Here is a 72,089-nt window from a genome sequence, read left to right on the forward strand (position 1 = left end):
TCTGTATAAAATTTAAGATTATTAGAGTTAATTATAAAGGCAGCCATACCTTTTTTATCCTCAAACATTATTAGAAATTCATCTTGCTGTACTGAGAAATTATTTTATCTACATTTAAATACGCTTATTTGCTTTAACCTCTCATATTAATAAGACTATTTTTGCTGTGTATACAAATTTTGTAGTTCTGATTCTATTTTCACTGAGCCTGGCAACAACAAAATCAAAATTAAATTGGATTGCTTATACATTGAAAAAAAGGAAACGCAGCCTATGGGGATAGAAATAATTATATGAAATTTGAACTGCCCCTTCAGGAGCCTCCAAACATTGAGGGTGTTAAACAATAACATGTGGACAAAAGACTCTGTGGATGACGATATTTTAGAACAACAACATGTTGGCATGGGAATATATTGAGTATTGGAAGGGAAAATAAGCAAATTCTGTTTCAAAATTGGTCATGAGCTCCTACTTGTTTCTCAAGCAGGACAATTTTCGTCTCTAAGAGATGAACAATTATTCAAATATAAACTTGCATTAAAATGTTGGAAATGTTCACATGGCTCTACATTAAAGGCAAATTGCAAGGGATTATTGAAAAGAATCTTACGAGCTATTAGCAAGCTCCATGCCTATTTCTTTTTTTATATGGCTAGTTTATTTTTAAATCCTAGATTGTGAGCTTTCTGTGGTTTGTCTTATTGCCCAAAATGTGTAGGGTGCACTAAGTCTCTGCTCCATCTAGGGTTCCATAAAGCTTCTCTCACTAATGTGAAATGTAGGGTATTTTCCTGTGCTTATTTTCATCACCAATATGGAGAAGACAAGGCAGCCCACTAAATCATAATGTATTCTGAGTAGTGAATACAAACGTTTGTGAGAAAGTAGGAATCTGAAGCTGAATTTCTAGGACCTAATTTACCCTGCTCACTGCTGTGAAAATCACTAATCTGTTGAAGCAGTCTTACATCAGTGTAAGCAAAGAAAATTTAGACCCTCTATGGGCAGATTAATCTTCAAAATTCGTTAGTTTTTTTTCTTGTATACATATCCAAAAGGGCAGATCTTTATTGCACTGTCCTCTTGTCACAACTTTTTTAATTAATGAACTCTGAATCCTTCAAATTCTTGTGACTCAAGGAAGCAAAATTTTAAGGTAACTGTCAGATATCAGAAATCAAAGGATAAAATTTGCAAGAACCCACAAATGAAAACTGCCAGTTTCAAGTATTGCTTATAAGAGTAGGATCAGCATCATGAACCAAACTACACCTCCAATCCGAAATTATGTTGCGATTATGTAAGTTATTATGATTCAACAAGCCTCAGTCTAACCAAAATGAAATGAGGCCCTGAGTGTTCTATATTCACACGCTGATGTACATGAATAGGCTACATCTGCACTCTACCCAGCAGCCTGTTTGCAACTATGCTGTCTTTTTGGCAGTCTAAAAGTCTAAGCTCAGGCTTCCTGTAAATCCTGTTTGTCTTTCCAGGGCATGCTATAGAAGCAGGCAATGTCACAGAAGGCAGAAATACAAGAAGAACTCCCTTTCTTTACTCAGACTATTTTGTCTGGCTGATATGAGTCCTGTGATAATAGAACAAAAATGGGTGGGATACATGTGGGAGGACCAGTCAGAGTGTGAGCAGCTACCCTGAATTGAATTCTACCCTTCAGATTCCTGTTGAGTTTTGCACTGGGAAATACAAGCCAGAGCTGTTTCAGAAGTATTTCTACATGGTCAAACGGTATGGACAACTGTCAAATTATATCACAAGCCTTCTCTGACCCAGCCATGAGAAATTCAGTGTAATGCAGCAGAAGATTTTCTGCTTGAAGTTCGTAGCTTGTTGGAGAAGACTTCAAACTCACTGAGTGCATCATTTGACCAAAACACTGCAATCCCTTCAAGAAAACTGCTTTTATTAATTAGTTCCACCAAGTTCCTTCTGCAAAAAAAAAAAAAAAAAAAAAAAAAAGATAGGCATAAAAAGAAAGATATTTTGGATATTTTCCAGTCTTTCTACTGATTTCTATTTTTCTTCTCAGTAGTCAGTAAAAAGGTAACTATTTAACCACTTTTCAAATCCAGTAAAGGAAAGGCAGCCAGGAAATTATATCCTGCTCCATATGTCCGTTGAGATACTTCAACGGCAGCAAATCAATTAACAGGAAATTGAAACTATATAGTTTACTAAATTTTGGAAGGAAGAATCCTGGGAATTACTTAAAAGGATGTGCTGGAACGCATCTGAGGCAAAATCAAGACAAAACAAATAAACAAAACAAAAACAAAACCAACAAAAGAAATCCAACTGACTTTAACTACATTTTTTTTTAACAGTGGGGAGGGCATAGTTAAGGAACACAAGACAATTTCCTGGAGAGACTGACACAAGTAGAGCCAGGAAAGTTCAGTGGCCTAACATGTATGTGCATTTTTTGTATTAAAGAAGGTCTTTCATCTCATTATGGCAACACTGGGAAAGTTTGAACAATAAATGAAAGAAGAAATAAAATATTAGACAGTGGAGGTGAAGGAAATTATGTTTATAGCAAAGGACATTAAGAAAAAATACAGGATTATTTTTCAAGATATAAAACATACCAGTCAAATTTTTGGACATACCCCAAATACACAGAAACTGAGTCATAAGTTGGGCAAAACTATCATATATATCATCTTTGCCTTCAGATTTGAAAGTATTGTTTTCACCTTGCTTTATGTCAACTGTATACAACCTTGGAGTGGTGCAACCTGTTTTGGCAGAGTTAAGAAAAAAAGAATAATTTGCAATTGGGGGTGGTTCACCAGAATCCAGCCAGCACCTCAGAATGTTTTGTAATTTTTTTTCCTCTTGAATGTGGCGGTGCCCTGCGTACTTTTTTTTCCATTGCAATGTTTGCATTAAATGACCGAGCACTGGCACAAGTTGCCCTCGGAGGCTGTGGAGTCTCCATCCCCGGAGACATCCAAAAGCCATCTGAACATGGTCCTGGGCAACCGACTCCAGATGGCCCTGCTTGAGCAGGGAAAGAGGGCCATGTGACTTTCAGGGGTCCCTTCCCACCTCAATCATTTTGTGATTCTGTGAAATGTGATGATTACTAGTGCTTATGTGAATTATAGTATTCCATGTACAAAGTTATTACTAAGATTTGAAAACCACCACAGTAGCAGAGAGGTTTTTTCCTTTTTTTACAATGCTCAGATGGTTTGATTTCAAAGAAGTAAATGCCAGGCCAGCTGTTAGCGTATTTTATTTACTCTGCAAATTTTGCATAAAACCCATGTATGAGAGCCATAGGAAAAGCTTGATAGCCTTTCAGCTTCATGAAATTAATGGAAAGCCTCCTAGAACTGTTCAAAACTATAGAGAACAATAAATTCTTTTTTTTTTCTTTCCATTTTTGCATATCAGTCTCTCAATCTGTCAATTGCTTTGCTCATGTTTGAATTGTAGCATTTGTATTTCCTTGTACCATAATTTCTGCCTGCTGTTAAGGATGACTGGCATAACCATAGACATGCTGTTCCTGGCTGAGAAGAACCCTACGAAACTGGCCTACTGGCTACCTAGCCCCACTCCACACACCAGTTCTTAGCGAGATGTGCTCTTTTTTCTAAGCCATGCATGCCGGGTATTATAATGTAGTGTGAGATAACTCCTGACAACAAGTGTTAGCTGGAGTTTCATTGGCATGTTGCATTTTCCTGACCTTTATAACTTTGAGAAATAAAAATTTACCTCAAGTATGAGATCAACCTTCTGTGAAGTTTATTAGTGTATGTCCAATAGCATTCAGGACTCCTCACTATTCTCATTTTCTGTTATCTCTTTGAAAGGTAGTGGCAGAGTGAAGATATAGTGAAGGGTTGGAAAAACAGAAAGATAGATATGCATATACTAGTCTGCTATTACAAATAAAAACCGTACAATCAAGAAAGGCTGATGGAAATGAACAGGAAAAAATATTACTACCACATTGTTAGTTTCATTACTGCAGTTGAAATATGTTCATGATTTGGTGTAGCTATGTTTTTCTCAGAAGGAAGTATTATAATGACTAGATTTTTGAAAGACCTCTGATCTCATCTAGTGCCTTCTGTAAGGGACAGATTTTCCAAAGGACTAGGTGCATTAGGTGTTATTTTATTCTGATATTATGTCTATAGTTTTTAGCCCCATAGTCCAGACTTTTTAGAAAAATTGTCCCTAAATTTACAGGATGTGATATACCAACAAACACATATAAATACCTATTTAATAAAAAAACACCATTGTTGCCTCATTAAAGTTCACTTTGGAACCTTTGCGTCATCGGATTGTTGTCCTGATGAAAACAACAGGTGTGTATATTTTGCCTTCTGAGTGTTCTGATGTGGTGCTAATGAAGAGAGGTGTAGATTTTGCAATGCCATACATAATCATAGGATCTAATCTTTATTCTACCTAATAATAGCAGAGAGTAAATCCTAAAAACTGATTTAAAGAAGTCCTTGTTCAGTCTCCATAAATATTCCCTAGATGCAGAGAAAAAAACAGAGCCCTCCCATGGGATTTGGGATGCTTTTGGAGCCAGGCAAAAGATCACCTAGAACTCACTCAACATGAGTCCTCTATGTCTATAAAAACAAGTACCTCTTAGTTTGTATGAGACTGTTCTAAAGAGCTGGCTTCTTACATTATCCATTATTTTTACTGTGCTTAGGTTAAATTCTGGTTCTACGTTCAGTCTGCATAAACAGGCTGTGTATTGGGGGCTCTGCAGGGGTTACCAAAAGAGTCCCTCTCTCACAGTCAAAGAAAATTAATGACACTAAAATTGTTTTGCAGTGCAAGCTAGAGTTTCTATCCCATCCGTGCCAGAAATCCAATTCTCTTCTTCTTTGTTTCCTGAAATCTTCATGCTGGAAGAGATATGCTCCATTGTATAACCAGGTATTTATGAAACATTTACTTCAATAATAGTAAATTTTTTAAAAAATCATCAATTTAAAGAGAGTCATGTTTGCTTCCTGCATTACCATTTTGTGTTGTTGACCAGGAAATTAGCCTGGGAACAGGAAATCATGCATACTCTGCTGTATAAGTTTATGGAGGTGACAGACTATGAATGCATATTAGGTGTCCTTAAGAAGCTTTGGCAATGTTTGTTTTGTTTGGTTTTTTGTAGAATGTAGACTATACCATCAGCCTGTGTAAATTAGCAAATTTCCCTTGAAGCCAAGAGAGCTGACCTGACTGACACCAGCTGAAAATCCGGCTTGAGCTTTTAAAAATCACTATGATTAAATTTTGGTGTTATTTTTCTTGAGTAACAGTGTTTGCCAAAGTGGAAAATAAAGCAAAACCTTCAGGGACAGAAAAGTTTCAGCTATGCATCTCAAAGGCAGTTGGGACAATGGGCCATTACAGGGAGTTGTTTCTTCCACATGACAATAAATTTAGCAGATTTTGTTTTACAGAAGCTGTCTGTTAAACCAATGAACCCTGCTCATTATACCAGGGCATAAATGCCCTGGCAGAAAGGTTTAGATTTTGCAATACCATACAAGGGAGCTGTCTGCTGTGTCAAGCACAAAGATTGCCTGAAAGCCAAAGAAACTGTAACTTCATCCCCAAAAGACTCAGGCATGCCAAGTTTGAGGTCAAGTAAATTCTACCTTGCTTGGAAGAAGATCTTCCTGTGTCTTGGTGTACTAATGTTATTCACAGAAGCAGGAGGTACCAAGATCTGTTGGCTCGCTGTGTAAAAAAGCTGGCATCAAAGGGGATATACCAAATTGGATCATAGCATAGCATCCCAAAAACGGTGTATGGGGATAAGATTGTTGAGAAAATGTGTGTAGAGGAGGGAAAGGAGCAAGATCTGAGAAGACTGAGCCTACTCATGGAATTTTATAAACAGTCCTACTCAGGCTGTTTGAAATCAAATGAGAGCCAGTCATTCTTATGTCATTGAGAAGTACATGATCTGCTTCCAAGAGAAGTATTTTGAATAATCTGTATACCTCTTGGTTAGTCTTTTTTTCCTCTGAAATAACCTCCCATTGTTTTGAATGTTTTATAATTCATGCCACTTCCTCAAACATTTCTAATTCTGAATGCTTCAGTTCCTCTGTTCCACACAGAGCTGTTCCAGCGAAATCAGACAAAGAACATTTTCTTCCATCAGTTCATTTGTCACACTCAGATCTCTCTGTTTTGCTTATAGAGCTAATGCAAAAAAAATTTGCTTTTTGCAGAGTATTATCCTGCGGTATTGCAAGACTTCCCACTTTTACATTAAATCTTCTGAGTTGAGCCTTCAGCTGATGTAAAGAGGCAGGAACAGACTGACACAATACTTCAGGTCTGAAGAGGTCTGCCAGTAATTACAAGACTGAAAAACTCCCATCTGAAATACCAAAATTGGTCATCACTTCCAGCAGACTGTCCTATTTTATAAAGGACATGTTCTCAAGTGGGTTTTTTGGGCTCCTGCAGTAGACATTGTTGGGACATTGTTTAGAGCTAGATGAAGGTCATAGGCATATAGTCAGCTTGAAGAGTCATATGATGAGACTGAACTTCTTTTTATGGAGATTTATATGAAAAAATTACTATAATATAACATCAACAATAGTGTTTGTCAGTGTCTGCAGACTGCCCCCACCTAAAGAATGAGAAATATCAACTAATCCCAGCTAATCCATGAATTAAATTTCCCGATCCTGCAGCCACTGTTTGAGAAGATTATTTGCAGACTAGTAGGAATCATGAGAGGCAAGATGTGAAGAGGATACTTTCTGTCAATACATCAACACCGTTCCCCTTAAGATCCTCATCCTGATCTCTCTTAAGAGAAGTTAATGAATTATGGCCTTGACGAGCAGACAGTGAGGTAGATTGAAAACTGGCTAAATGGTCACACCCAGAGAGGGATGATAGTGGCACAAAGTCTAGTTGGAGGCCAGTAACTAGCAGTGTACCCCATGGGTCTGTACTGAGTTCAAGCCTGCTTAACATCTCCATTAATAATCTCGGTGAAGGGGGAGAGCGTACCCTCAACAACTTTGCTAATGACACAAAACTAGGAGGAGTGGATGAGACACCAGAGGGTCGTGCTTCCACCCAGAGGGATATCAACAGGCTGACCAAATGGGCCAACAGGAATCCCATGAAGTTCAACATGGAGAAATGCAAAGTCCTGCAACTGAAGAGGAACGACTCTGTGCACCAATATATGCTGGGCGCCACCCAGCTGGAAAACAGCTTTGAAGGGAAGGACCTGGGGGTCCTGGTGGACATCAAGGTGAACATGAGCCAGCAGTGTGCACTTGTGGCAAAGAAGGCTAATGGTATCCTGGGCTGCATTAGACAAAGTACTGCCAGCAGGTCAAGGGAGGTGATCCTTCCCCTCTACTCAGCACTGGTGAGGCCACATATGGAGTTGCTATGTACAGTTCTGGGCTTCCTAGTACAGCAGAGACATGGACATACTGAAAAGAATCCAATAAAGAGCCACTAAATTCATTAAGGGACTGGAGCATCTGTCCTTTGAGGAAAGACTGAGAGCCGGAGAAAAGAAGGCTCAAGGTGATCTTCTTAATGTCTATAAACATCTGAAACAAGGGTGCAAAGAGGATGGGGCCAGGCTTTTTTCAGTGGTGCCCGGTGATAGGACCAGAGACAATGGGTACAAACTGAAACACGGGATGATCCATCTGAACATTAGGAAACACTATCTTACTGTCAGGGTGATCGAGCACTGGCACAGTTTGCCCAAAGAGGTTGTGAAGTCTCCATCCTTGGAGATATTCAAAAGCTATCTGGACGTCATCCCGAGCAACTGGCTTTATGTGGTCCTGCTTGGTAGGGGTGTTGAGCCAGATGACCCCCCAAGGTCCCGTCCAACCTCAGCCATTCTGTGATTCTGTGATCATCCTAGACTTGAATGTCATAGAATCATAGAATAGTAAGGATGAACATCCTAGTGAAATGGATTAGCTTTATAAAGGTCCCTTCTTATTAAAGCAACTAACATCAAGATAAGAGATTATTCAGAATGGGGAATGATGATCCTTCTTCCACTTAAAAACATCTCAAATACTGACATAGCTAAATTTTATGATGATGTCATAATTTGGTTAACAACTTGCTTCTTTCAGAAGTATTCTTCTAGTTAGGAAAAGCAAAGCTATCCTTACCCCAGTTTTTGAGGAGCATCATAGATACTGGTGGGATTATTCTGTTAAATGATTTACACCAGTTTAATTGAAAAGAGAACTCAACATGTTGTTTATCAAATTTGCAGAATTATATGTAACAATGAACAGCTTGACTGCTTCATAGTACAGTTTGCCAAATTTCCTAGTGTACAAAAAATGTCTCTTGTCAGTATTGTTACTGTGCTGAAGATGCCTTTGTTATCACGCTTCCTTGTACATACTCATGGTACAGCAGGTCTCCCTCCCTGTCCTCTCTGTGATTTCGCATGAGCAATTCCAGTGACAGAGCCCTGCAAGGAGTCTGCCATCCCTCTAGCCCCGCTGTGCAGTGCACTATCACCACAGACATTCTCTCAAGATTTTCTCTTTCTTTGTAACTCCCACCTTTGTCTACGAAGGAAAAGAGGCATTTATGCTCTTGCTGAGACTCAAAGCAGCTGGGTTAGGTGGGAGGAGAGACACTACCTCTATTCCAGCCACTTCTGTCACTAGGTATGAGTTATGAGAGTATGAGTTGGGTAGTGACTTCAACTGCACAGACACTTTTAGTCACTCCAGGGTCAAACCCAGAAGTCATACTGAATAACAAATCTTTCAGCTAACACATATGATTTAGTCAGTAGGTTGAAAGAAGCTATTTTCTTTACATGGGCTTTTTGGGGACACAAACTACATTCCTCATGAGCAGATTATCTTCCATGCACTGTGAGGATAACCTACATATTATTGCATTTTTTATAACCTTTTGCCAATGCATATTCTCTGGATTTTCACTCCTAACACATTGCTGTCTAGGAATTTGTATGTCTGGAGAGTACTACTGACCAATGAACTGACAGAAATACCCAGGGAACTACAGATTGCAAGGAACAAGCCAAGGGAAGAGTTTTGAGTTGAACAGACTACAGGAATTCAAGTTAGTTCTTGGTAACTGATTCAAAATAAAATTATGGGCTGGCACCTTTATATCTACAAATTTAAATAACTAAATATCTAGCTCTACAAATTAAGAGAAACAATGATTATTCAGTTTAGAAGACATCATAAGACATACTTGCTAACGAATCTTAACTATTTGGGAACCTTCTAGGGTAAAATTACAAAACAAACCACCCCCCATCCTGCCTTTTGTTTAGTGGATACTTTGTCCTGTTTTCTGAAGAATTTGATCTTCCTTATCTATCATCTCCAGACTTTTAGAACTGCTCTAAAAGGTACCAGTTCCCCAATAGCTTTGATTTCATTAGAGGATACTGAGAGGTGTAGCTCTGTATTATAAGCAGTTTCAAGGCATAAAGACATATTTCTGAAATAGAAAGAGAAATATTTCTTATTTCAACTTAGAGTTATCACTAAAAATCTTTAGAGCCTTATTCGCAAAAACTCATTGCAAATCAGTTTACTCTGCCAGTCCTACAAAACAGGTAAACGTAACTCAAATGGACACTCATTTAAGTGATTTGTTTGCACAAAGAACAAAGCTTACTGAAAAACTGTTTACAGAGAGTTTGGGTGCTTGTGAATGAACCTTAAAATCTGCACCAGGTTTCCGTGTATCAGCATACCTCAGCAAGCTCTTACCCACCTACCAGTCAAACTACAAACAAACTCTCCTTCTCAGCCCCACTGACCCCGGTATTTGCCTATTTTTACACAACAAAGAAAAAAAATGAGCTTTGAAATGTTATTTAAAGGTTATTTGGTTTGGGATAGTAACCAGACAGTTTTAAAGTACTGAGATCAATGTTTACTAAGGTTCAGTCTTTGTATTGTAGCAGTATCTACCAGTTCTACTCATGGATCATGTGATACAGGCACATAAGTTTGTCTCCTAATACATCAAAGTGCCATGCTTTCCTGTAAGAGGCATTTCTCATATTCTCTGAGACTTCAGCAATTCTGGCCTTCACTTGCAAATTAGACTCATTTTTCTTGTTAATGTCTGATTCTTTGACGACTATGGATGTTAAGATATTCAGTATATCACAAGAGACACTAAGTCCTTTGCCTGTGCTTCTGACTCATGCTAAATAAGTAGCTACGTTAGAAACTCAGCCTTCTGGGGGGGCAGAGACTGCGATTTTTATAGGAGTGGTTCTGAGTTGTTTATGCGCTGAGCTGATGTGAGATAAATACGAGCTGAATGTCTTCTGAGAGACCACGGTAGAGGTGGTGGTTTTCCTTAAGTATATTTTATCTGTTTTGACTGGACTGTAATTCTCCAGGGTCTGCAAATGAAAACTGCAAATTGAACTGAAGCATTAGCAGAAAAGAAGTCCTAAATCAAAGAACGATATTTTTATTCTGTAGCAGATGCAACAGCACATTTCATTCAAGGTGTGACATCCTCATTTCTAGGACAAATCTTTACATATTGCAAAATAATAAAAAAATTCAGAATAATTGCCTTGTAAGTTTTAGAAAACTGCTTTAAAATTACGTGGGCTTTGAAGCTGCTGCAGCAGATGCTTCCAAATATAAATTGTTCTAACATTAGTGGCAAGCAAAAAATCTCTGCATCTGCACAATCTGCACATCATTGAACACATTTGATACAAGATGCTGAAACCCTCAATAAGTGGCAGAAAGGGGAGTCTTTATCAGCATGTCACCAAACCCATCTGTCTAGTAATTCCACTTATTTAAAAATACAAAATGATCTAATTATCTCTCTAATTCTTACTGGATAAGAGAATGCAGCTCAGAGCATTTCACAAAACTATTCCTTGGCTCAGTTTTAGCTGTGCCAGAGTAGGACTATCACCTCCAGTACAGCAAGCACTAAATCAATTCATACAATGTACTTCTTTGTGTACTGAACTGGGCTAAATCCAAAATATGAGCCTAAATCCTCTTGCATAAAAGGATTGCTCTGTTCTGTGCTTAGTGCAGCCTGCAGCCCCAAAGGTCTTGAAGTCGTTCTGACACAATAAAACAAGAAGACATGATTCTTCAGTAGGAAAAACCCCCACCCACCACCACCAGTAATCAGATAGATTTCAACAGATAAATAAGGAATGAAGATTGAGCTGACTACAGGGAGATTTTGTTAGCAACCGTTTCCAGTTTATCTTTAGGATGTACAGTAGCAGTAATTTATGAGAAGTGAAAGTCAGCTTGCTATTTACATTGCATATAAACAAGCCTTATTGAATAATTAAGCAGCTGAAGAACTTGCTTTGCAAACTGTAGGTAACGTCTGGAAGCCTTACTACCTCCTAGCACTTTTTATTTCTTGAGCATCCTAAAAATAATTAGTATTACTACAAATTCTTAGGAGTCTCTCAGCCTTTGGAAGTAATTCCAAAAAGGTATGCAAGGATATCTGATGCAAGTTCTTATATTTATTCTAAGATGACACTCTTAATACAGATATTGTCTTCATAAACAACATTCATTCAGAAATAACTGCAAACACACCAAATAAAGTTTTTTAAACTGCATAAGCAGTCTTTATATTAAATAAAATTTCAAGGAGATTATTGCTAGTATTGCTGGTGTTAGCTACAGGAATTTCTGTTCAGCTGAAATAAACAAGAATTCTTTGAACAACTGAATTTCTTACTAAACTGTCGGCATCTGCTGACATTTCGATTTTATTATAATGCTTATGCTTTAAAAGAAATCAGTGAAATTAAAAGCCACTGGCAACTGAAGTCTTTTGTATGCCTAGTAAACGACACAGTATTGCAAACTTCTCATGTTGTTTGGTCAGGGTATCTTAGTTCTTTACCACTAGCTTCGCTGCTTCGGTTCAGACGCTCACCTATTGTTAGTAAAGACAAAAACAATATTGGATACAGCACTGGGGGCAGATGCTGAATTGAATAACTAGGCTAATTATTGCAGAAATACAAGTGAATAGTAAGACATTGAGCATCATGACTGGCTGTTTTGGTTGCATGTGCTTCACTTTCCTCCTTCGACCTCTCGTATTTTCCTGTGCCTTCTTATTTTGAGCTGGTCTGACCAGGGGGATTTGGCTGGCTTCTGAAAATTTAAGACTCGTTGCTAGTACTTTTTGCAAAGTGCTGTGATGGTTTAACGATGTAGGCATCTGTCTGCCAGCAAACAGGTTGAGATGAGCAAGACATTTAATACAGATCATTGAACAGCTGATAGCAAATTTCAATTGTCATATTACCATCCTATGTTAAGATGGAACAGCAACCACAGTTTATTGTACTTTCACAGCCCCCTAGTACATGACAAAGACTTTGTATTTAAAAGAAAAAAAATATCAATAAGTTCGATAGTGACCATATTTAAAATATTATTTCCATCATTTATTCCTGACAGCAAAGAGAGGCTAAAGCTAATGCTGACAGCATGGCTTCTTTTCCCATATGCACAATATATGTCTTTATAAAATCATATGCAATTTTCTGAATACTAAAACATGCTATCATTTTTATATCTAAAGCCCTGTAAGATGCATATTACGCACTGAATGAAACAAAACTCTTAAGGCTTTTCATTCCTTGTAGAATTCCCTAGAGTTCCACAGATGCTATAAAAAGCCTAAGACATAGAAGTATGACAGTACAGTATTTCGTACAGTATTTCTATAAAGTTCCAAACAGAGTATTGCACTGCATGAATAATCTTTCTAAGTTCCAAATATTTACACTTCTAAATCTGACCCTTTGTGTGACACAGAAATTGCAGGAAATAAACCTTCCCTTGTGTATTCGCAGGAAGCTGGGTTATCTGAATTTTAAGCCAAATTCAAAACATCAGAAGCAACTGCCACACAGAAGACACTGTTTATGTTGTAACCAAGGTGATGGAATTAGTTAATCATAAAGCACGAACAATGCTGCTATGTGCCTTGTACAGCCCTGCCCATCTGGACATTAGGTCTGGGAATAGAGGGTTTAGTCCCTAGGTAATCATTAATGTTAAACAATAATGGTGAAGGGGGATTTTTAATAGAAATAGCGTTACCAAATGGTTGCAGGTGTATTTGTCGTATCTATCTATTGTGTGAATTAATTGAAGCAAAAAGTCATACATCTCCCCCCAAAGAATTTAGTTTTAATTAAAACTAGCAGGTGCCTAGAACTGGTCAAGACGACCCGTGCCGCAGGGACAAGAGCCAGAAGAGGACTGAGTTTGCACAGAAACTGTGATGAAGAGGATAAGCCTTCATCTTGGGACCCCTGATGACCACCACTAGGAGGCACTGCGCAAGCGCAGGTGGGAGGAGTGTATGAAAATGGACTGATTTGACTATGAAAGGAAGGGCTTATGTAATCAGATGAATATGTATATTTTGATCTATATAAGCTGCACGAAAAAGGTACGGGGTATGCACGTTCGGTGGAATTATCCCCCGTGCATCCGACGTCGCAATAAAGAATGCCTGCCTTTTAACACTACATTGGTGTTACGAGGTTTATTCCCGGATTTTCGGTGACAATGTGAGTAACTTGGTTACATCTCTGCCATATGAAGTAAAGTGCTATGTATTTTCCTGAGAGTATGTATCAATACACACAAAAAAGATGATATTACTTCTATTGTTTTAAATCTGCTGAGAATCCATAGACATCTGACAGTCTGACATTTACATAAAACTTCAAACTGAGTGCTTCATCAGTTAAAAACCTGAAGACTTACACACGTTAACCCAACCTGTGTTTCAGACTTGGTTCCAAAAATACTTTATGTATAATTCCTAGACCAAGCTGTCCCCTATGCACAAACCAGACACAAGGAAATCTGTAAACTCTACAATTCCTCAGTATCCTCAGTTTAGGAAACACTTCTTAGATTCCTTAATTTACGTCCAGCATCTACTATCAGCTGTCTGCTGACATGAGTATGGGTCCCAAGTTCCCTAAAACTGAAGTATCCTCATTTAGCCATCAAAATGGTGAGACACTTTTAAAGAATTTTCTGCTTGGGTCCAACCACTTTCTTTAATACTAACTCTTGTTTAGTTATGAAATTAGCTTCTCCAGATGGAAGGGATGCAGCATAGCAGAGAAATGCCTGAACTGATCCTTACTGAAAAGCTCACCAAGCAAATGAACTATGCTTAACAAATACTTGACTCCTCTCCAAACGATTCCTATACTTTTGTTTTGAAAAGACTCCTCATGGAGCAAGTCGTAATGGAAAATATCACAGGATCGTGGGAAAACGTTCATAGGTATTCTTCCCTGCTTCACATACACTTTCAAGGGCCTACTGTCTTCAGTGGGCTTACATTTCTTGATATTTTCATCCTTTTAAGATTATAAATGGCAGATATCAACATACTAGAACAGCTTCTTTTTTTTTTAGGCAGTGGATTGTTATGTATCAGTTGTAATAATCGTTGTTGGCTACTTACAGGTCTTTCCTGAGATGTAAGACAAATATTACGAATAGCATGAATTAAGCTTTACTTTCTTATTGATAATCCTTTTTTTTAATTTCAAGTTGAGAACATAATTTTGTAACATTTTGGTTAACTGAATAATTCTTCACAATTTAAAATTTGACTTCTACATTTTTTCTTTGGGCTACAACATTTTCCTATACTGCTAGTTACTCACTTGAGCTTTCTGCGAATTAGTTGTGACCATCTGGTGTTCATTTGCTGCTGGTGCAGATAAAAATGCCAATGTGTAGCTCCCACTCTACAGCTGCTTGGAAATGTCTGCTCATTGACCCACTACTTACAGTAAATATAGAAGAGAATTTCTCAAAAAGCCGATGTTAGCCGGAAAATTTATAACAGGATAGAATCACTGAATGTGGAAGAGCAGCAGTACTCCAAAAATTGTGCAACAGGAGATGCGAGGAGAAAGACTTCGTCACCTCCCTTTCTTCTTGTCACTGTGCTGATTAGCAGAGCTGCGCACAGCAGCCGTTCACACATGTTGGAGGTAACCCCCACTTCTCCTTCCATCAAGCATCACTTTGTTGTTATGGCACCAAGGGTCCACCCGTGCCCATCGCACAGGAACTCCCAGCAAACGTAGGTGGGACTTTACAGATGAGACATCAGAGAGGAAGAATAAAGATATGCAGTAGAACAAAAAAGACGTCAGGAACAGATGGAGGGAAATGGCAGAAATTTGGTGCAGTAACTGCGTTTCCACATGGGACCTGAATCCACCATTTTTCCTAAAGTAAGGAAGTTGTAGTTTTGACTGAAGGTGTGACTGCCTTGTTTCTTCCCTCACCGCAGGCTCAGGGATGCCCAAAGGAAGGGGTGCACCCCACTGCCTGGTCAGAGGAGCAGGGAGCCCGTGCATCGCCCTGGCTCTGCAACACCCCACAGCCTTCCCATGAAGGCCTCCTCCTGAGCCAACCGCTGGGGACCGCAGGCCAGGCAGGGGACATGGCGAGCTGCTGGACAGCAAGGCCAGGCTGCAAGAAAGCATCCTGCCTGTGGGGAAAGGGGCACTGCGGTTGCATTCACACCATTTTGTTTCAAATGTCTCCCTCAGCAGTTCTGCGTGTCCTTAATCTCAGAAGTGGCCTTACGCCACTGTATGTTCTGATAAGCCCAGCTGTAGGTGTTGCAACGCCTTTCTGTGTTACGGCTTTGGTGCTTTTAAGGAAAGGCGGTGCAAGTCTATCTATCTCAAGTCTTTGAGTGACTTGGAGTCCCATCAAAGTCAAAGTCCACTTGCACTTTGGTTTCAATCCTGAAAAACAGTTAATGCCAGTATTGCAAAATCTACATAAAGCTATTTCAATGGCCCCTTGTCATCACCTGCAAAATAGGGGTTTATACATCAAAGACTCTTTGTCTCTCTCATCCGTTAAATAGATTTCCCAAATGGAACTCCCAAGCTGACTAGTCTTATGAGGCAAAAAAAGAGAATGTGTAATACAAAAACCTGCTTGTTCCCAACACTTATAGCTAGGAACATTCACACTAGAAACAATTACCACAACAGCAAAGAGTTGGACTGAATAAAAGGTGGTGGATTTTTTATAATCGCTTCCTGACACAGAGATCCCCACTAAAATGAGATGGCAGTCTGCTCCCAAAGGCGCTGGTCAGAACTTGAAAAATGACCAGATTTATCCATAAAACTCTGCATGCAATTAATGGAAGCTGTGTGCCTAAAATGCCTTTACAGCTTTTAGAACCTCAGAGTATGTCTACTTGCTATGTTTAGGGCAGAAAAAAAAAAGCAAATTTTGGATGGCTGTTATTTTTTTCTTCTTGAGGCAGGACAAACAATTAAAAAATAAAGGTTGTCAAAGGTACTCTTACTATGTAAATTAATTTTATTCAAAACAGATTAAAAAAACTGACAAAGCTTGCCTAACTATGTGAGGTAGTACATGTAGCAAAACAGAAGGAAGAATATAATATTCTGAAATACGAAGAATACGAATAAGTTTACAAGTTGGAAGGAAATAAATTCAACAACAAAAAAATAACAAAAATAAAGTATAACAGCTTTTCAGTCTTAAAGCACCAATACACTTTTCATAGAAAGAAACATAGTATCACCACTACATGTTCTTCATATACCATAATATGGTAAAATAATGCACAAGGCTGTTCACCGTAAATGCATTTTTAAAAATGGTGAAGCAACAAATGGCATAATAGTCACCGGGCTCCGTACCACTATACTTCCTGGCCTGCAGGAGTATTTGCCAGGTCATGAGGAGCAAGGTTAGCCTTTATTATGATTTTCTTTACATTTTTCTTGAACATTTACCCTCATATTAATGTATAGTATTTGGATACCATGCACAGCTTAAGGCCTCAAGCTTGCCAGTTTGAATGTACAATTCTCTGGTTTTGCTGAAACCCGATTTAGGTAAATTGAAGGAGTCATGCGGCAAAAATAAAGCATGTATGTGTGCAGAACTGCATTGCAGAACTGACAGCTTATTCCTTAATTTCAGGTTACTCCACTTCTCAATGCGAAGATTTTCTCAGATCCTTCAAGGTTATATATGTCTATCATCTCTCACTCTCTCATCCCAAGCTAGCTGAATGTCTGTGAAGGACTGGGCCATAATGAATCGTTTATTTGAACTAAAGAGCTTAGTAGCATCCAATAAGCATTTTATTTATTAACATATTTAAGAAATAATAAACATGAATGGCCCAGTCTCTTAAAAATATTTCTTTAGAGGAAAACATGCTAATATGACCCAGGACTTCCCTATAATTTATATTTTCCATTTGACTTCAAAATAGGTATTTGTACTTATGATTAGTGTGAAGTTGAAAACAGTCTACCTCTTCATTTATGCTTGCAAGGCTAATGCTACTGTAAATCATCAAAAAGTTATATATATTTTTATTTTACTTTAAGGCATGATTTATTATATTGAGTTATTGGGATGGCTTCTTTTATGTACATTGGAAATAAAAACTCCGGCCTCCCTATGGTATAGTTTTAAGGTTACAGTTAGTGGCATATATAAAGCACCATACAATAATATGTTCAGATGAAGAAAACAAAGAACATTTATGAGCTTTGAATTAACTGTATAGGAGTAACTGCTAAGAAAATATAGCAATACTTAACACAGGATTCAAAATACTGTTATATATCATTATAGATTTTCAAATGAATTTTTCTCCCATGTTTACTTTTACAGATTTTTTTCATTAAGATATGTATGTAATTTAAACTTTTTGGTGGAAAGCAGTATACATCTTCTGTACAATAATGTTACAGCTTTATACAAACATTAGGAATTATAAGAAATGGCCTTTGTTGTTCTCTTCCAAGCGCTCTGGTTTCACTTGCCTGTTTTACATCTTACTTGCTAGACTCAAATAACAGCAAATACTCTGAATGCCTTGCTTCCTGGAGGATTCTGTAAACTGAAACATAAAAACATTCCTGATGTTATTTTTAAGACTGCAACACTCCAATGACAACATTTTTGAATCATTAAATACAATTCCAGGATCCTGCAACTCTTCCTGTGATTACTCATAACTTTTAACTATCTAAGAATTGTTTTAAAAGCTGTTATAAATAAAAATTACATACATTTGAGATTAATTTTTCTTCCAAGCAACGTATTAGGAGCAAACGATAACATAAGAAGGTTCAAGTAATCCTTTGAGATGAGAGATTTTAGTTTAAAGAATAAAGCTCAGCTGAAGGAAAATACTAAAAAAAAAAGGTTTTGGGAAAAAGAAAGCATGCATCTTCTGCTCACTATTCTAATAACTACATTCAGATAAAACTTGAACAACTAGAAGATCACTTGTTTGTTAGTTGCTTATATGGTGAAGAATAGATTTCTAAAGAGAACCAATATTTTGCAAAAACAACGGAAATGCCTTCCGAATGGATAAACGTCTGGCTTCAAAAGAAATGACACAAAAATACCCAACTGCATGAAATTTTGTTAGGATAAATGTTTTTGTCTTATAAACTGAGCTATAATGTCATATTTAATGGTCCCATTGTCTTCTCTTTTGCAAACTCTGTCTGAGGCATATCTGAGACGGAAAGCGAAATGGAGGTGAAACGAAGGAAGGGCACAATGAAACAGGTTGCCTGCAACAGCGTTACAATCCATCTTCTGCTTCACAGAAGACTTGCATGGGACTGCTTGCCAAGCCGCTGACCTTCCAAACTTAACCAAGATGGTAAAGCACAAATAATTATTAAATTTGCAACACTTTTCCTGGCTACATCTCTACTCAGTGAGGAGATTTAGATGGAGAACAAAAGTGTCTTTAAAGAGGCACTCTTTCTGAGAGAACTGGATGGCTATGTGGAAAGGCCAAAGAGTACGTAAATTAAGTCATCCACTAAGCAAAGAAAATCGGTATTTTACAAGTTTCCAGGTTTGTTGAAAGGTTTGAGGGAAAGAGGCAAGACATCCTCCCTCCCCAATTAAAAATAAGAAAAAAATACTTTATCTTTTCCTACTTTCAAGTTCTCTGCAGAAACCTATGGAGCTTTTCCCCACACAAATTTCTTGGAAAGCCTACAGTTTTAGAGGTAACAATCATTCTTAGTTTTACAGGACTACAAGAGTGGTACAAGATTTTTTTTCTAAGGTAACTTCTCTATCTTCCTTTAGAACCTGGAGAACTCTTTCAGGGATTAAATTTTATATGCAACATGCAGCCATGCATTATCATCATAGAACACATGAATACACTGAATACAACTAAATGAACTTTCACAGCATCTCCATGTCTTTCAGAAAAACACTGGTAAAAAAGTCAAACCATAAATAAAAAAGACATTAAAAATATGTTTTAATGATTGTGAATTTTAGTGTTTGTGAATATTATTTATGATCCAAGCTCACTGGTTCAATACCATGTAAATCAGTACTGAACATTTCATGTTGAACCAATGAACTTGCATCAGCTACCAGCACCCATCTATTGCACTGCAGATCCTCTAACTTGGACAGAATAAATCACTAATATTATTTTTAAGAAAATCCCAAAGAAAGCAAAGGCAATTTTCTTATCAAGTATTGTGTTAGTTACAACAGAACCAGCAAAGTAAACAAGCGGGTTATTTTGGTTCCTAAGCAGCTTTTTAGCGTAAGGATTTATGAGCTTAGAGGAGGCAGGCAGCTCTGGTACCACAGCTTCTCCAAAGTCACCACAGCTGTTACACAAGCTCTGTAAATCACCCACGTTGGCCTATTTGTTTGGTTTCCAGCACTGCCCCAGGTACAAACAGACATAATGCAAGACTTTGTAAACCTTATCGAGGTGAAGGTTAAAGTGTAATCTTTGAAACTGGGCTCTGTACCTTTCTGAATATATCCCATTTTGAAAGGAAGCAACGTACACCTTTCTTTTGTCTACTGGCATAACATCAACATAACCGCCCTGGTTGCGGACTACACCAGCGTGTACTGCTGCTCGGCAGATACTGGATATCTAAAGAAAGAATGAGGAGAAGATTAGTTTTCAGTCGTCCTTTTAATTCAAAAATGTTTAGAAGAAAACTAATGAAGATATTTAAACTAAGTTCTAGGAAAAATAAAATAATTAGATTTATTGCATGACTAATATTATTAATCTTATAGTATTTAAATTGGTTTCATAGCAAGTAGGCAAATTATTAGGAATTTATAGGAGTACAGACACTGCCTCTTCAAAGATCTGCAGCATGAACCCAAAATCATTTATTTCAGGCTATTTCAGTTCAAGTATCAGGAACATGTTTGAATTCTTGAGCCTTTCAAAATGAAAGGCTCTATCAGCCTTCATTTCAACAGCAGAGAGGTAGTAAAACTCAGACCTTAGTCCCATTATTATAGATTAGAAGATTCAGAACCGTAGAACAGCAAAGGCACGATGCAGTCATGTTTCTAGGAGGAGGATGTGCTACCCCAAAGGTGAGGGCTGGACTGTAATAATTCCATACCTAGGTGCAAAACCTCAAACAGCAGTGCAATGATACATATTCGAAGGGAACACCACAATTTCCTATCCAGGCATGGGGAAATTTTAAAAGCTAATTAAAGATATAATCTGAGCATCAAACAGAAGACAGAGGTCTAAAATCATCCCTTAGCTATGACAGTTGATTAATGGCAGATATAATGACTTTAGCTCCTTAACTCTGAGTGAGGTAACAGAATCAGGAGGTAAAGATTTCAAAGTTGCTTCAAAAGAAGAATTTTTAAATCAGAGTCTAATTTCACAAACTTTACGCAGGTAAAATTCTCTGTGAAGCTAATAGCAGTTTCATTTGAGTGAAACCTACATTCTCTGGCCACTAATTCCTGTCACGAACCTATGTAGGTTCTGTAGATAATATCTACAGAAGTACTGCTCAGCAACAGTTTTGATAAAGTTCACTTAAATAAATTTTTAAACTTGCAGTCCTCTACTACTCTTTCAGCAGTTTAAAAATTAATCGCCAGATGAATGAAACTTCTTAGATACTCCAGAATGTAGGTTTCGATCTTCAACACACAGCACAGCAAAGTGTAGCTCCAGCTACAGTGAATCTCCACTTGAAGCCAAGTTGTTTTGTGGAATAAGTCTTCACTGCAATAGGTCTCTCCTCAACCAACCTTAAAAACTTAGCCAATATAAACATCAATAGCTGGTCACACAGACCACTATTTCAACAAAAATTGCATTTCTTCCAGTTATAATTGCAATAATTTATATCTGTTCCCATAGATATTTTGTAATCTCAATGCTATATAAAATTAAGAATTTAAAATAGCAATGATTTTCCTACTCTCATTCCAGGCACAGAACTTGCCAGTTGCACTGTTACATAGTTTGTCTTTGTTTATGCAAAGAATCTTCTGCAAAGACGCTTTAGAGTTTTTCTCTTCACCCTGCTGGCTGCAGTTTTTGAAGATGTCTGAAGTGATGCCATTTATGCTTCTCTGTCCTTTTTCTCCTCCTCTGAGGGCTACAAGACTTTTGCTATATCCTGAACACCAGTAGTCACCGTATTTTTGGGATTATAGCATCCTTTATGTACCCATAGTATAGGATTAATGTAAGATAAGATTGATCATATACAATTTAAAATATATAGGGGGCAAAATGGCCTCTGCAATACAGGATTACAGTCTAAAGAAACAAAAGATGAGATTCGCAAGCAACTAACTACAGTGAAGAACTAGAAGAACAGTATTAATTACCGGTACTATAACAGAGTAGAAACTTTGTTTTCAGTTCATATTGGAGATACAAAAAATGGCAGAGGTACAATCGGGGAGAAGAAAGATAAAGTTTTGTCACCCCTGCAATACTAACCACTTTGTCTATGTCATTAGATAGGTAGATACCTTCCTAATTGCATTTGAGGATAGCTAAGATACTGGCTGTTCCTATGTTATTTAGAAGTCTCTGGTCAAGTAAAAAAGAAAGGAAAAGTCAGGGGATGGAGATTTTGACAGACAACTGGCTGATGATATGTTGGAAGCTATTGCCAGTAAAGGATGGAGTAATTGCTAGGATTGGTACCACAGTTGGTTACTGGATCAATGAAGTACCGCGAGGCTAATGCACAACATTTTAAAGCTAAATGCAAGACACTTATATGTGATAAACTAAAAAAGGAGAGGTCAGAAGAACGGCGTTGAAGAGGCCAACTCAGAGACTATTTTCAGATTAAAATAAACTGATATTCTGATGCTTTCCAAAAGAGATTGGAGAACAAATGTGAATACTTTTTGAATACATGAACAATTAAATGAGCGTAAATGCATAATTATGAACTAGTTTCTAAGAATAGAGATGAATAAATGCATATAGTTTTATCAATATATATAGAATGTAATTTTTTTTAGAAAGTATTTGTCTGCTTTGAGCTTCCAAGTACTTCTCATTGGCTTGGCAGTCAGATTCCGGTACTGATGCCATAATATTTCCTACACTTAACACCATTATCCTGATCAGACTTCCTCAAACTGTTGAGGTGAATCTCCTGTTAATTGAAGAAGATCACAATTTCACACTTAGGTCTATCACAAATTTCAGCATATTATTGGTATTTTACATTAACAGCCTTACACCACTTTCTGGAAGTCTTCATCAGATATCTGGGTTTATTTCTTTAATTTTGATGAACTCACTCCAAAGGACATACAAGACAGTATCTTTAAGTTAACATAAACATTTCATACAGCATTACATGACCCCGCTTTATTGCTGTGCTGTGAACCCTCTGAAATTCATTAGTATTTAACAGGTCAAGACCCTGAATACCAAGCTGCTTAATTATTTTCCTTCTTCAGCTACTCAGCAAAATACCAAATATCTACCATAGCATAGCAGTACTCTGCAAAGGCATTTTAACCACAAGCATCTCTCCCTCACCATGACAGGACGACAGAACTATTTAATAGCTTTTTTACATCATATTGCTTATATTTTGACACAGCAGAGAATTATGAATACTTTTGCACAAGTATTAGGGAAATATTTCCATATATGGTTACTGAAACAAAAACTAGTAAGGCCAAAGTCCTCAGACAGTATGAAATTATACAGTTCCATCAAATTGTTTAGATAAAAGACCTTTGTTGATCTCTAGCCCCCAAAAAGAGCCTCAATTTTTTTGCAGAATTGCTCAATCAACACCCATAATGTAGTCACTACTGGTAAGAGATTGTCGTTGGGAAAATGTCGCCTACTGTGAAAACAATGGGGTAAATATAAACCTTAATCTCTTTATAAATTTTTATAATGCAACTGGAATGTGGTTAAGAACTTCTACCATACACATATCTAACGTGTGTCCACTAAAATAAAATTTCACCAAAAAAATCTGCATGCGAAAGAATTTTCAGCTGAACTACTGCAGCCTCTCCTTCTCTCTATGAAAATGTTTATTATTTAGGTACTTTGATAATCCAGGGACTAACAGCAACAACAAAGGACAATCTCTGTACAGGCAGGTGCTGCAAGATCATCTCCAACAGAGTTCAGATAATCACATCAGGCCAGATCAGATCTGATCAGACCAAAGTCAGAAAAAGAAAGTTTAACTAGATTATCACGAATACTACAAAAGCATTTTTGTAAACATATCTTTTTGCATTAGTGACATCTATTAACACTATTTGCTTTTTTTTTTCTTAATCTCTCTGCAAAATCTTCTTCATTTACTGAATGCAAGTGGTCTAAGAAGTAGCGCAAACAAATAGCCATGTGCATATATGCATACATCCAGATACTCATTTTTGAAACAAAAGAAGTTGCAGGAACATCACAAAAATGCTGTCTGTTTTGTGGAATCAACCAAGTAGATCACGGACTGCAATTTCATATAAATTTGCTACGAGAAGTGGGCAAATGAATTGTATATATCTATAAAAAATCTGCCTGTGAATACATGAAAAACTGCAAAAGAGGACAAACTTATTAAATAGATTATTCTTTATAAATACTTCACCTGAAACTAGTTCAGTAATATATTATCATGCACAAAACAGCCAATCATATTTTTAGTGAATATTTCAATAAAAAGTATCTCAGTTGTAAAATAGTTTAAATGTTACTAACAAAGGAACATTGTAGAAAATCACATAATGCTGATACCATTGATGGAAACATCTGTACAAACATCAGTAGGACACATCTGTCTACATCTGAGCTAGGTGCCCTAGGACCCTTCTGTAGGAAATGGAGAGGAATGGACATCTCTATTAGACCATTCATCTCATACTGAGGTACACACTCCAAAAAGTTCAACTGAATTCTGCTTTGCAGACGCCTATCAATTTCCTTCACCACTATACTGTGTGTACTACAAACTACCATAAACCTAACCTAGCATAGCACCTGCAGTGTAGAAAGCTACCCTGACAGCATCTGAAGTTGATAAGAAGACTCCCATCCCTGGTTTCTTACCTGTATTTATGTCCATTTTTCCCTAAAAGCAGTATGGTTGCACACATTTCTATACAATGGAGATGAATAATGAGATAGTACATTTGAAATAATTTTAAAGCATAACTCTATAATACTAATTAAAGTTATCTGGGACTTCTTCAACCAAAGGAAATACATATTCTGAAATGTTCTCTTATGTAAGTTAAACAGAAATGGGTCTTCTTTCTCCTACAACAAAGTCTTTTCTAACACACCGGGAAACTTTGGCTGTAGCCTTTGATCGCAGCCACAGAACTGAAAGAAAATCATCTTCCACAAAATGGACTTTCATTGAATCTATTTTCACTGCCCCTATTATACACGTTAAGGACCCATTTCCACATGCACAAATCAATTTGTTTCTTGAACTGGAAGTATTTCTCACACATGTACCACTACAAGAGTGTTTTCAGGACAAGTTACTCTGGTAATCTAATGGACATCAGTCAGTTTCAAAACAATGATTGAATAAATATTTGCATATTATTTTCACACATTTCAAAGTGATGGAAAGTAGTGAAAACCACCACCTGACCCAGCTGGTTGCCATACTATTGCTTATGACAACTAAAAGGCAGCTAAAACACACAGTTCACTGGCAAAAATGTGAATTGCTCTCTCTGCTGCTACATCCCGGCTTCTCCGTAGAGAGAGGACAAAGGAGCGGCACAGAAAAGAACTTTCTACTCATTCTTTCTACTTACTTCAGAACTAAAAATGATGTAGAAAAGACAGAAAAAAAGAGTTGACTAGGAAACAGAACAATAAAAATACAACATTAGTCTGTTAAAATAATATGACAATGTGAGATACTTTCCACAAATACATCAAAATTCTGCTGCAAATATTTAACTATCTACACAGATAAGAAATACCCCAAATAATGAGACTGTTCACATTTATTTTCAGAATATATTTTTTTTTATTAGTTTACTCTGACAGAAGTCATGGTTGCACCAGGCTTTAAAGAGCAAGGGTTTAAATGAGAACAAATCAGTGGGAATTTTGATAAAAAAAAGAAAATATGGATTCACTGACTACTGAAGTCTACAATGAGTTTTCACATAACTTTCCGTATCTTCAGCAGCTATGTACTATTAACTTAAATGAGAGCCTCTGATAAAGAACTTTTGAAAATACTGTAAAAAATCAGTATATGGGGAAAATTGAATATCTATAATATATCTTATTATCTTTACATTATAGCTTTGCATAGTTTTTTACATTTCATTATATAATGCAATGTAAATCACTATACTTACATCAGAATAAATTCGTGTTCCAATTACACGAGCATAGTGTGGATTTGCCTGCATACAGTTGTGAGGACAATACACCCTGAAATATCAAAAATAAACCAAACACAGTTAGGAAGAATGACATCAGAGTATTAGTATATCATACTCAACATCAGCAGTACTGAGTACAAATCAACTTGATGCAAACATATGGGTCCCTACTGATACTAGAAGGCTGTCAGTTTTTGAGGCTTTGACAATACGGGTGAGAGCACTGCTGATGTAAGTTGTGGTTCATAATAAAGTGCTTGAAAACATACTTCAACAAGTCTGGTCTTCTTCTCTTTGGACAAGCAGATGGTGTTCTTGTTCAACATATGTGAGGCCAGTAGAAAAGCCAGTGAGAAGAGAGACTGTTCACTCTTGTATTATTATCTGTTTCTACAGCATCCTATACAAATTGTACATTTGAATACCTTCTCAGGGGAAGCAGATCTGAATGAGGACCTGCTATGATGCTGATGACCTGGTGATGCAAGTCAATATAGCAATTTATAATGAGGATCAGCACTTGGCATCTGTGGCTAAAATGAAAAACTTTGGCAAGTATTGAGATTCCTAGCTGATTCTAGGAGATCGGAAAGCTACTGAAACAAAGACTGTTTTTATTCAACTGCATTTTGTTAAAAATTGAGAAAAACTCTCAGTCATTTGCGCCTGCTATAGCTACAAAATGCTCAGGAAAACCATGTGGAAAGCCAACAGTAGTATAAAAGGTATCAAAAATCTCATCTGGCAATTGCGATATGCTAGAAAGAAGAAGTGTCAGTCAGCTCCAGGTCTACACTGAGCTGTTTCCTTGAAAAAATGGGTCATGCCCTAATGGCTTTAGAGCCGCCCTACACAGGGCAGCCCTGGGCAAGTGTTCTAATTGATATTCGGCATGTCACACCACTTGGGCATGCTACAGTCTTCGCAGATGGGTAAATAAAATAGGCTGATGCAGCTAGGAAACAGATTTTTGTCTGAAGGAAGCAACGTGTCAAAGAGGTCTTTTGAAGACCTGCTAATTTATGATTAGGGCATGAGAGGGGAAAAATTAGGTTGTGCAATCAATGCCATAGCAAATTACTGCTTGTAACTCCTGAGACTACATTTTCAGAATTAAGAGTATGCTCAGAATCTTGAATGAATCACTGCTGTTGTGAAGTTCCGTAAGTTGATGCATCAGAATTGATCAGTCATTTTTAACCTTATTTTTATTTTAAAATTTTATTTTTCTCTTAATGAATCTAGTTTTAGTCTTTAATAACGAAGAAAAAAAAGCAAAAGATAGAAGTATGAGATTGTACCCATCCATTCCTGCAGTCCACTCCTTCGCTTACCTCTCCACATCTTCGAGCCAGAAAGCCAGGACTCATAGCCAAACACCAAACAAGTCCATGGACCCAAGTGCTACATGAAGGGATGTTTTCCTAGCAGTCCTGGCTTTGTACTTGCTTCCTCTACTGGCTGTAGGATTGCTATGAAAGTAATCCTGTGGATATCTCCAGCTTAGCTTGCGGTAAATCATGCTACAGTGTATTTACCTTTGACTCATCTATGGTTTTAAGAACTGTTACTGATTTCCTTCCTCAAAATATTGCGGCACAGGCTCCTTTCAAACAGTTAAAACATAGGCTTCAAAGAAATGGCACACATTTAAAGCTGCTAACTGACCTGCAGACCATACCTTACCTTAACAATATATATTTCAATTTTTTTGCAAACTTATTTGCTCACTCTGTCATCCAAAACTCCCAAACAAGTTGATAACTTCTATGATAAATATCTGCATGATATCCTTTCATTGTATGTGTTTTACAGGCAAATAAACTGAAATGAAGTGTATTTTGCCCAAGGTGCATAGATTTAACAGTGGAAAAGAAAAATGTATTTTACTTCATACTCTGGTGTAATCAACAACAATTTCACTAAGATTTGCCAAGGGACCAAAGAAAGATCTTTACAGGCAAAAGAAAGTGAGATTCTCTTAATGAAAAAGCCTGTAATCATCTTTACCTACCTTAGACCAAAGACTAAAAGACTGGTAAAACATTTCTGGCTTTACTTTTACAGCTGCTGTTGTCACCTTTATCAACGACAACTATAGATAATTAGTAACTGACAGAAAGTATAGCAGCACTTTGAATTAATAAGACTCAGAATTTTACCTTGGGCAGTGTGAGGCTGGTTTTTGAAATGGGCACAGTTGTTCCACTGTTGTCTCACAGGTGACAGCTTGAACTGAAGAAAGTAAACCAGAAACGAATAAATGCGAGCTATTTATAAAAAACCAATTCAAAGTAGTACTGAGTTGAAGAGAAATAAATGCTAACCTGTTACTTTAGAGACAGTGAAGGAGTTAGCAGACTGGTATTTTCTGAAAAAGAAGTAATAGTCAGCAAAAAAAAATTCTTCCAACGATTTCTTCTAGCTAGGAGAATTGTTATTAGAGAATCTAGAGAAAACTCAAGACATTGCCCTCAATCAATTTTTACTCGCTGCACCCTCTCTCCCCAGTTGTGAATCTATTCATTGCAATGACACATTTACTTTGTACTCGCAGTGAATCTGTTTGAAAACCAGGAATGCATATTAAACTCTTTCAGTAATTTAATTTGCTAAGAGAATAAGTGTGCTAGGAACAAATTATGCAATCTGTTTGTCCCTCAGAGCGTGGCAACCAAAATCTGTGGTTGAGAATTGCTCAGAAGCATCCGTCTACCAGAAGAGATCATTCACTTCCCCCAAAAAGTTCATTCCTACAAACAGCTCCAACACTGAAAAGCATTTCTCCTGGCAGCCTTTTTCAAAAATATCATTAAATTTTACTTTTGGATTTGTGTCTATATTCATTTATCACCAGTATCACTATAAACCCAGTATAACATGTAACAGTCTGTTTTTCTTAGTAATTACATGGTACTCGCACATTTCTGGTTTTTGTTGTCATATAAAGCCAGGTATACACATTCTGTTGTTACATTACAATCGATAAACACTTCTATTTTACTCCCCTCTGTCTCCTATTTTACGCACCTTTTAGTCCTCCTGTAACTCATTGGATATGCCTCTGATTTTAATATATTTCATCTGTAACAAAGAAGCTGATGATGCTTTTGGCACCCATAAAATTATTTATTATTTGAAATAAATTTATAATTTATTTATATTAAATTTATAAATAAATTTATTATTTATTATAAAAACCCAAGGAAATTATTCCCTATTCATCTTTGAAGCAAATTACTCCTTTGTGCTCCATAGCACTGCAATTTGTATTCAGAAACTGCTTGCATTAGTTTATTTAGTTGCTTGGTCCACCAATTTCACATTTGCTCATTTATTGGATTCCAGTTTGCTTTCTTGGCGTTAGGTCATACTTCTGTTGCCCTAGCATTGTCAAACACTGACATGGGAATAGTTCACTATATTCTATTGTTGATTAGCTTGCTGAGATATTGTTAAAAATGGTACTCTATACTACAAAAATGCAACAGTTGAAAAAATTTCTGTAATTAGCAATTCTGATTATAAATTAAAGGAGCTGAAGTTTAGGGAATTTGCTATATGTTGCACTGACATTCCCTTTTCTGCCTTTCTGCTTTGTGATACGCACAAGAGGTGAGATCCACTTCATTTCATCTATTCATTGAATGGATACATAGTTTATGCAAGGCTCTATCTAGACACTGGTGAGAGTCAGGTAGCTGCAAGGTATCCCCAGCCTTATTGATGGGCCTTTTGAAGATTGAAACTTTGGTAAATCATCTTTATTTATCCCAAAGACTTTGATTTATAGACTGACTTGTGAAGTTGATGCCTGATCAGAGTATTTTGTAAATTCACACTAAAGTTGATGTCCTAAATACTATAGGACATTAATGAAGAATTATGTCATCTGTGCGCACACATAGCAGCAAGACTTTCCTGAAATATATCTGTAGATAGGAAGGTATAGATTCCTTTAACAGTCTTTTATCTATAAGGCATCTACATTTTTTTTACAACATCTGAATTACAAACCAAACACCAAAATGGCCATTACTGTTCAGCAATGATACAATTATCCATGCCCACAGCAAACAAAACCAGGCGTTAATACCTCACCCTGAGTTCCAATTCTCAGAGGACAGGTGCTAAACACACTCTGTAGACTGGACACTCATACAGTTTTGTCTCAGATGACATAGAAACACAGAGCTTTCAAGTGATGGGAAATCAACTGCTTCTAGTCTGAAGATTTTCTACAGTTTAACTACTCCTGAACATTTGTAAGAAAGCTGACTCCTAATATGTTAGTATTAATATAATTGAGATTTACTTCTTGTGTTGTCTCAAAGCATTTAAAAAAGAGATATTTTTCCGTATCTTCATTGTCGGGGTGGGGGGTAACTTAAACCACAATCAGATCATCGGATGACCCAGAGAAACAGATCGATATCAATGCCTTAAGCACCACCCAGGTAGCCGAATTTGTAGGCCACTGGATTTAGTCTACCTGGTCAGTGTTTCTCTCTATACTGGATTAGCTAAATCTGTTGAAAAGAGAAACTATGAAAGGTGTCTTAGTATGTGGCATTTGTTGGCACAGCACAGAGTGACATCACAGCCTCTAGCGATTACCTGTCTTCTTACCCTCAGATCCACACCTGAGCCAAATACATCACTTAGCAACATTCTGTTTTCTTTCTGTTCTATATTACTCCTACATTAGACATTAACAGTTACACACATACTACTGTTACACATACACTAATTACAGACAGAAAGAAGGACAGCAATGGACATCTCTGCAGAATGCATTAAGATATAGTGAAGTGTAACTTGCAACTACTAATAATGTCTTAGATTCAAACATACTAATATTGATGTTGTCCTATCATTGGATAATTATGTATGGAAACAGCCAAGCATTCTCCACTTTTATGCACCGTTTTCTGGTTTTTCTTTTAGCATGTCAACAAGTACTTGGACCTGTTTTCACATACCAGTCTTAGGGCAAGCACCTGACCAGTGTAGTACACCTCTAAATGGCGCTTCCACAGTATGCAATATCATTCCAATATGGGCCAATGCAGAAATTGTGCAAAATATTGGTGTAAAATATCATATGTGAATTGTGGAATTGTGATGAAACTATTGAACATATAGGAAGAGGTGTATTTTCTACTTTGTTCCTGTTTTTCACATGCACAGTACAAGACAGTCACTTTCAAATGCAAACTTGAAGGATTATTGCCTTGTTAGCTGTCACAGATTACTGTGTCGATGGGCCAACCCCAGAAATAGTATCAGCTTTGTCCGAAACATCTAAAACAATCTAGTTCAGTGCAGTAAGTACTTGCTTTCTACAATAAATATATACACTTACAAATAAATTAACTGAATACTCCAAAATGTTGAGATTATTTAACTACAAATACTAATTTACTGACCAAGGGATTTTGTAAGTTATTTCACCTTCTTTTGCATCATTATTGGATCACTTTTCTGTGCACCATTAGACCCTGACTGAAGTTTCAGAATGGATACAATACCTGTATATCTACATGCTTTTTTACAGCATTTTCATACTCTTTATGATAAAAAGATTGAACAAAATGTTATTACTGTGATTACTGTATGAAATAAAAAGACAAAGATGAAAAACGTTCCATAAGAACATTTTAAGAAAACTTACCCAATTGACTGAATGCCATTTCTGTAAGACTTGATAAAGTAATTTTTCCTTCCTTGTCTAGTGACATCAACCCAACCACCTTCATTGTCTAGGATGCCATAATGTATAGCAGCTTTACAAATACTGGATTGCTGAAAAACAGAGCAGGAAAAGCAGTTCCATGTCAGACAGAACCCCTATTTCACAGTGTAATTAATTTATTTAAAAATCAGGTTTTAATTGTAAAGTGTCATGAAAACCTTGGTAGACAGTCCATTAAGTCTGACATGGTCTATGTAGGTATTATTTCAAATGAAGAAAACACCACTTTGCCTTACTAAGAGACAAACTGTAATCACAGTATACCTGTTCACAGTAGCTGTTATTTCATATACTGTTTTTCAGTTCTACAGAGTAAATTATATAATTCAGCTAGCATCATGCTTACACAAGTAGGCCTGCCTTACTGAAATAATTTATATGAGTGCACCCACAAATTGCACCTTAAGTCGCACCTTCACATATTTACACTGAAATATGTGGACACAAAAATTCTACTTCTGTGCATGTATAACAAGTATGAAGTACACTCGGACAAAACATGCAGAATAGCAGATGCAAACTTAGATTATCTGATGCTATCTTAAACATCTGCTGTAGGCTTTTATTTCTGGTGAATATCAATTTCTTCAAAAACCATTCTTAATATTATTTTAACTAGTATTCCAATAGAAAAGACATTTCATTGAACAATCTACAGGTACAAAATCTAATTTAAAAATGTTTACCATTTCATAATGTACACTTCCAATAACTTTGGCTTTACTATCCAAACAGCCAGCAGGACATTCATACCTAAGAAAATAAAATACAACTTGGTCTTAACTCCTGGGATTAGAAAAAGGGAAAATATTCCAGCCCACATACAAAATATAGCCTTTTATAATAATCTCAGAATGACAACGGTAAAATTTACCATACCTATTGCAAGTTGTTCCTTTGCACTGATCTCTTAGCCTTACTTCACATGAAACAATCTGAGCTAAAACAAGCAAAAAGCAATTTCACTGCAATGAATTTGATACTATATAATTCAAATTTGTTGACCACTTGCAAATCAGGTAAATTCCTTACACATTTGCTGTGTGCTTATTACTTCATTTTTTTCACTGTCATCACTGCCTGTGGAGCCTGAAGGCGAATGAGTTCTTGGCCGGCTTTGTGACGTTGCATCCTGGGCTTTGGATCGCTGCCGTTCAATCTCATTGGTTTCCTCTTCTGGCTCGTGGGGAGAATAAGGCCTTACTGAACCCTCTGTTTCAGAAAACGGGCAAAAAATAATCTCTCAGGCAAAAAATTCAGTGTTTGCAGAATGTAAATTCCTTGCCATGTTTTGGTAACATGGTTTTCTTCTCACAAAATGGTACATGAATACTAGCAAGCAAGCAAGGAAAACTTTCCACTGCTTCATAAGATGAAGACCTCAAGCTTAATAATATAGCTCAAAGTATCTTTCTGATGCTGAGAAAAGCTAGATTTTTTTCTAGCACAGGCAGCACAATTGAGGTATGAAAGTGCTCTTAACACTCCTGTTTTACAATCTCCTTTAAGTCATCAGTAAAACAATAGAACAGAGGTGACATTTCTCTTGTATATTGGAAGAGTTTTAGCAAGTTCATAGATAACTTGTACATTGGAAGAGTTTTAGCAAGTTCATAGATAACTTGTAATTAAAGAAGATGATTTCATAAAAATATACACCTGAGAATGGCGACCTTCTATTCACACATAATGAAAACAAATTTTAAATACTCCTCACTGAATCTACATTCCTTACTTCAGCAAGAACCATAAAGAAGGTATTTGGGCACATTGGTGCAGCTTTTATGGTCCGTATGAGTAGATGAATAACTTTCAAAAGTTACTAACAAAATTTGCTAAATTATTTGTACACAGAGTACAATAAAATGAAACAGCAGCTTCATAATACACTGTGTTTCAAGGCTATAAAATATGAATACCATTATGAAAATTTTAAGAAGGTAATATCCCAGCTAACATTTTGTTTAATTACTAATGTCTTCTAGTCTTGTTCTTGATTTTTCCTATAGCAATGCACATGGCTGTGTCACTGAGATAAACATGTTTCCCCATAAACAAATCACTGCATAGGTTTCCACTATAATTACAGAAAGGCATACAAATAACACACAGCAACAGTCTGCATCTTTGTGTACTAAAAACCCTCAGTCAGCACTTAAGTCAGCAGGAGTTCAGTACACTCCACTCCCTCTGGCAAGGCTCAACCTCACGTACCATAAGTACACGACCTCATTCATCGTAGTAAAGTAGGTCCCTAGCAGATCTTTGGGCACACGCATAACATGCTCTGTTTCACGATGTTAAAGCATAACGAGGACAGAAAGCAAAAGAAAGGTTACATTTCCCTGCCCATTAATACTTGTACTATTGAAATAGTACATACCTCTGTAACACAGATTTTCTCTGCAACCTCCTCCAAAGCTAGGGGGACATGCCGAACAAGGGCGACCAGGTTTATAAGGAGCATGACCCCACCAGTTACCCCTTTACACCAAAAAAAAAAAAAAAGAAAAAAGCAAACCCTGCCTTAATAAATGTACATTTTAACATTAAACAGCATTTAACACGGACAAATGAATGATGAAAACCAGCACACACTCAGACTTCAACATTGTTTTGATATATCAAATGCACAGGAAGTAACTGAAAAGTTCATGAAGAAAAAACTGAAGCAGTGCCATAAGCTGCTGTAAGATCTTTTTAGATTGGCATAACACCATAAGATTAAATTCCGCAATTACATGAGCACAGGCTCCGCTCCCCTAAATAGAATATTCTATAGAATTTGATCTTAACCATGGGCTTCATGTCACACATTCCTTACAGTCACAATGGGGAATACATTTATTTTTCAGATAAATATCACTCTACAACAAAGGTCTCTGGTGTTGTGGGCTAAAGCACAGGCCAGAAAACTACAGCTCTAGAAAATCACAAGAGCATTTACGCAGCCAAAGGCTACCTTGGGAACAATGCTTTACTTTGTAATAGTAAAAAAAATAGAAAACCGAGACTGATCTCCTTTCAGGTTATTTCCTGGATTATTATAAAGTATCTTGCCTACTCAAGATATTACTGGGTGTCAGCCTACTTACTTAGGAGAATAATTGCATACAAGATAGACTGCTTTTGGCCAAATCTGTCCCCAGATGTTCATGTTATGACACAAATTAATTGCACATCCGATTCTGCTACTTGTAGCCCAAACAACCTATGGAAACAGAAAGAGAAAGGCATGTGAAAATCAAAGCTGACTAACACAAAATCAAAACTGTCTCCAAACCTCAAAATATAAAACTCCCATCACAAAAGTGATTTTATATTCCCCTCTGTTATAAATGGGTTGAAGTGACCTAATTACAACTGTCAAAAGGCCAAGCGGTTGTATCCTTATTAAAAAGAAAAGCTCTACCTTGATACAAAAGATATGGCTCTCCTTTTATATAAATAGTGTAAGCATGTATTTGAAAGTCTAGCAAAATATTCACAAAACATGATCTGAAGAACTGATTCTTGGAATTACAATTAATAGAGAATTGTCAGTTAGAAATCAGGTTCCTGTGCCCCAGCATTGTCAGCACAGCCTCAGGACCCAGAGGGGTCTGGATTCATTAGACTGAGAGAACAGCTGTTTGTCAGCAGTGAAAGCACGTAACATAAATGATAAAACTATTCACCAAAAAACCCATGTGCCAAAAATACTCAAGGCATGAATTTTAAATGAATGCACTTTCATGTCATTGCAGTCTAAGGTGGCTGTGCTCCTTTGTTCATCTGTCGAAACCATTGTCATTGCAGAACTGAAAATAATCTGAACGACAAAGGATGGAACGTTCAAATTAGACAAACATGACAGGTGCTAAACTTGCATTAATTCAAGACATGAAAAATGTGTAGTTCCAGAAAGATTTAGGAGTTGAAACAGATAGGTACTGTGCATAATTAGTACCACAAAGTACTAAATATATGTATTGTAGATCTAGGATGTAATGGGTAAGTGTAATTATAGGTATTTTTACAGAAATGGCAAATAAGAATACGGAGGTAATTCTGTCTTAAAATTAGATACAGTTGTAAATTGCGCTAGTAAACAAACAAATGTTTTTAAACTAGTCTTTTTTAAGTTTTCTGATATTACATTGAATATTACATGTGGATTTTAGTATAATCTGAGGATCACATATTTCCCCTTCACTGAAAATAAACTCATTCCTCTGTGGAAAAATTCAGGCTAGATAGATACACAGATTTCAGAAGTACCAAATAAATTAGTTCTTATGCAATTTCAAAATCTTGCTGAAGTTAAAGCAACATGTTAAAAACTGTTGTTTGATCAGAGGAATTCACCTAATAAAACCTTTATTTTTAAAATGTGCTGTTTCTTCAGCATATTATGGAAAAGACTACCAGCACTGAGACTAGATTATGCGAAGTGCACGGAGCAGTAACACTCAGCACTGGGTTTTGTGGACTTTTTCCTTAATCCTGTTAAGGAAGTGATATTTATGAGGATGAAATCTGAAGATTTGTGTGACAGTCTGCTGTGTCACCAATACCCAATGCTTGTAACTACGGAGTCTGATAACTACAAGCCCCTTTTGTGCTGTAGTGCTACTGTATATACTGCAAGATTAATATGTTCTACACATCATACAGCAAACTAACAGGAGGTCTTGACCACTCTATTCCATAGCTGACAAAAACCAAACCCACCTACATACCTGTGTGTAGTGTGTACAAACAGGACCAGAACATTTGTACGGACAATATGGGTTGCATTCATGAGGATGGGGATAGGTGAAATCTCTCACTTCATCATACCATGCTTGGACATGAAATGTTGGAGGTCTGTACCTACGACAGCCAGTGGTAGTCTATTAGATCATTCAAAAGTTGTAGCTTCTATCAAGTTACCTTTTAGCAAATTTTGTTAGATTTAAAAAAGAAATCAAATACAGTACAAAACAGTATCTTTAACTACCTTCCCCAGTGGGCCCCCAAATTCTGCCCGATTGATGGAAGAAGGCTTGCAGGCCCATGCTCCCACAGGCAGGTTTCAGCCCACGACGCTGCAGATCTCTCCAGTTCCGTGTCCCATGTCTGAAATTTGAAAGAAAAGAAACAGACATCTTAGAAGCTCTTGGTGGCTATCTTTTATTAGAAAAAAACAGGATTATCCATTTTTAAAGCTTCTGTTACCGGAGCGGAAGACTGAAGAAAAAAGGAAGACTTGACAATTGCATGCCCCATTTCTGTTAAATAAAAGAAAATTGTTTCACTAAGAGAAAAAAAAAAAATTAATCCCTGCACAGCATTCTCCTTAAAAGCATGTGCAGCCATGCTGCAGTGAGTAAAAGACAAATATGAAACTGAAAGGCTTAGTTCAACTTTCCAAGCTAAATTAAGTGCATTTTCTGTCTTGTGAGATTTCTTTTTAGTAACAGGTACTTTTCTTAGCCAAAAGGGTATTAGCCAACACACTTTCAACATAAGGTGTTATTTCCTCTAAACCAATAGTTTATTTGAAATTAAAGTGCTTTTCTCTCCCTTTTCTATAATCAGCTTCTGTTGAAATAATTCACAGTGCAAACACAAAGTATGAAAACTAGAGTAAGGATATCATTCATAGGTTTTATGGCTAGGCTGGCAAAAAAGGAGGCATTCATGTTAGTAAGAGGCATGCTTAGGGCAAGTTAAAGAAAAAGATTATGAATTATTGTTCATCATAATTGTTTATCCTTATTTTTTAGTCTTTAAGGGACATGGAAGAATAGGCTTGTAGCTGAAGGGCAAGTTTCTTTGTTTCAAAGGCGTACTGAAACCTATCCTTCGTGAAAGAAATTATACCACACTGTGTATGCATATTTTTTACTGCGTTAAGCTGCGGTTTGCTCTAAGTTGTCTCTCTTCTGCAAAGTATCCATACCGCTACTTAAATTCTTAAACTTCCTGATAGTTGCAGAAGTAGTTTCCAGATATCTGACTCTCTGATACCAATGCTCATGTTATGAAACTGAAATATTTCCATGAAGGAAACACATTTCTTGATAGAAGCTCAATTATTTCATCATAAGTTCAAACTAAGTTTCTTAGAGTGAGACTGTGTTATCTAAGTAACAGTAATTCAGTATTTCCAAACCGAAGTTCCCATGCAGACACTGGAGATCATGTCTACAAATTTTGGCACAGACTGAAGGTAAAAAAACTGCTTAACACAGCCAAAGAATACAGACAAATTCCATGTGCTAGAATTTATTTTTCAATCGATTTTGACACGCAGTTTTCACCTTATTAATCAGATTACTCATTAAAAACAAATATGTCCTTGGTTATGCAAGACCTTGATTATGTTAAGACTTGAATATCACCCGGTTTAATCCTAGAATATCTTTCTTGGTTCTCCTCTTCAGAAGTCTCTAATGCATTGAATTCTGTTACTATTAATATTATGAGCAAACAAGAAATTTACAGGGTACATTTCGACTCCCAAAATGTAACAATTATTTTGACGGAATTAGTCTAACGGTATAATAATGACAGAAGAAAGCTTTTAACCCACATATGGATACAAAACCCACTGACTTCAGGAAACAGTAGGAATTTTCTATTCACCCTACTGGGCCTGTATTTCAGTGTCATAAATCATAACATTATTTAATCTTCATAAGAATATATTCTAACCTTAGATAAGAAAGTTTTATATGACAGTTTGTATAAATCTTTTCCTCCTCCCTTTCCTTGTCACACCGTCATAAATAGGAAGCACTATTGTACCCGTTTTAAAAAATGTAAAGATTAACACACTTCTTCCACATACATATTTTTTTCTTATAAATTGCAGTACAATTGCTTCACCATTCTACAACGGAATCATGAGACTGTAACATTTTAAAACAAATGCCACAATATGTTCTCTTGTAAAGCATCCCTCCGCATTTTCAACTCTGAATACAGCACTCACAGTTAAAGCAATTGTCCTGTTGTTGTGGGTTTTTTTCTCCACGTAAACTTCAGAACATTTTGTGCAGCTATTTTAACTGAAATTATGATTTTTTGAAAGATTAGAGCTAAGTAGTCAATAGCAGCTGCTTGAATTAATTCCTCAAGCACTTGAAGTAGTTATTTTTAACTAAGTTTTCTATTAAAGACTGATGATAGTTGTGCATGACAGAGCCATCCAGAACTCTGCAAGAATAGCCTTTTGATGAAAAACTTAAATTCATCATTAGTCCTCCTGACAGGTGAACACCCACACTCTAAGGTGTTGTTAAGACTGGATAGAGTCTTCAAAAAAGTTCCTTCTTTTTTAACCGTTTCCCTGCCTTCATCCAAGTATATAATATTGTCTCCACTCCCCCCCGCTTGCCTAGGTAGAGACAGGCACACTTCTAGGCCACAGCCTTAGCTGCAGCAAAGGAATAATCTGAATAGCTGAGCAGCTGGGATGCAGCGAAGCTCTTTGCAGGAAGCACAGCGTCGGAGACGACAGCAGGAATGAGGAGCTTGGGCCGCTTGGATAGTTTTGCTCAGCATACAGTCATTCCTGACTCTAGAAAAGGCTTGCATATGAGCCGAAGAGCCAACTCCACTCTCCCCAAGAATGGGTTTGTGTGTGCAAATTATTTTAGTCACAGCTTAAAGCTCATCATGAGGTTTAACTCTGTCCCGTTGGTGCTTTTGTTTATGGTGAAGTGAGCCTCATCATAGTGCACTTGCCTTGACGTAGCGTCATTTATGATTCTGCTCTGGAGTTTTCTAGGACATTAGTAACATCAGCCTTCCTTAGTCACTGCCCTTCCACGTCAATCATCATGGCAGGTCTAATGACAGAAACTCCACAGAGTCATCAGTTCATGACATATATGAGAAGGAAGGAAGGGAGTCAAGTACTAAGGAAGTTAGAATTGAGCTAATCACAATTTTTAGCAGTTTTCCCTGAAAACAAATAAATAGAGGATTAAAACCAAATTTTGTTTCAACTGAAATTTTTCAATTTTCCTTTCTCTAATCAAAAATTAAAAAGCATTCTAACTAGCATTAACAGGCTAGACAACTGATCTATTAGTGTGTCAAAGAAATAAGAAATGTTTAAAATGTACTAAGAAAGTCATTATTTAGCCTAATAGATACACTGTTTGAATTATCATGGTACGTTTTTATACAAAAATATGTTTGCATCATTTATTCAGCCATCAACTGTTCTCTAAAAACAGCTTTAGCAATCTAATGTCTGTAACAGTGAAGAGAGAATATGATTTTTAAAACTTGAGTAATTCCTATTTCAGTACCTTTGTAAAATGTCTGTGATACTATCTCATGGCAACTGTCTCATAAATCAGAATTTAACTACAAGCATAGAAAGACAGATACCTTTTTGTCTATGCTATAAAACTTCACAGCATGCATTTCATACACTCACTAATTATAAGTTTAATCACTAGAATTTTGAAGAAAAGTGGTGAATAAAAAGTTTTATGATAAAAATAATCCAAAATCTGACAATAAGTAGTTTCAGCTGTGTAAAGATTGAATTCACTCAATTATACTGCCTAATCCAAACACACGGTAGGCTGACCAATCAACAGATAACCCCAACTTCAAAATGTTATGAGTTATCTGGAATGAATCAGATGTCAAAAAAACTGCAGATATATTTTGTGTTTGCAGCAAATGATGTCACATCTTACTTTTGTCCCCGATGCACGTACAACACAATAAAGTCACTCCAGAACAGTCAGCTGGCCAGCAAATTCCCTGTGTGTGCCATAGAAGAAAAGACTCACTCATTTCTCAGTCTTTGACACCTAAATTCCTTATTTTTAAAGCCAGATATAAAAAGTACCTGGTATAGGTGTCGTGCACATATAGCTAGCATAGTTTATTGTCAGAAAATGCTGCCTATTATCCTGCCAGATAATGTTTAGTTTGATCTGCGGTTTTACTGGATGAGAAAGAGGTCATGAAGAAATACCTACGGACAGTACAACTTAATATTGCTTCTTCTTCAAGACTATGTTTGAGTTCAAATGTGCTCCAATATACAATGACTACTGTTATTAATGGAGCCAGTTATTTCAAAGCTACTTCAGGTATCTCAGTGCCAAACTGCAGAACACAGTATGGAGGTACACCTAGTAGATTACCAAGATACAGCTTAATTTATTCCTCATTTTAATTCTTTAAGTATTGTTTTGGGGTGTGATGGAGTAAATCTCAAAACCACTACATATTCAGATGTAAAAAATCTGTGAAGGAATATAGGAATATAGGACACAATCTCTTTAATTGCAGTATTCATCACCCATTACCCGTCTTGTTTTCTCATCAAAGACTCTGTTTCCTGAAGTGAAGTTAGAATTAAAATAAAACCTCTCCTAAATTACATCAAATCTATGAAATATTCTGGAAGAAATGACCCAATGTCTCAGTTCCAAAGAATTTCCTAGAGATCCAAGTCACTCTCTTGATTGCCAGAGAGTTTCAAAAGAAAATTACACGGGGATAAAACACCAATAAACTCCTAAAGTCAGCAAAAAAAGGTAGAAGGGATTAGAAGTCACAGTTACTTGGGTTTCCAACCGCTACCAAGACAGAAGCAATAAAACACAACTCCAAATCACAATGCAGAAATGAAAAAGTTTTTCTCGATCTCCAGGATCACTCTACTGATTTTTAATAAAAAAGAATAAACTGATATCCTAATTTCTGATGCAATTCTTGAGAAGACTTTATCTTAAATTTATATTCGACTACTCCAGTGATGCAAAGATTTTACACAGGTGTTAATAACAATATGAACTGGTATAGAATTTCTGAAAACAAATTAAAAACTTGTAGAAGAAATCTGACAGACTGGAATCCCATATCACAACTAACCTTAAAGGTATTTTTAAAGGTCATTTCTACAGTTACCTGTAGGTGCTCACATAGCAAGCTAAATGAAACAAAACACATAAAATAAACAACTTAAGTATATAAAACCTACCTCCTTATTGGAATAGGAGTTTTATTCTTGTGCTCTTAATAGCATTCCCTTGTTTTATTTACATGATGGCAAGTTTTTACTTTCAAACAAGGAAAGCATCTCCATATAGGAAAAAAGATATACATGTATGTTTTCATGTTTCATTTCATAAAATTCAAAAGGCTTTTGTTCTCCTAGTGTTCCCTTCCTCCTTAAAGCAGCAAAGAAAAAAGAAAAGGGTAGGAAAACAAATATATAAAGAAAGGTTTCCAAAAACATTAAAATATCCATACATAGCAAGTTACACAATGAAGAACTTCAAACAAATACAGAACTAATTAGTGGATCTTTAAAATGCCAAGGTGCTTGGCATTTAAAAAAAAAAAAAAAAAAAGCCAGAATAAAAATGGAAGAATATGAAGAGTCACAGCAACACAGGTATTTTTCATCCTACCAGAAGTAGGCACTTCTCGTGCTTTAACCACAATGTCATTAGTGATATTAAAATCTGGCTACTGAAATATATACTGAGTTGACCTAGTTCTGATGCCTGAAACTTAATTCTTCGACAACATTCATCAGCAGCAGCTGGTATTTTACAGATTTAAACTAAGGACACTAAAACAACTTCACTCTTTGAAACAATTGGTACAGAAGTCGTCTAAAAGAAATATCTGCATAGCTATAGGCAAGGATCCTTTTGCTTGATGAAGGATGAACAAACCCTTCAAACACAATTACTTAAAAAAACAGGAAGTTGTTTGTTTCCATAACAAGAGTGACTATGGTCTTTTGAAATGTAGGTGTGTGTGGCATCTGATTCCTCATCCACTAGTTGCCTCATTCATGCTCTGACATGACCAAGATTCAGCGAGTTTGCACTTTCTGTACGTAACACAAGGTACAAGTGGGACTAGAAGAAGACGGAAGTGTAACGAGGCAGCTGATTTCCAGGTCTGACAAGCATTGTGACTGGCAATTGATTGGTACTACGTGCAAAGTAATTCAATCTGTTTATGACAAAAAAGTATTGCTCACATTGTCAGAAAGCATGTGGTCTACCTTTTGGATAAGGGTTCATGAGCAGGGTTGGCTTTCTACACTGAAATAGACAAGTAGACGCTGAACCTATCACCAGCTGCTCAGCAGCACAAACCTACTTGAAGATACTCCTTTTGTTTCACAGTACTCTTAGCGTAGCAACAAATGTAAAAGGAGTTGCTATTGTGTCTTTAACTGAAAAATGTCCTTCTACTTTCTAAATGCTTCTTGCATTTTATACTTCGATGAGAAGATCACTTAGTGATGCTAATTATAAAGACCAAAAGATGTCACCTAGCAATGGGAAGACACAGTGTTACCGCAGAGATGGGGCGAAAGTAAAAAAGGTTTTTTGCCCTCTCATCCATCAGTATTCACGATGTCAAAGTAGTTGTAGCTACCAAGTTATGCACCTGTCTTACCCTCCCTCCCACGTAGCTCAAGTTCACATCTACACCTAGCCATAGAAATGCATGTTGTACTTTTCTGCTTTGGACATAAGAGGACAAAAGATGCAAATCAATACATATTCAAGTCTAAGAAAATGGTATATGCCGTACCGTTTTGTGCTCAACGATCTCTTCGGTGCCATAGTTTCTTCCATGACACTACTGAATACAGGATTTTTTTCGGAATTTTTCTTAGATTTTTTACTCATCTGCTTTAAGGATGGACTATATAATCTTAGAAAGAACCACTATTTTAATGAAGTCACAGATGATGGGATCACAAGTCTACATTTGCTCTGTAAGCATACAGGTATACTTTTCTTCTGATTCACATAACTAATTTAGACAACTGGTACATTAAATGATGCTAACAGCCAAAGGGTTTTGGGTACCATTATACTGATAGCTGATGGCTGGAGTGTCGAGTACACACATATTCCTGAAGCCTGCAGCAACAAGTGACTTTGGACACCTATGTTCTTATGAAGGCAGAGGATGATGTCCCTCCCTCCTTAATAACTTCCTGCTCGTCTAGTTCCAAGTAGTGGACAGATTCTTTAATCTAGACCTTCCCCTATAGAAAAAAAACATGGTTTTATTATTCTAATGATTTTTTTATTTTTTGGTGGCATTCATGAAAGCATGTCTGTGCTTTGTTGAATAAAATGAACTGAAATGTTTGGCAGAGATTGTTGAGTGGTAGGGTAGTGACGTTGATCGTAATTTTAGAGATGCTCATTGTGCTTCAGTTTTTGATATAAAAATTTCCAAACTCAGGAGAGGTCTGAAAATCAGCAAAACAGGCATAGGTAACACTGAGTTTACTGATATCTAAGATCAACATCCTGCAAGGCAAACTTCCTCAAGCACGTGTTTATTCAATACTTAATTGAAACACTATCTCTTAACTTCTAACCTTGTCAAATGCACTCTTCCTAAAACCCCTAGGTCATGCAGATATGACTAACTTGTCAAGTAATATCCCTCTTTGCAACAAACAATTTCTTCTAGTAATGAAACATGTACTTTCATAACAGAAGATCCAGATGTTGGAAGACAGCTTCTTAGCCACCCATGAGGACACATCTTTGTAGCCATCCAAGAGGACATATCTCTGTAGTTACAAGCATAGCCACTTCCCTTTTGCTCTTGTATCCTCTTGTGTGACAGAAGTGGTCTACATCATTAACTTTTTAGGTGTCATTGCTGTGTGAAGCACATTCCTCCCATGGTATAATTCATCCACACACAAAACCCCTTTGTTCAAGGCTCATTGCTACTCTAGACTTGATTTCACTGTCTAGTCTGAATAGTCTTATCACTGACAAGATGGCATGGTCTATAGCTCAGATGCTTCTGCTATTCAAACCAGTATACCCATGCAGTAAACCTGCTATTTCAAACTTATACTTGAGCCACTATTTAGAGCAGGAGCATTGGCTAAACTTCCAGCCCGGGCAAGCATCCATTTTACAGTAAGAGGAAAAAGCATTCATGTCTACATACTTCAGCCTTAAAGTCTCAGCAGGGTTGCATACTTCATCTAGTGTCTTCCTGTTTCAGCTTTGGAAAAAAACTTGCACATCATCTGAGTATCATGATTATTAATGCTATTTATGCTGCATTTCTTAACGTTCACACAGATTACTATCTAAACCATTCCCTTTCATGAAGCCAGAAGTCACGAAATGATGCTGATCTTTCAGATTGGATTGCAATACTACCATGACTGAACTCAAAGTGGATTAGGTTTTGGTTTTTTTTTTTAAATTCAGATCAGGAATGTGCATTTGAAATGAAACTCCTGATCACTCCCACTTACTGTGCGTCACAGAGCACTCTTGCCAGGAGTTGTTCTCCAAGCGTCAATCTAATACTTTGCAGTTGTTCATTGGTATTCAGTCCACACAGTTTAGACCTAGTTCAAAATAAAAACCCCTGAAATGCAGACAGCATGAATGTCAGGTCCTCATCACCAAGTCTTTTGCTCCACAAATCTGTTCCTATCACACCACAACACTTGCCAACACAGACATTGCCTTCATGGGTATCTTGTTAAAACCTAGTGCACCATCAAAGACTTCCACATAGAAATGACACTATCAGCATTTCACAAATGTTCCACGTATGCTAAACTAGCTGAGGCTAAAACCCAGGTGGCAGATTAAACCAAATGGCAGTAACTGACTCCAGCTGCCGACTCTTCTTCTACCCTAGAAATTTACAAGTTTTGCAGCAGATATGTTGCATGCAGTACGGATCTTCTGAATGCTTCTGGTTTACAACATATCACATTCAAATAAACCACAACTAACACCAGTTTAACTTTACAGACTGGACTACAAATTGTGGTAATTAACCTCTGTCAACATGGGGTTCAAGCAGCATGTAGACTGAAACCAGTGTTCTGCTTATGGAGGAGCTGATGTTTCAGTGAGGATACCGCAGCTTAAATCACAACTCATCAACAGCCAAACTAATCACATGGAATGGGATTAACCTCCCCTGAATTTAAACAGCCTCAAAGCTACACCTACATCTGAGTTAATTATCTAAATTACCTTTGCAGTTACATAGACAAATAAGCATCTATAGGGGGAGATAATTTTAGCTACCCACCTTCAATTGAGATAAACTGTGTGTTGGAAATTCTCATTTTTCTCTACTAATTATAAAGGAGACTGGCTGAAACGCAGACATCTGTACCATACACATCAAAAGCTTAGTGAGATGAATCCCACCATTTGTGTTGTGTGAGTGTTAAATCAAAAGAGTACGTTGTCACCCAAGGCAGACCAGCATAAGTGAGTGCACCAATTATACAAACTGGTATTGCAACAGAACTGGCAAGCCCAGTAGCTCAGAAAATGTTTTCCAGTAAAGTACAAAAATATACTATGATAACATTTTAATTGGAGATATTTTCATACACGTAGGAAGGCGTAAAAAAAATCATACGGGATGGGACTACGTGGAAAGAAAAAACGAGCTAAAATTTAGGCTCAGTAAAGATGGAAAAGTAAGTACAGTGGGCACCACTGAAAGTAAACATTTACCATGGCATAGTATAAATACCTCATTGCTGTATACATTCTAAATATAGAGTGAGTGGTAAATACCACTGTACAGTATGGGTATGTATTTACTTTTTAATAGAATCCAGTGTATTCTTTAAGACTAATGACTCTGAGCAGGAAAAAAAGGAAAGATGAAACATAGAATGAGAAATGCCATGAACAAATAAGCCAGAAATACAGTTAACAACTAGAACTGCACTGCATGATAGAGGCACAGAATGACAGAAGGGTACAGCTGAAAATTGCTTCAAGAGACTGATCTTGACTGCAGTCTATCTAGCTTCTTCCACTGAGCCATAACCAAATATATGTGTATTATCCACATTTTTTAAATTAAAACTAATAAGAGTCATTTCAGAAAAATATTTACTGTAATTTTCTTCTGGAGTTTTACGACTGTAAGAGTAAAGAGGATTTCCTCAGTATGCAACTTAAACCTCCTGCCCTGCAATGCTAGCTGATATTTTATTGCCAAGGAGAAAAGCAATCACTCTCTTTCCTGTAACAACTTCTATTTATTTCCCAGATTAAACAAATTCAGCTGGTTCACTCCTTCAATCTTCCTCACAAATCACATACTCTGTGTTTATAGCCAACCCCATTAATCTTATTCATTCTCTCTAGAATGGCTAGACCATTCTTAAAAAATGACCAAAACTGGACATTGCATTTCAGACAAGTTCTCACCAGTTTCACACAGAGAAGTCTCCTTTCAAAGATTGCTGCCTCATACTATTTCTTAACTCTGTGCAAATCCTGCACCTTTTTATTGCAATGTTACCTTTACATTTTATTCCTTGTATTTTACCTGTTTGATTTCTCCCTTATTCCATACCTCGCAGCTAAATTTCATCACACTGATTCTAAGCCATTACTTCCACTTGTCAAGTTCTTCTAATTTTGATTGTGTTCTCTAAAACAACCCCAACTTGTGTTCCTGTTAATGTATTCTGCAGTTTCCAAATGTATTCTTTGCTCACACAAGTCATAACCTAAGTCCTTAACCAAAAAGGGACAGGCTCCAATAGCGTCAACACCTTCAATCTTCTGCTAGTTTCACAGGGAGTTTCTGTCAATTTTCACTTGCAAAAATGTTGGGATGGAGAGTGTCAATAACTTTCCAGAGTCAAAAATATGACACCTACTACTTCCCTCTGATACATTATGCTGCTTAATTACTGGGTCAAAAAAAAAGTAAAAAAAAAAAGTAAAATAGATTGGTTTGACATGGTCTCTTCTTGATGAATAGACATTGGCAGTTTTTACTGGCTTGGCTTTCAGTTACGTTTAGGTGAGGCATTTTTATCCATACCAAGGCTGCTGAAGAAAGTCAATGGAAACTAATGATAATTAGCCAACTAAAAAGTCAAAAACTCGCACACGACTCGGATGCTTACCTTCAGTCATTTGAGTTTGAAAAAAATATGGCCTCCATACTGCCTGAGATCCCTTACAGTATACAGCAGAGTGACCACAAAAACTCAGGAGTACTGAAACACCAGACAATTCTTCTTGAAAATACAAAAACAACTGTACTAACTAGTACTGATATATCCTTTAATCACAAAGAAAGAGGATAGCTAAAACTGTTAAACTTTCCACTACCAAGAAACTTAGGCATCCATTTTCCGTTGGAGGACTACTGCCTGTCTGAAATGAAATGGTAAGGAAATTACACGCTACCTTGAGGTAGACCAGAGTTTATAGAGCTTTTAAAACTGAGCAGAGATACTTCAACAGACCTTGAGGTTTTAGCTACTCTTTTGGAAAAGACTAAAAAGCAGGAAAACTGCGGCTTTTACCTGGAAACAGGAAAGCGGTATGAGGCCAAAAATATTGTTCCCGAACACTGAATAAATTGGACCATTATTTAGAAGTATCTCCCCATTACAGTTTCTTGTGTTTGAGCTTTTTGTGTTCAAAAAGCAAAACCAGGAATAGGCACTGGCAGACATGACTAATCACATTTAATTCTGGTGTGTACTCTAAGCACGTTAAAAAAGCCTTGCTGGAACATTCAGCTTTCCAAGGTGTTCTGAGACAGTACATTTACTTTGCTACTTTTTAAAATCAGTGCATAGAGACTTTCTACTAGATGACTAAAAATCATCTATTCACTTCTGTATTCTGACACGAATGGAAGAGAAGCAACGGCAATGTGAAAGCTGATCTTGATTTCTGCATTTTGTCCATCATCAAAGTATGATTTACACACATTCATTACAAACAGTATTCATAAGTATTTATAGCTAATTACAACTTAAACAGAGCATGGGTCCTTACCTCAAATCCTAGTAGTGATTACCACGATAAACTAGCTGTAACTGATTGCTTTCATACAGCAGTTTTAGAGATGTTACAGAATTTCCTGGACTTTGAACACAGATTAGCCACAGTATCTCAAATACGTGTCACAGTGCATGTTTGCTTTTAAAAGACGACCACTGTGATTTGATATAAGTGAATTCAACTTACTGCCAGAGAGCACCCATTGATCATATGTGACTTGGCACTACTGTTAGAAATATGTTTAAATAAAATCTAAAAAAAGAGAGTCGGAAAATGTATTAAAGAAGTTCCTGACAATTTGGAGATCCAACAGGGAATTCAGGACAAATATACTGTGATAGTTATCAGGCAGCCAAAATTCTGGATCTAACGAGAGAAATAGCCTCATTTTAAGAAACTGTTATCTTCCTTCACAATAAAGTAAAAATTGTCCCTCTCTATGTGGCCAGAAGATAGTCATCTTAATAAATCACACTTTTCTAACTATGACAATCACTCTACTTATGCCAAAACTAAGGCTGACTGTATCTATAGATACCGGGAAAAATTCATATCTAATATTTCAACGACATTATGTTAAGAAAACTTTGGGGTTTTTTCCAATTAAAAAAAATTGTAAAGATTCCCAGGCAGGTATCATGAGGCTGACAGGCTACATGGAGATACTTTCACAAATCTCATTGATTCTTTCTGTGTTTGGTTCATATTTTGTATTTAAGCTCTGACTCTGGTACTACTGATTAATCTTTAATAATCTTTTTTGATACGGGGAATGAAGACATTCTCTGACAGCAAAAATAAAAGATGAACAGTGTCTTTCCTGTGTTGTTAATTATTTTATTTTGAAAAGGCTCCAGCAAACTTTGAGACAGTGAGCCTTTCTGCTACTTTCGACTTTCAATTTCTTTACTTGGAGTTGCTTAGTTGTTGTTGGCATTCCATCAACAAAACTCATAATGTGGACTTATCCACTTGATTTCTTGGCCACTTCACATTGCACAATCCTTTGCTCAAACTGACAGAGAGAATAAAAGGATAAGTCAACGTCACTGTGTCCTCTGATAGACTGTCAGCAGCCTTTGAGCACAGGCAAAGGAGCTGAAGCGCTTCCACCAATCTTTGAAGTGGAGCAGAAACGTGGAAAACCAGAGGGAAAGCAGGCAGGTTCACTCTGAAAAGAGCTGCTCTGTTCTTGGCACCCAAAGTGCAGTCCAGCCACTTAAGGGATTCCACAAACCAAAGTCCTCTGCTCAAAAGCAATGGGAATTGTTTTTAACCAAGTGTCCCTGAAAAGTTTTGGCAAAACAGACAAGACACACTAAAAAGAGACATGAAAAAGCTTTGTCAGAAAGGTCTAGGAAATTTAACAGGGCACTTCTATTCAGCGCAGAAAAAAATCACCAAAATGTGTAAGTCCACTACAAGGCTCTCCTTTATGTTTCCTAACGCTGTTTCAATTCTCCAAAGTACACTACAGAAAAAAACCTCAGCTTGGAGCTGACAGATACACACAGAGAGAGAAACTGCTACATCCAGACTTATGCAGGTCGTAGGATCTAAAAGTATCACAAAATAGCTAAAAATATATTTCAGTCCTTATTCAGTCACTATGATTACATGAACGACATTTTGCTATCAGTCACCCACACGAGAGCTCTATCCACTAGTGGGTTCATATGATCCAAAGTCCAATGATCTGTCTTTAAATATAGGAGGAATTTGCCTCAGGAAAAATTAAGAAAAATCTATATGAGAAACATTTGGAGACATTCCTAATGTTCTTCTTCTGAAGTCTTCATGAAGTTACTGAAATGGAGGAGCAAACCTTCAAGCCTCCCAAAATATAAGGCCCCGCAGAAGTCACAAGTCAGTCCTGGTTTTCAAAAGAATTACGCGGTATCAGTACTTTCAACACATCACTACCAAGGTTTTCAAAACAAGACCTTCAGAGGTAATACACCAACACAAGAATAAATATATTTCTTTCCCCCCCCCGAATAAAATATGGATTCAGTACTGCTAGTAGATGCACATTCATACTTGTCTCTAAGAACCATGCAGTTATACCAAATAAATTACTCTAATCTGAACTTTTTTTAAAAGTATCCCTTAGAAGAATGTATTTTCTTCACAAGGTTTGTAAAATAAAACTTCATAGAAGCAAGGCATGGGCTTTATGATGACATCCCTAGCATGTATCTGCAGGATCTGGCCAAAAGATGAAAAATAATTAAGTAAGAACAGACTTCTTTGCCCTAGAGGACACTGGTGTTCTCCAGTTACAGTAATTACAAAATGCAGTGTGTGGCTAGGTGCCAAGAAATACCAGGTTGAAATGCGTTGCTATCTATCAAGCTGGGAACTTAAACACTTTTCAGTACAGCAAAGGCACATGCTTGGAATGAGGATCTCACATAATCTCTTTGACTTACTCATTTGTTTGAGAAAATATGTATGAAATCAAGGAATGACTACTAAAAAAATAGTTTACAATAGAATGCATTACAAATTCGTTAATCAAAATCACTTTGGTAAATTTTATTCTTTTCTATATGAAGAAAATAACAGCTTCCACTATCCAAATAATAATGACTATTTTTTAAGTGTTCACCATGATAACCACAAAAAAAACCCTCAGTTTTCATTAATATGTTCAGATTTGTTAAGTTGCAATATTGCCAATGAAATTATTGGGGAGAAAATTATTTGTTTTGCAAATTCAGTCCACAATACACAAATAATGCTAACAAAAAATAAAAGATCAACAGTTAGGAAGTCACAGGGTTACGGTGCCTAAAACAAGTTTTTCAAGTTTTATTAGCACTTTACAATCTACAATGCAATAAAACCCTTTCTAACTGAATAACATAGAATAAGGCCTTCCACATCAATCCAGTCTGAACAACAAACCAATGTACTGATTTCCTGATTTGGTCACAGTCTCTTGTATGGTACTTCTTTAAGGGTGGGACTGATGGCAGTAGACTGCATAAGGTTGTCTAAAGCAAATCTGCCAAATAACGACTTTAACCACAAAAAAAAAAAATGTATTGCCTTATATATTCCAAGATTACTACATACATTGACAAGCATACGGCAAAGCACTGTGGTTCCCATTTTCGTCTTAAAGGCTAGGTCTTCACCAAGGGAGGCTGGGCAGGCGCAGACAGCTCAAGGACAACAGAGGAACAGGCAGGGACGCCAAAGCAGCCACCGAGCACACTGCTCTGGTCAGACTGGCTGCTGCCAGCAGCAGCTGGCTTCAGGTTTCAGTACTAGCTCAGATATCTCTTCCATACAGATGAACTCCAAGTGCATACTTGGTGTGAAGGTCACACTGGTGTCAGTGGCCCAGGATGGGAAATGTCAAAAGCATGATATTTTATACGATGCTCTGATAAGCGCTGTTTGAGTGCTTTGGAAAGGCAGCAGGGAAATCTCATCCCTCTCTGATCTCTTTCCAGTGCTGTTAAATTCTTGTGCACACACACAAAAATATGTCCCTTACTATTTTCTTTACTAGGAAACAATTGTGTACAGCATATGGCAGGATAAACATAGACACAGCAAGTATCTGCCATACATTTTCATAACAAACTGTTCATCATAACTTCAAGAAAAATTTTTTTTTTTTGCTATTGAAGTCATAATATTGACAATTCAAAAACTCAGCACTGAAAGAAGAGGTCTAGGAAAGAATGATCTAACGTAGTTATAAGGTCATATAAAGCCACTGCAGAGGAGTTAACTGAATTTGTTGGACTGCTGTTCCCTACAGAGGAGCTTACACAGGTTCTCAGGCCAGAATACTTCTATATGGAGAAAGAGAAGGAAGACAAGATGAAGGATCCATATCAGAGTTAAGAAACATTAGAAGAAACTGAAAGTATTAACAGTGTCAAATTGCCAGGACCAGAGTACATCCTCCAAGAATCTGGAAGAACTTCATAATGAAACTTCTGGATTACTGCATGGTACACAACCTTGCTTGAAATGGCCTCATCACCACAGTTACGAAAAACAGCGCATGGGTGTTAGTGTTTTAAAAAGCTTACAGTAGATCCTGAGAAACTGCAGACTGAAAACTGACTTTCATTGGGATGATTTCATAGGACAAGTTAAAAAACACATTAACTATATGGACAATATGAATTTGTCCCAAATATATTAGACATGGAAGGTGTCAATAACACGTGGAAAAGGGTTAAATGCAGTTAAGCTTTCTACAAATTTTGTAAGTTATTTAAAAATTAATAAATGAAATTAAGCTATCATGAGATAAAGAAGAAAGTGACAAAAGACAGAAAATAGATTTAAGAATACAAACTCATTTGTCAAATTCCATGCAAGATGTGTCCATAGTCCTCTGCTGTATACCTTCTTCACAACAGCCCAAGAAAAGGGAATGCACTTAAGGTAGTTAAAAACAAGACAGGAAAATAAAAGGAGATAGGAGATTCATCAGTACTAAGTGACTGGAAGACAAAATGACAGACAGGATTCAGTAAGAACACATGTAAAATAATGAGGACATTGCTGGAGATTACAGCCAACTATACATACACTGTAGGGTAATAAATGACCTCTTAGCACATTGGAAAGATCTTGGAGCCATTGTGAATAGCTCTTCTGAAAATGTCGGCTCTAGTTTAGCCATAGCCAAAAACTAAAAGAATGTTAGGAATTATTAGGAAGTGAAAAAAAGAGAAAAAATACAACTATATCAGTTTGCAGCATACTATAACTATCAACAGTTTGTTCACTTTGCACTAAAAGGAAAACAGTAGAACCATAGCAGATAGAGAGGGAAAACAAAATGGAATAGCTTTTCAGATAGAACAGTTTTCAAGTAAGAGGAGTAGGACTTTTCTGCTGAAAAAGATGTGACCACTAGGGAAACTATTTTTTCTCAGAATAAAGAAAAAAAAGGCATCAAATAAAAGAAAGGTTTAAAGCAAAAAAGTACTTTTTCACACAGTGCATAATTAAATTTATAGAGCTCTGCAACTTGATGCTATGGATTCAAAGAATATAAGTGGACTCAGAAGCATTCAGATTCATAAAAAGAAAATTCTATCTAAGACTATACGACACAAAAAGTACAACAGCAGAGTTAGGAAGTCCCTAAGCTGCTGTTTGCTGGAAGCTGGAGGGTTTCATTGCAGAAGTTTCTCTGTTCACATGCTCTATTCTTATCCTCTTACCCTAGGAATCCATTGCTGCTCACCACCAGGGCCACAGTACTTGGGAAGATGAACTTTTCATCCGGTAAGTTCAGCCAGACAGCCATGAGAACATTCTATTCATTAGACGTATCCACTGTGAATCTTACTGCAGCTAGTAACCTCAGGTCTCTGAACTGTGATAGCCCAGTACCCTTTTTCGAGTCGTAAGGGGAGAGTGTACAGCTGTACTGCAAATCAATAATTCAACCTTTTTTTTTTTTTTTTTTAAATAGAACCAAGATCTTCTATGCTGGAGACAATCCTCAAGAGCTTTTCTCCTCTGCACAACTTAAACCAAAAAGTGGCATTAGCCCTGCAGTTCTCTCAAAGGTAAGGCTGGACTTTGCAAGTAAGTCATATAACCAACAGCTCCTACCCAAAGCGTGGCTCTTCATCCCTCCCATTCCTTAACTACGCATTCCCATCCTCTTTTATTAGCACCGGTACTCATCTGATTCAGCCATGTAGGGAGCCAGTTTCACATCTCAGCCTGGAAAAAAGTTTAAAAGTTAAATTTAAAAAAATAAAATCTGATGCTTTAAGTACTTGGATCATTCTCATCATCAACTCAGATACGTGCCGCTGACAGGAGGAGGACAGAGGCACTTCAGCCAGAGCAGCCTGTTAGGTTAGCTTAGTTGTTACTCACTAACAGCACAATGAGAACATGCAGCCGCCTCACACCTTCTCCCAGCTCCAAGCACTCTTGGAGACCTTAAACCACTCAACTATACGACAGGTTTCTAGAGAAAAGGTGTACCAGGGAGGCATCAGGACCTCGATCACCTCCATTCGGATTCAGTAAGACATAAAACTTCACTTCCACAAGCAGAGCTAGCTCTATTGACAAGGAAAGCTTTTACTAAGGACAAGGGGCAGCTTCCAGTGACATGACTGTGCCCATAGCAGGAGATTTTTTTGTCAGCATGTCTTTACTAATAAAGCACCTCAAAAGTAGACAAAAGTGCTTCAGCTGTACTTATGGAGCTCACTAATCATCAGGCAAACATTTAGAGGGATTGTTTCCCAATTCTGTGGCACTGGAACTCACTTTCGGTAAGACCTGATGTATCACATTGCAAGGATTTTTTTTTAGTGGAATGGGTCGATTACTGAAACTTTTTTTGAATTAAAAATCCCCTTTATCCCCACTCCTTATTTTACAACAAATAGCCAACTACAGTTTTAATTCTTCAATAATTGGGTGTTTGAACTTTCTGTCATTCACAAAACCGGTCCAGTGGTCACAGACCCTTGGAAAACCAGATCTAAGAGTGCTTATTTCTTTACCTGGTAAGTGGAACTTATTATTAATATTAATAATCCTAATAGTAATAATAATTAATAGTATTAATATTAATAGTCTTTTTAAATAGCCTCTTAGCAAATCTCTGTGCTCTTAACCTCCCTCCATAAACTCCTGCTCCCAGTTTTTCTCTGCCCGAAGAGTCACAGTTCTTCCCCTAAACACACCTGTTCACGAAATGCTCTTTCCCTCCATACCACTGATTTCTCAGCACCTTCTCGACCAGACTCTCAGCCTCTCTCCATGCCCTTTGCATGGGTCCCCATCCCTGAACATGTATCCATCCCTTTGACCAGACCCTTTGCATTCACAAACCTGAAACTCTTGCCCATCCCAATCCCCAATTCCCTTGGATATTTTGCCAAAATTTAATCCCACTCTCCTGAAAACTGCTGTCCCATTCCAAATAACAGGACATAATAATATCTCCTCGACATTAAAATTGGGTAATCTCTTTTCCATGCTACTTGTACTCTGGGTCAGGAGTCACTGGGGAGCACAGAAGAAACACCACCACCAAAAAAGCTTGTTCCAGATGTGGACCAAACACAAAGTCTAGACCAAAGTGTGTGCAGTGCAGGAGGAATCTTTGAAGAATACAGCTGTTAAAAATCTAACTCCAGTGACTGCATCCAAATTCTTCTTTCCAAGACATGTAACACACGCAAACGTAGAATGGCATTAGGAATGGAAAAAGGCACATAACCAAAAATCAAAGCTATCTTTTCATAGAATCTCCGGGAAAAGTTTTGCAGCATTTTAACATGGGAAAACAATACAGTCTTCCCTATTCTCAGCTTACAAAAAGGCTGGACAGCTTTTTCTTCAGTTTTCCAGAAACAAATCAACCTGAGTTATTTGGAACATAAAAGCAAATTATAACAAGGTCTGAAAAAGCCGCAACAGAAAACAAAGTTTAAGAATATGTGCAGACAATTGTAACTGAAAGGGTTTCAGATATTCTCATCCCTTTGTTTGGAGATGAAATGCGTTAACTAATTCTCTGATGGCTCTCAGTCTAATATATTAACGCTCATACAGGTAAACTTAAGTTAAACTACCTTTATCAATGGTTTAAGCAAGTATGGTTTCTCCAGAGACATACATGCTCAGTTCAATGAGATCTCCAAGTTGAGACATCATTCCAAGCTGGGAAAGATATCTACGTCTTGAAATGTGTTAATATGATCCTCTGTCATAACCTTACAATGGAAAGTGTCAGGAGACCTATGTAATATTTGGTATAAAAGACCCAGCCTACAGTAATAACATCTCTTGGGCACCTGGACAGATAAATAAATGATACACAGTGTGGACACAAGAAAAAGATTTGAGCTTTTCTGCACAAACAAGAATACAGAAGAAAAGTCGCCTATTGTTATCAGACCTCTGGATTTCTTAAAAGCTCTAATGACCTGATTTGATCTAATTAGCAAGGAGAGACAGAGTTAGCCTTGAACTATTGCATAAAATCAAAGTCCAGAAATACGGGAGATTTAAGTGTGCTAATAACAAACCAAATATAGAGGCTTCTTAAGGGAAAAACACAAACAGAAATTATGTATTGCATTATTAAGCTGTTAAACACAGGAACGTACAGGACTCCAATCCAGTAACACATGCCAACTTAAATAGAAGACTTTCTTGTTATAGGAGCTTCATTTTGCTCAGAAATTCCATCCAACCTAGAAGCATGGGAGAGAATCCATGTTATTTTGAAACTTCATAGTTCAGTACTCTTCTCAGGCAGTAACTTCTTACGCCACAATCAACTATTTTGAGTAATGCAGTTTTGGCAACTGGCCTCTAACACTGCGGAACGGCCACCTGAAATCAGGAGAGCTATGAGAGAGATTAAACCCATTATTATCAGTAGAACATGACACTTGATCCACAAGCAGGCATTTTTATCTCACAGTTCACCCTGTACAAAGAAAAGACAAACAAGTAACAAGTGCTTTAAATGAGAAAACAAGCAAGCTAAGACTGAAAGTACGCTGTTTCATAAAGTGACAGCAACTATTCTAAGAACATTTCTTTCTGCATGTCGCTATCAGTTTTTCCTTACCATATATTCCATATTGGAAGCTGGTGGATACACCTGACCCCGTAATTTATTATGAAGATCCAAGATACTTTGCATATCACTGTCTGTGATAGCCCTTTTCCCTCTCTGCTTGGCGATCCACCACTCACCATCTTCATCCATGTACTTTTCCAAAAGTTCCTCTAAGAGCGTGGCATTGGGAAGAACCATTGCGGAAACTGCTTGAGCTATGAATAGCAAGGTAGTTACTCCGAGCCATTCCTGTACTACATACTTCATGATGAATGATCTCAAAATGCTCAGGAGTTAGCTCCAAGACAAAGTCTTTCCTCCAGGTCTGTTGGCTGTAAAAGCATAAGAGAGAGTAATGTAATTAGGAGGCTGAAGTACTGGCCTGTATGAACTTACCAAGCAACAAAAACTGCAGTTGTACAGAGTTTGCCACTGTGGTTTTAGAGGGAGAAACTGGGATGCTACTTTCTTTTACTGTCATAAGCATACACTGTTGCCTTGGGAAGACAGTTTATCTTCAACCTTAGGAACTTCTGTTTATTCAAGCGGTTTTACATCGTACACTGGCGTGCACATTTCACTGCCTGCATGCAAGAAAGCATGCTTTTCCTATGTCTACTTAAAAGGAGCCAGACATCAGAGAAGATTAGGCTGTAGATAACGACTTCCAGTATCGGAACTTAAGAACAAAAAAAAGTTAAAAGGCTTGCATTCACTGCCAAAACGTGAACTGAAAAACACAATAAAGTTGATATGGAATATCCCCTCTTGGTGCATTTCAGAATATGACTTCGACTAAAGCTTTTGTTTTACGACTTCCAAAACCCTGATAAAACTACAGGTATTCAACTTGGACAAGAAAATGGGGGAAGACGGGGCTACCCCGTTCGCCAAACAAAGGAAAGCACAGACAGCTCTCAGGAAAAGCAGCACCGCTGCCAAGAGCCCAGCGCTCCAGCACCGCCCGCCCCACCACCCAGCGCTTCGGAGGGGAGAGCCGCGGCCGCTCCCTCGCTCACTCCGGCTGAGGAACCCCGAGTCCCGCCGCGCCGACCGCGGGGAGACGGAAACAAAAACGCGGCGAAGGGGGCAGAACCGGGCTCTCCCCGGCGCGCCGCAGCCCGGCCCCGCTCTCCCTGGGGCAACCGGCCCCGAGGAGCCGCTCCCCGGCCGGAGGATGGGGTGGATGCTGCGGGGAGCCGCCGGTGTCCCCCCCCCCACCCCCGCCCTTACCCCTCCGGCGGCGGCTGCCTCCTCTCCCCGCAGCCAGCTCCGCTCCGCCGCCCGCCTCCTCGCCAGGCCCGCGGCCGAGGGGCGCAGGCACGGCCCGGCCCCGCTCGCTGCGGCCGGCAGCCGCGGTGGGAGCGGCGCGGCGGGTGCGGACGTGTCCAGCAGCGGAGCGGCCGCCTCCGCCACCGCCACCGCCACCGCCGCCGGCCTGCGGGTCGCCTCCACCTCCCCGAGGAGCTCCGCACTTCTCCCGCCTCCCGCCCCGCCAGGCATTTATCGCGGGGCGGGCGGCGGTGACGCGCGGCGGCGGGCCCTCCCCGGCACCCCGTGGGGGGGGACGCGCCCCGCTCCGGCACCGCCCCTGAGCCGGCACCCGCACCCGCACTGCCCGGCCTCGCCCGGGGAAGGGCCGGGGGCGGCGGGGTCCGCACCGGCTACCCGGGCGGTGCAGCGGCTCCTGGGACCTCCCGTCTCCCGGAAAAGGCCGGGGCGGGGGGGCCCGTCCCCTTCCGCCGCCGTCCTTCGACAGCTGCCGAGGGGAGGAGGAGGAGGATGGTGCGGCTGCTGCTGCTGCTGCAACGCGGCAAGGGGGAAAAGCTGGGTGCTCGCACACGAGCTCCGCAAAAGTCCGGAGTGTGTGGCTGGAGGTTAGTGTGCCCTGGTTGCTAAGAAGGCCAATGGGATCCTGGGGTACATTAAGGAGAGTGTGGCCAGCAGGTCAAGGGAGGTTCTTCTCCCCCTCTACTCTACCCTAGTGAGGCCCCATCTGGAGTACTGTGTCCAGTTCTGGGCTCCCCAGTTCAAGAAAGATGAGGAGCTACTGGAGACAGTCCAGTGGAGGACTACGAGGATAACGAGGGGACTGGAGCATCTCTCCTATGAGGAGAGGCTGAGGGAGCTGGGATTGTTTAGCCTGAAGAAGAGAAGGCTGAGGGGACCTTATAAATGCCTACAAATATCTCAAAGGTGGGCGTCAGGAGGATGGGGCCAGACTCTTTTTAGTGGTGCCCAGCGACAGGACAAGAGGCAACGGGCACAAACTGAGGCACAGGAAGTTCCGTCTGAACATGAGGAAGAACTTCATCACTCTGAGGGTGACGGAGCACTGGAACAGGCTGCCCAGGGAAGTTGTGGAGTCTCCTTCTCTGGAGATATTCAAGACCCGCCTGGACGCGGTCCTGTGCAGCCTGCTGTAGGTGACCCTGCTTTGGCAGGGAGATTGGACTGGATGACCCACAGAGGTCCCTTCCAACCCTTACCATTCTGTGATTCTGTTACCAGGACAGGAATTGTGCTGTGGATTCAGGCCAGCTGCATGAGATTTCTCTTTATGAAGTAGAATTCAAAAGCTTGTAACCGCTCATTTATGTTTCCAGCAAGACTAGGCACCAGGTACATACATTTTCATAATATTTTCATCAAAGTCTTCTAGCCTGAATTTTTTTATATGAGCCGATCGGAACAATGTTTCGTTTATTTAGTAGGATTTTGTACGGTGAGCTCACGGCAGGATTGACCGGCTTCCAATCTTCACAAGGCTGCTGTACCAGCTTGCAAGGGTTTTCTGTATTTTCATTTTCAGAAACTGAGAGGCTGAGGTTAAAATTCATCAGAATCCAGCTGGCTTCAGATCGGCTCTGTAAATGGTTCCAAATTTCATGGGCCCAAGAGAAACAATGCTGTGCAAGTAACACACTGCTGCTTATTGTACTCGCTCTTTCTCGGTATGAGTTATGATTTCCCAAAAGACTTTGAAGCTACCCTGTCTTGCAGGGTGCTATGGGTACTCTGTTACTTACACACCATAACATCCAAAAATTGTTATGCTCTATATTGGTTGATCTTTGTGACTTCTGCTTTGCAATGCTGAGATGTGGACTTCTGCACTCAAGTATCAGGCACTAAACTTTTTCCTACCCAAAACTGCATGTGGTAAAATGCCACTGTGCAGCTGGATACACAGACTAGTTGTGAGTTTTTCGAGCATGTATGCACCAGGATGCCTTAACATCTGTCATTTCTGGTACAGAAGAATGAGCCTTACTTATAGTCTGGCCATCCAAAAGAATTCGAAGGGGAAGGAAACCAAAAATTAGAAGAACTTGCTGGAGTCTGCATGTCAAATCTGGATTTTTGTAATACCCACATCCCATTTGTCTCAGCAGATGGACTTAAATCCTCTTTAGACCTCTGGAGGCCAAGAGGTAGACTCCATACCATTGAGGCACAGCTTCACCATCATCACCTAATAAAGAATATGCGTCATACCAAGCCATTTATTCTGTGTACAGGCACAAGAGCTATTTCATTATAAAGCAGTGGAAAAGGTTTACTGTTATAGCCATTAGTGGCTGCACACAAGAAACTGAAAAATTCTAAAGGATTAAAGATATTTATGGGGTTCCCATCAATCACTGGAAAGTGCAGTAGCTGCCCCTTTCCATCAGCACTGGACATCTGCTGGGCTTCAAACAGAATATAGATCAAACATCGCCTTCCATCTTTCATTCTGAGTATTCATCATAATTTTTAGAAAGCACTTGATCATATTTAGTCTTTGTCAGATTGAAGACCTTATTATATTGTAATGCAGGTTTTAGATTCTATAAAATAAAAACACATAAAAAAAGAGATAGGCCTCATTGAAATGGATGGTTTTTTGTGTATCAATTTATTTATCAGCAATCGAATAAACCCCTTCCAGTTTGTGACTGTGCTCTTTGTATTGGTTTATGGCTGTATGATTTGTGACCCTGTAGAAGTGTTGTGACTCTGACAAATGATATTTTGACCTGCCCGCTAATTTTGTGCATATAATCAAATGTAACTGCCTGGATCTGTTGTCTTAATCAGCTTGGGCAAGACCCTTCTTTTCTCCTTTTTTGTTTTCAGGATTGGTTTAAACATCTGACACTGAGGATATAACTGCTATCCGTAACCTAAAATTGTTATAATAAACAGTTAAGTGCCATTACATCTCCTGAAACTAAATCTAACTATCCTCCCTTCCCAAAGGCACATGCAGACAGGGCATATACAGACAGATAGACTGAGTAACTGTTTTCTGAATAGCTGTAGTAGCAACAAGAACAACAATTGAAATAAAAAATCCACTTGAAAGAAGTCAGTAAGGGGTCACCCGGTACCTTCTGGACAAGTGCTGAGAATATGCCACTGAGAAGATTGTAGAAAGGGAGATTTTTAGCCTAAACTTTAACTGAAAAATGATTTAAAGTTTGAGGGAAAGAGTATCTTATGCTGTTTGAGTCTTCCAGGGTTCGAGGAGATGGAATTCCAGTAGTCATTGTAAATCAACAAGGGCCTGAATGAAAGACATTTTACTTCATCATCAGTTTGTTTTCCTAATAGAAATAATACACAGGGCCTCAAAGTGTGGATAATTAGGTTAAGAAAGAGTGACGTCACCAAATAAGAAAGACACAGAGAAAGACTCTAATAGATATAAACACATATTTAGCAAATCTGCTAAATTATAAGAGCTGGGCTTTTAATGGAAAACAGAAGCAAGAAGAAAAATCCAGGCCATCATTCTTCTGATTTTAAACATCTTTAGTTAGCATGCCTTCTGGTTTGCTGCTTGACATTACAGTATTACAGCACTGCATTGACCAAAAAGAACTATTAAAGAGTCTGACCCTATACAGGAATTCTATGACACTTTTTTTTTCTGAAAAATTAGACCCACAAAACCAGGGTTTAGTTGTTGCGTTGTCCTGTAGGCAACTAATAATCATGGGAACAGTTTTTGCCTGTAAAACCCGCTGTACACCTAAAGCTGGAGGTGTACATTACTGCATGCATCACAAACCTGCTGTCAGGCATGTAAGCTCCAGTGACTCCCCCAAATCAGACACCTCCCTGCCTACCTGTCCTAACAGTATGGCAAACTGCTCCAGACTCCCACAAAAATGGCCAAGCAGGAGACTTTTCAGGAGACATGTCTGTAAGGTGGGTGACCAATTTTCAAATTTAATCTCCTCCTGATATAGAGTAGGCTCCTGAATGCTCCTTTGCTGGAACCTAATTATCCCCATCATGTTGCTGAGTGGCCGGATTTGATTTTGATTTTGGTGGCTCTTGTTTAATTTGTTCCATTTAGCAGTTACATAGCGCTAGAATACCCAAGTATATTAGACTGTAAGTTAGTGGCTAAAATGGAGGAACCGTGCTTAGAGCCTCGCTTTAAGCTTTTGCCCAAACTGCCTCTGCAGTTTTTCAATTTTCTACCTGGTCAGCTTTAAAAAACTGTCACAAAAGGCTTCTGGCAAGGACGACAATGAAATAAAGAGATGATGGGTGTTGGTATTTGTGCTGCTCTGGGTGTGGTAGAAAACCTTTATCCAAAACAAAATTATTCAAACATTGCAAGATCTTTTGACCGATGGATTCCTTCAGCTGAAATTGTCTTGGCCACATCCACTGTTAAGGACTTTGTGGACTGTTTTGTTCTCAAAGAGAGTTTTGATTTTAATTTAGAAATAGAACTTAACCAAAACAAAGCAATGGGATATAGTTTTCCTATGGGCAGATTTACCAGGGTAAAACGATGTGTAAAGATCCCAGAACATCTATCAGAAATCATTTAAGTGCCTGGACACTTTCCACGTACCAGGTAACATTTTCAAGCATTTCCTTTTATGAACAGGCATCACTATGCAATCTCTAGCACAGTTTGCGCAACATGCTGTCATTCAAGAGCTGGTTATCTTTAAATGCTGTAGCATCACAGAGAAAATTTCATATCCATTGCTTTTGGTAATTCACCAACAAAGTTCGCAAAAATCATGGTTTCCCCGATGTCTCTCTAAAAAGCTTGAAAAATATTTAAAAGAACAGGACTTAACAAAGAAAGATACTTGTAACGCTCCATGGCTCCTGGCCTTTGGAAAAAGGAGCCATACCTGTTATCATGTATTATCCATCACTATGATGAAAAGCAAAATTGGCAGAAATGTTCTACCATCTTCACCAGCTATTTCATAAAAGTGACTGAAAAAGTAGTCACAGAAGTCTGTAAAAGTGAATAGTCAAATGTAAATTGGGTCATAAACACACCTGAAATACATTAAATAAAGTCATGCAATGATTTCTAGAACAATTCTTTGAACATAACTTTCTATACTTAAGTTATGAACAGTTGGCATGAAGATTTAACTTTTATGTTCTTAATTTTAAAAATTTCATTTTAAAATGTGAATACAACAGGGACAGAACTTTATTTTTATTATCATTGTATTACTTTGAAAAAGTCATTCTTGTGTATTTACCATGGTTGAAAACAATTATTTCTACTAAGAGAAGCGTCTGAAAAAGGTTTCCATTTCTAACCCTCTCTAAAAGGATTTGAGCTTGATTGTCCTTGATTAGTTCCCCCTACCTGTACATTACAGCAAGTCGGGATGGCATTCTCTCAGTCACTTCTGTTTCACAAAATAATCAAGTATGCTTTGAGCCAGGAAGACATGTAGCAATGTTTTTGTAACCCAGTGATGAGGGCATTTCTGGTAAAATGAAATCACATTGAGAACTGATATTTACATTCAATGTATCTGAAATAAAGAACTAAATGAGGAAGGTATACGGTACCATATATTTTCTGGTTGATTTAGTCTCCTGTTTTTGCTCTCTCTCAAGATCACAGCCATATGCCTCTCTCTTTTTTTTTTTTGGTTGGTTTGGGAGGGTAGGGGACTTACAATCATGATGGGTTTTTCTGCCTGAATATACACAGGCAGCTCCAACAAATTCAAGCCTTAAGTGCAGAATCACTTCGTTCAAAGTCGCTTTGCTGCTGATTGATTTGGAATAGGACTGAGAACTTTGGTGGTGGTTTTTATTGTCTCCAGATATTTGCTCCATAGAATAATTTATCTAAATTAAATGTTGCTCTTGTGCTCAGTGTTGCTACAGAGACAGGGTTGGAGCATTTTGTCCCAAACCAACTTTTACTCCAAGATGAGTGGATTTTGTTGTGATAAGTTTTGAACAAAACTAGTACTGAACTGCACGTATTTTTCTTATGTTTTTTATATGAAATGTGGCTGAAAATTTGTTTATAAAAGTATATATATGAATCACTTGAGCTGCATGTATGAGGGAGCAAACCAAAGTCTGACTCCCTTCCTGCCAGTTAGAGCATTTAAAACTGCAGTGCCTTATGAGTTTAACAGTTTAATTGTAATGGTGTATTCCTGTCCAGTTTGACCCTGTGAGAGTCGTTAATTCCTTGTTTACTCTCTGGAAAAAAAATGGCTTGACTTAGCCATATCAGCCCTTCTAAAGTTAGGTGGGAATATTAGTCTTTTGCAGTTTCGCTGTTAAAAGTACATCTTTATTGACATACGAATTACAGCAAGGAGTCAAAATAAAAAGGAAGAAAAATGTTGTGAAAAGATAACTTAGGGAGAAGTATGTCCCTGGAACAAGATCTTTCCAGTGAAAATGTTCAACAATTTTTGATTTGGCTGTTGTTGGGGTTTTTTTCCCCCAGAGAGTAAATTCCATCTGCCCAAGCATCCTGATTGCCTGTCTGAGATGGCTGGCACAGAAACAGTATCACAGAGGTGCTATGAAGTTTAGGCAGTAAGTACCATTGTTCTTCTTCTGAACATCTAAATCTAAGCGTAGGGAATCTTTGAGCAGCAAGAATAAGTGAAGGACGTAAGGTGTGCCCTGCTGGGTCAGATCAATGGTTCATCTAGCCCAGTGCCCTGTCTCCAATGCCAGCCATTTTCTGCTGTTTCTTTCCCTTGCAGACTGAGCTGCAGCCCGGCAGAGGCCAGCCAGGGCAGAAGGAGAAGCCCTGCCCCACTGCCTGTGTCCATGGCAGGGCCTGCTGGCCACAGGGGCGCAGAAGTGGAAATCCCTACTGCCTCGCTGGGGGCTGAGGAGAAGGATCAAACATTTACCATCTGAACTGCTGCAACCACTGTCACTACTGCCAGGAATGAGATCTCCTGCTACACCCAGACCTCTTGGTTTATCCCACCTTGAAAGGGAAGGGACAGAGAAAAGTCCTTCCTGTTGGCTTCTGTTCTCTTCACCCCTTGCTTCACCTGTCTCCTTTGCTCCTCCTGAGTATCTAGCTAAGTTTTGTTTGTTTGTTTGTGGAGGGGTTTAAGGCAAATTTTTACTCTCACTGATCATGTTGTCTTGCCCCAACCTGAGACCCACACAGACACCATGGAGAGGATGGGGGTCTCAGCTGTGGTAGTAATTCTCTCAGATGTATAAGATGGTCTTTTTTGTGTTGGAGAATAACACCCTGACAGCATTGGAGAGGCAAATCTCACTGTATAGTATCACCATCCTTTTAAGTCTCTATGCTCATAAGTAGTCTTCATCCCCCTTCTGCCTTTCCTCTTCTCCCTCCCCAATGCTGCCCTTCTTCCCTTTTCTAGCCTCACTAGGCCAGCTTCCCCCCCCAGCCCTCTCCCACCAGGCTGCAAATACCTTGCTTTCTACCACAGACTCTCCTTTTGCCAGCAAAACATCACTCAAGTATCAGTGGCAGCACACAGTGTGATGGAGAGGAACAGAAATGTTCTTCGTCACCCTTCTTTGTCAAGGTGAGATCCCTCTACCCAGTGAACCGCTCTGCAAGAGCAGCTGGGTGTTTTTCCTGCTGGCTGAGGAGTCCCTCAGGAGGGACAGCCAGGCCTTTGGTGCAGTGAGGAGCAGCGCTGGTGCCCCGGGCAGTGGGTAGCACTGATTACATCGTTGCTGTTGGCACACTTCAGCTGCGTGTCACCCTTCCCTTGTAACACTACATAACAGAATCAAGGAATCGTAGAATCACACAATGGTAAGGGTTGGGAGGGACCTTAAAGATCATCTGGTTCCAACACCCCTGCCATCAGCAGGGACATCTTTCGCTAGACCAGGTTGCTCAGAGCTCCATCCAACCTGGCCTTGAACACTGCCAGGGAGGGGGCAGTCACAGCTTCTCTGGGCAACCTGTTCCACTGCCTCACCACCCTCACGGTGAAGAATTTCTTCCCAATATCTAATCTAAATCTGCCCTCTTTTAGTTTAAAGCCGTTCTCCCTTGTCCTATCACTACACAACCTTGTGAAAAGTCCCTCTCCATCCTTCCTGTAGCCCCCCTTCAGGTACTGGAAGGCTGCTATAAGGTGACCCCAGAGCCTTCTCTCCTCCAGGCTGAACAGCCCCAACTCCCTCAGCCTTTCCTCATGGGAGAGGTACTCCAGCCCTACAACCACCTACACCCTGCCTACTACACCCGGTAAAGCAGACTGGAGATGACAAAGCCACACAGGGTCCCTGAACAGCAAACTAGAAGCAACCATGTGTCTGGCTTGGAAGAGCATGATTTCCAGGAGGTACACTATTTCTTTCCTTCCCCTGCCTTCTGATCCTTTCTTTTTACACATTTATACATCCAAACATCAGTTTAGATCCCCTCACCAGTGATCTCAGGGAGAGGGATGAAACCAGCAAGTTTAAAACTTGGGCCTGGCACGTTCCTCACTCAGGTGAGAAAAGTCTTGAAACACCTGAAAAGGTAAGTTGTGGGCCTGTAGCTGTGGCCCAGAGATGCCCCAGGAGGCAGAGCTGGCTACAGAGGCACAGCGAGCTGCAGGGAGCAGCTCCTCTGCTGTTCCTCCATCTATGGAGCTTGTAGCTGAGGAGGCCTCAGAGGTGGTTCCCTCACCATTGCGTCATCAGCACCTCCACTCACCACTGAGGCACTGACCCACCAGCTACCGGGCATTTCTATTCTCTGGCAGGGAGGGACTCAGCCTCTTTAGGGAGGCTGGGGCTGTGTAGAAGACACAGGAGGAAGACAGCTCTTTCCAGTGGGCCTCTATCTTTGCACTGTCACATCTTCACCTAGAGCATGGAGGTCATGACAGTAACTGGATGCGATGTCAGAATGGGGACCCAGCATCCCTACCCCTAACTCTCCAACCCCTGTGCTGTTTTAGCAACACAGGTGTCTGTGCTGAGTTATTTTGGCCATTGAACAAACTGGGAGGCCCACTGACTGAAAAAAGATACTGTGGGTACCTAGAAGCCACCAACTTTATATTCCAGACATAGTATGTGAAATGTGCATTTTGCTGACTGGAAGGAAAGCAGAGGTCCATCAGTATCAGACTTGATATCCTATTAATGTCTGCCTACTTTATCCTTCACAATTGCAGTAAGGCAAATGGTGACAGACTGTAACTTCAAGTGAAACCATCAGATTTCAACAGCACTACCACCCTGCAAAACTAGAAGGTCCTGTCTCTGAGAAAAACAGCAGCTGAGAAGTGCTGTGAGTTACATAGCCCTGGTACGACCAGTGCTCTGAGGTACCTTGAACTAATAGCAATGCAGAGCTCCAAATCCTGTAGGTTTAGAGCTCTTGTAAGTGAGCTGGGAGGGATGCATACCTGGTTATGGATAGGAGAAATATGGCAAGTAGCAGTGCCCTGACCCCAGAGCTAGAACTGATGCAAGGCATACAAGTTTGGCTTTCTTGCTGACAGACATGCTTGGGTCTGGTTTGTTCCTGTACTGTACATATTTGTTGGTTTTTTAAATCAAACACATATGAAAAAGGACTTATGGATCTGCTTCTACACAGGCTGTTCTTCTTCTTTACTCGTAGTTTCCTGCAGCATAATCAGAGGACTTCAGATGTCTTGACTGGCCTAGAGCAATCTACCTCTAAGAAACCCATTTTGACCCTGGGGCAGCCTCTGCTATGATTGTGCCCATCTTGGACACAACATCTGCTTCCCAGATCATTCTGTATCTTTAAAGCTGTGTGCCATGATGAGCAATCATCTGCATCAGTATCTGTAGCATCTCACACGATCTGTGCCACCCTAGTAAGCAGCTCCATGGCAGAGCATCTTTCTCCTAAAGATCTGGCACATCCAGCACTTCTGCCTAGGCGCAGAGGTTCAATATCAGATCCTGCAGTGAAATACAGAATGACGTACAACTCTCAGGCATTGCTTCAGCAGAGTCACGTCTTTTTAATGTGGACAAAACCAAACAGAGGTATCATAATTCTACTTATCATAGGCAGCATTTCCTTAGAGAAAGCACTGACGCTTTCAAGGGGTTTTGGGAGCAGAAGCCCCCAGGAGCACCAGCAGCCAGAGGAACGAAGGAGGTACTGGAGATCATGCCTGTAGTACAGCTAGTACATCTAGAGCACAGAATAATTTTAGGTAATATGGAATAACTACTTGCACAGTTAATCCACTTTATGAGTTGGTGCTGGAAGTCCTTTAGTATCTCATGATACCACAGCCTAAAGTTCAGGTAAAACTACCATTATACACATCCTGATAGTGCAAATGGAACACTCTGAGACAAAACTGTTCAAGGATCAGCAAGAATATTTAATTCTGATTTTATGTTGGCATGACTAAGCATGCTAATTCTTCTATTATAGGCTTTTAGTAATGCTTTTTTATTCTATATGAATTACTCTTAACTTGCTGTGCAAAACAAGTTCTTTATAAATTATACCAGCATGGACAGTTATGAACCACTTACTAAGAATTAATTTATGTTGTCATATATATCACCTCATCTTTCAATAGCAACTCATTCTAGATGGCAAAAATCAACACACTGTTTAAAACAAAGATGTAAAGATTACTAATTTTTATTATTACTAGATTTCCTATAAATTTCCAGATAAATGTAATTAAATGTATGATTCCATAAGCACATGAAAGGAAGGAATGGTTTAAAAATTGATTCATAAAAGAATATTTAATTAGAATTACAAAGGACAATGAAAGCAATGAACTTTGCCAGTTGGAATATGGCTCTTTCGTAAGTACATCTTTGAAGAAGCTGTTCATTAGCATATTTCTGTATTTTGCCCAGGAGCACTTCAGCCAGACTTATTGGAGTTTCATTAATATTTTAAAATTTTTGGCAAAAACGTAACTTTAATTATAGGGTTGGATTATTTGAAAATTAAAATACTGCCTTTAGCTGTACTAAAGGAGCACTCAGAAGAGACCTTGCGAGAATCTTATTTCTCCTTAAATCCCACAAGATGGAATCAATTTCTATTTTAATTAATAGCTTATTTGTCAGTCATTTACAATTCAGTGCGTAGCCTTGACTGTTAGCACCTCTAAATACTCAGTCCTCACACTGGGTAAATTATTTTCCAGTATCAGGAAAAGGTCTGTGACACAGTATCTTTATTTGAGGCAATGATGGCTTTGGGAATCGATCCATGTGGCACATTTGGTTGTACCAAGGAATCACAGAATCACAGAATGGTAGGGGTTGGAAGGGACCTCTGTGGGTCATCTAGTCCAACCCCCCTGCCAAAGCAGGGTCACCTAGAGCAGGCTGCACAGGAACTCGTTCAAGCAGGTTTTGAATATCTCCAGAGCAGGAGACTCCACAACCCCTCTGGGCAGCCTATTCCAGTGCCCTGTCACCCTCAAAGATGTTCTTCCTCATGTTCAGCTGGAACTTCCTGTGCTTCAGTTTGTGCCCATTGCCCGTTGTCCTGTCGCTGGGCACCACTGGAAAGAGTCTGGCCCCATCCTCCTGACACCCACCCTTGAGATATTTGTAGGCATTTATAAGGTCCCCTCTCAGCCTTCTCTTCTTCAGGCCAAACAAGCCCAGAAGGAGACGGATGTGATGGTGGAAGAGTAAGACTGTTGCAGGGATACCGTGATGTGGGTGGGCTGCCACCCTCACCACCAGCAGCAGACCCCAGCTCTGCGCCTGCAGTTCAGGCGGTGTTGGAGGAACCGTTCTTCCCTCATTTCTTCTTTAAACTGAACGGTGTCAAATGTTGATTAAATGAAATTAGCCAAGCACCAAATTCTTTGCTCTACTTCCTTCTGTCCAAGTCCCACGCTTCCCCCCTTCTGCCACACTTCTGCTGTGTCCTTCCACCAACAAGCAGCCAGACCCCATACTCCCTCTCTCTCACAGCATGACCCAGCCCTTTATCTTCTGCCTCTTCCACTTTGTTATTGCATGTACTTGCCTGCCTCGTATCGGGACCTCTGACTCGTCTTCAGGAGCAATCTCTTTACAGTTCTCTAACTTCCTACTTCACCTCTCAGAATAGCTGGGCACATATTTCTAAGTAGATATACCATTTATTGACCACCTTTTTGCTTGTGTAGCGTGGGTTATGCATTAAAAAATCCTGCATTTGGCAGCATTAGGGGCATGAGCATAAAGGTGGCTGAAAAATATAAAGGGATGTTTATTGAAGAATTCCTTTTTCCTAGGACTCTTCCATTTCATCAGTCTTCCATACCCTGCTGTTCTTCCCAACCCTGTCTTTCCTCTGACCCACAGCTAAAACAGAGCAGTTCTGCCAAGGACTGGGGAATATGCTGCATCCACATCTGCTGCAGTGGATGGCAAAAGCACACAGCTCCAGCTCCAGCTAAAGGAGGGTATGTGAGGATTTGAGTTGCTGCTTTGAAGGAATTGCACCTTTAAAAGAGTGCAGGTTGTACACATCAAAACACTGATCTATTCTCTGAATGCTTATGTTATAAAACATAATTAATTGCTTACAGAATGTGGGGCCCCAGAAAAGGAAGTTCAGGCAAGCAATATAGTAAACGTTTTGCAAAGAAGCTTTCAGGTTTGCAAAGTCTATTGGCACTTTCCATAGCAGCGTCGCCAGCGTCAGCCAGGTAGGTGCCACTGAAAACACCACCAGGGTAAATACTGAAAGGTCAGGTTCGCTTTTATGCCAGTTGTGTGTGCCTGTTCTTCAGCCTTCTCACTCTAAACAGACTGATATCTGTATGTGTGCAAGTATTAAAACATACATTCTTACACTGGTGCCAGTGTCTGTTTTTCTTAAAGAAGCAATATTTATATATGCAAACAAGACAGTTACAGAGAGTATGGACTGTAATATTTTTATACCATGGTTCCTTCTTACCTTGAAAAACATATGAAAAGGGACAGGTCTTTCCTGATATGGATGAGAGCTTTGGGATCTTGGCATCTTTGCAGTAGTTTGGTACCTGCCCAATCTAAGGATAAACTTTGTGAGCCATGTGATCTTTTGTGACTGGTCCTCCTGAGGATGCTACAAAATTTAGTGCAGCCAAGTGGAAGCAACAACGTTTACTCAAAGTTTGCTTCCTTTGGAAAAGAAATATGATGTGGCTTCATTTTCGTTAGTTTGTACCATGCAAGAAATACACTGACTACAGAGGAGGTGTGAAATTTTCAAAACGCAGTAGGGCTGCTGGAATCACATTCTGGATCTTGCTGGGGACAGGGAGTTAGAAGACTTCCTTATCATTTTAGGCACAGATCAGAGAGGGTGCCAAGGAGTCTGTGCCTGGCACACTATGATTGCGCATTTGAGATGTGTACCTGGTAGGGTCAGTGAGCTGGCCACTTGTGCTACATGGGAAAGGTATCACTGTCTGCTTCCATTATCGCTGACAAATTAGACCCATAACTTCCCCACATGTGACTGCATGCCTAGAAAGGGGAGATTTTGATTCCTTCATTTCCTCTGTGTGAATCTTACTGATTAAGTAATGGAGGAAAAAAGGCCTATGCCTTAATAGTGCTGGTAGTCTGTAGGTCCTTTGCAGTCAGCAAATCAAAATACTGCTGTGTTTCTGTTCTCTGCTATTGCTTGTCAGAGTTGTAATGGAATAGCATATAATTTCTGATCTCTGGTCTAGCATTAGGAAACTGAAGTTTTAATATTTGAGTATTTGGGGGTTTGTAATATATTCTGTATAAAAGTACAGCAGATTTTCTTTTTTAAAATCTCACCAAAACTCTTTGAAGAATGGTGAAATAGTAAAATGCTGCCACTTATGTGCAAAGTTGTCAGGGTGCATAGT

The 72,089-nt window shown here is 38.7% G+C and overlaps 1 protein-coding gene across 3 annotated transcripts; it reads right to left on the reverse strand.

Moving 5' to 3' along the window:
• Positions 1–16,470: 16,470 nt before the first annotated feature.
• CRISPLD1 (cysteine rich secretory protein LCCL domain containing 1) lies at positions 16,471–58,318 on the reverse strand. Of its 3 annotated transcripts, XM_075415988.1 has the most exons (15): positions 58,228–58,318; positions 57,004–57,326; positions 36,566–36,684; positions 36,306–36,438; positions 34,680–34,795; positions 33,968–34,068; positions 32,617–32,796; positions 32,464–32,524; positions 32,271–32,337; positions 31,504–31,634; positions 28,157–28,200; positions 27,992–28,064; positions 25,803–25,878; positions 19,940–20,070; positions 16,471–18,027 (listed from the first exon to the last, which is right to left on the reverse strand). In XM_075415988.1, the coding sequence occupies exons 2-15, from the start codon at positions 57,259–57,261 to the stop codon at positions 17,976–17,978; spliced, it is 1,542 nt and encodes a 513-aa protein (XP_075272103.1). In that variant the 5' UTR covers positions 57,262–57,326; positions 58,228–58,318; the 3' UTR covers positions 16,471–17,975. The 3 variants fall into 3 exon arrangements, with proteins under 3 accessions (XP_075272103.1, XP_075272104.1, XP_075272102.1); XM_075415989.1 differs by lacking the exon at positions 58,228–58,318 and having other exon boundaries at positions 16,472–18,027; positions 57,132–57,222; XM_075415987.1 differs by lacking the exon at positions 16,471–18,027 and having other exon boundaries at positions 19,828–20,070.
• Between the last annotated feature and the right edge of the window lie 13,771 nt (positions 58,319–72,089).

Source organism: Opisthocomus hoazin, chromosome 3, assembly GCF_030867145.1.
Source record: "Opisthocomus hoazin isolate bOpiHoa1 chromosome 3, bOpiHoa1.hap1, whole genome shotgun sequence".
Lineage (NCBI taxonomy): Eukaryota > Metazoa > Chordata > Aves > Opisthocomiformes > Opisthocomidae > Opisthocomus > Opisthocomus hoazin.

What these genes read in the sequence shown, in the direction of transcription:
- CRISPLD1 (XM_075415987.1), bottom strand. Translation starts at nt 57,261, where the DNA reads ATGAAGTATGTAGTACAGGAATGGCTCGGAGTAACTACCTTGCTATTC. An exon ending in AGAAAATCTGTGTTACAGAG is followed by an intron (nt 32,797 to 33,967) that starts GTATGTACTATT and finishes TTTCTGAAACAG; the next exon opens with AGGGTTCAGTAAGGCCTTAT. An exon ending in AAAGGAACAACTTGCAATAG is followed by an intron (nt 32,338 to 32,463) that starts GTATGGTAAATT and finishes TTATTTTCTTAG; the next exon opens with GTATGAATGTCCTGCTGGCT.